Here is a 72089-nt window from a genome sequence, read left to right on the forward strand (position 1 = left end):
GACATTTTTTCACATTGATAATTATATATATATATATATATATATATATATATATATATATATATATATATATATATATATATATATGTATATTATGTAATACTTCCGGTATAAACTAATTCACTCTGTATCATTCTCGCATTTTCTAACCTAGTTTGTTTCACAATACTCTATTTGCTACATTGATGAGACATACCGTATAAATAAATCTGTGTATCACTTCATCCCTTTTGGTGAGATAAAGCGATATACAATCTTTTCTCCATATTATTTGCAAAATATATGTAAAAACATATATTTGACCAGTGATTATGATATATTACTCTAAGATCAATTGAAGGTGTACAAAAACTTCTAGAATATAATTAAATGAGGCATTAATATGACTTTTTATTAATATGAATATGACTATTATTCTAAATGGATCAAAAGAAATAGATGAAAGTTATCGTGCCCATTTCTGCTGTTTCCCTTATGTAGCTATAGACTGCTGTGGCGTCGTTTCAGATTTTGTTTCTGGGGGTACAAGATGCTTTACCGAAATAAGAATGTCACGTTTTATTTATTAGGTTATTAGTATTTCTTAATTAAAAATATTTATTTATCAGAACTCGAAAATGACGTCCCTGATAGACTGTGTACAACAAATGCACCACTGTATGCAAAAATTGCACGCCAAGAAAGACTTGTGGGAGTGGAGTGAAATTGATGTAACGAATTCATTACATGACTATGGAGAAATAAGTACAACTATAGAACTGAACAACCCTCTACCCTTGCATTCTGATTCATCAAGATTACGTCTACCAATCAAATCGGCGTTGAATGTATCCCCCGAGAATCGCCTGTCACACAGCTGAAGTTAAGGTTACTAGAAAGCAAAATATGTATGTTCCTTGACAGAAATGGAAAAGTTCACGGATTCTCTGAGGTAGGTAATCTTAGCTAAGGAGGTTCGTGTTAACTTAAAAACAAAGATAGTTAAACTAAGATTTACTGTTCCTGACAACTGGGTAAAATTTAGTGTTATGTCTGGATATAAGAAACGGTTCTGCAAACTCCAAATATTTTAAGAACCGGTTCTAGGGAACCGGCTGAATAGTACCACTGCCCTCCCCCAAGAAATAAAAATGTAATTGCGGAAAATATACTGTGAACTTGGAGTTCCAAAAGTGACTAAAGTGAACACATGAAAAATGGTCTTGAATTTACATCTTTAAGGCCATCATTCCTAAATGAGATGGGAACATGCAACGAAGACATGAAGCTTGCTAAAAGTTGCTCAATGTGTTTGTGAGAGACAAAGTTTTCTTCTCAGACGAAAGTGCAATTTATTGACCTTGTCGGAGTAGAGGAGTGCTTTTTTTTTGTGAGCAAGAAAAAATTTGAGGCGGCGGAAAATTTCACACAGGATATGGCGCCACCTCATATTGGGTTACGATAATGGTGGTACCCATACTGATGTTCTGGATCACTAAACAAGCTGGAACAAGAGGAGTAACAAGACTTTCGGACTTTACTATATTAGTACAGAACATGGAGCCCTCGGGGATATTAAAATTGATAGTGGCGTACGCAGAATTTTATCACGGGGAGTTCAAGCATTCAATCCTATATCCTTTCAGAAGTACGATTTTTGTACGTCGCAGTTCTATTATTTTAAGCAGTGCTGCCAACTTAAATAAATTGCTAAATATTATTCTAAATATAGTGCAAATAACGTAGCTAAACTGCAAAATATTTTTAAATTACTCGTAATTTATTTTATGATGCAAAGATGTTTTCAAAAGAAGACGATTTTCATAGTCTTTATAATGTTAATATCAAAGATTTGGTTCCAGCAATAGGCCTACATATAAATGCAAACTGTAACTGAAATTAAACGTAACTGATAACTTCTCAGTAACACTAGTTCCCCTTAGCCTTAGGCCTGATGTACACAAAACCGCGCTTAATTAAAAGTTCTAATTAAACCCTAGTTACATTTCACTTGTTTCGACTACCGACCACCTCAAACTTGATCCATACCATATAGCTATATGCAATTATTTAAGGACTTGCGGTACAGTTAGTAATACACATCGTGTTGTTGATTTTTGGTTTCTTTTAGTTTAACGTCCCACGATTATGCTAGGGCGGATAAAGGAGGTGCGGAGCTACTGATTATAGTGGAATTCGAACCACTTAGGTCGTTCAACTATAGCCCCACCGGAAATCGAATTCGGGACCACGTGAACCGAAGTCAAGTGTGCTAACCGCTAGACCCAATAGAAGTCCTCACATTGTGTTGATTTAAATCATTGAGTCAGATTCGAAGATCAAACGTAGTAGTGTGTGTGTGCTCCAAAAGTGGCGGATTTGAACTATTTGTAGCCCAAATATATAGAAATGAATTTTTTGGCAACTAATGGCTGGTACTAATGAAATAATTTTAACATGGGCTGGAAAATGTGCTGGACATATTGCAAAAAATTATGATTGATGGACGAAAACAATTCTAGACTGGATACCACGGGATAAAAGAGGCCTAGGAAACGTCCTTATACAAGAAGGTTTGACGAAATCAATAATAACTGGCGAGTAACCTGAACAAGAATTGTTCAAGGTAGATAGTCCAGAAACAGAATGGAGAAGACTTGGAAAGACCTTGATTGATAATGGTTGATTATGATTTTATTATATCTGGACCTAAGAGGTAAACTAAACAGTCACAATTTCGTAATTTTACAGGAGAAGCGAAAAACCGGTTCCTTAAGTAAGACCTATAGTACTGTTTTTCAAACTATACTAAGTAGTTACAAAGTAATACGATGCTTTTAGACTTACATTATTACACCACTAGAAAGAACATAGTATATTAAAAAGTATTCTTAACTCAATTTTGATCAAAAATAACTTTTATATATATATATATATATATATATATATATATATATATATATATATATATATATATATATATATATATAGGGCCGGATTTAAGGGGTGCATCGGAGCACATACACCCCCTTCAATGTAAATATACACTATCTAAAATGAGAATCCAGCAGTGTAAAAGCAACATTGTCCGAAATTTTCTGCTGTCATGTGTCCGTTTGAGGCTTAAAAGAAAGCTTACTTTTGCGAAAGCAATAGTTTAAGTCGATTTTCTGAAGGTGGAAGGAAAAGGATTCACTGAACAAATATCCATTCACAACACACCAGTGGGATTTTGGTTCCCGTGGTGTAATTGTTTTTCCTGGTTTGTTTCTCGTTACTATTCACACACAGTGGGTACATGACAATATGGAAAATGTCTCCGGAGTCTATGAATCGTGCTTTGAAACAGTCTATAGAAAATAAAATGACGCTGTTAGTCCAATAGCAGGAGGAAGTAGGACTACCAATAGGCAACTACAAAAAACAGAAATTCTCTTATGAAGTTCTTACAAAAAGCATCTTGAAAAACAACGACGAAGGCAATCAAGAGTATCCAAACGTGTGGAGAGACCTAATCTTTCTGAACGTTCAGCTAGATCTGCATGTGCTTCAGGAAACCTTAACACCAAAAAGTGTATTCGAAAAGTAGATACAGCCAAATCACGGTGCTCCGAGCTACATATTCGCAGTGTTTCAAATGTGTTTTTTAAAGTCAATGAACAAGATTGGTTTTGCATCCTTTGTCAACAAAATTTAGTCCAGTGTGTATTGTGTAAAGTCTGGATACATGAGTCTTGTGCGGGTGTTTCAGGAGATGAACGTGCATCCCAATGTGATTTTTCTGCACATAAGACGTAGCTGTCCGTGTTTTCCATAAATATAGATACTTTTACATTTCATACAATCATGAACAACATTGCTCATGGATTATTGCTCATTGAATCAAAATACGGATATTTTTTCTTTAATGATATATTCTTCCTCGTATTAATAACATTGATATAAAGGAATGTGATATATCATAGAAATATTAATTTGTTTTATTTGTAGGTTGCATTTCTACTTAGCTTATTTCTAAGGTGTTATTTCTGTGCTTGGTTATTTATATTGCAGTATTTTTTCTCTTTAAAGATGTATTATTCCTCATCTTAATATAACATGAAGAAAATAATGTGATATTCCATGGAAGTGATAATTTGTTTTACCCATATGCTTTACTGTAAAATTTCCATGTATTCAAATGGAGGTGCTATTTTGGCTTCACATAGTGCGATTTGGGAAACCTGTTGCGTAAATCGCACCATTGGCAGGCATGATAAGATATCGTTATGAAATCACTATGAAAGAATTGGAAAACTACAAAGTTCAATACGATCAAAAAATCATTTTCACTTTCTTCAAAAGTTTCGAATTAAAACCATTTATGTAAAAAGTGGTGCTATTTTGGCTACTCTCCCCTATAACTAATATGCTGGAATTTTATGATGGGTTAAATTAAAGATTCTGGAAAGTAAGTCTTTTAAATATAACTCAGCAATATTTGCTTTTCGGATACATTATAAAAACAAATGAAATACAGGAGGAGAAAAATGTATTCCAAAGAAAAATAAAACACGCAAACTTAAGATAAAATAATTTCACTTTATATTTGTACATATTGTGTAAAATATAACGAAATCATTAACATCTTATAAAATGCCGTCGTAACATCTGGGATAACAAATGGAACGTACTGAGTGTAAGCAAAATCCATTTTCGACATCACTGCACTAATGGGGAGGAAGATTTGAGTTGGGTTGGACCCAGTGGCGGATCCAGAGGGCTATCGGGGCGATCACCCCCCAGAAGAGGAAACTTTTATTTTATTTTATATATAAATAAAACCCATCCCAGAGTTTGGAGCTCTTAAAAGTAGCTGTAAGTAGCAGTATTACAACCCACCGCTCCCCCAGAAGTTCGTCCTGGATACGCCCCTGGTTGGACCTACTGGCTACGCAACTCACTCACTCAGAATTAGTATTGACTACGAGATTGTCTCGTCTTAAAACGAGACAAGATGGGAATTTTCAAATTATAGACGAATCGAGAAACGACAATTCTCGTCTCGTTTTCAAGACGAGACGAGAAATTTTCGAGTGTCGCGGGCAATATTCGTTGACCCAAGTTTTACATCTCGAACACTGTTTTGGTATTACATGATACACGGTCAAAAACTATAAATTGATAAAGTTATTGCACAAACATAATGACGAGCATTTATCAACGTTTAAAGAGTATTTATCGACGTTTAAAAGTAAACAAGTCATTATATAATATAGTTCAGTAATAAATATATTTTAAATGTTGTTACGTCACACCCGTCATGGACCTCTCATGTGCAGAAGGATTCTGGTAACTTCCAGACAGGCCCGTATCCACGAGGGGCTAGGGTAAGCCGGCCCCCCTTAAATTTTCACAGCCCCCTAAATTTTTTCGGGCCCCCTAACTTCTACCGCCTCCCTACATTTCTGGGCTGGCTACCGGCCTGCTTCCAGATGAAATTAATAAGAAAATTGAGACAAAGTTTGAACATAAATTTAAGAAACGACAAGAAAAAAAAAAGGATTCCGAGAATCGAGACGAAACGAGAAAGAATGCTTCGAGAATCTAGATGAGACGAGAATTCGAAAGAAAATACAAGACAAGACGCTCGTCTGGTAGACAACACTACAGAGAGTTTTAATTCCTTTTCCCTATAAATCCTAGTCTCTTAAGTATTTCAAATGATATTATTACACTCTTACTATGACAAGTACCCCCGTTCCTTTATCATTCCAATCAGCTGGATTCTCCAACCACCACAACATACACATTTCCAAAGACTCAAATACATCTTGTTTTCGTAATATCTACATTTCTACTCCTACATTGTGATACTCATCTGAGTATTTTTATTTATTTATTTCTTTTTTTTTTTTTTTTTTTTTTGTACTTTTTCATTTAGTACTCATAGACTATGCATCTCATCCTTATAGTGACAATCATGTTAGAGATTTTCACCATTTTTTCCGTTGCTTTAGACTTACCGTTCACATTTCGTATCGTGTTTAATAACACTGTCCCGGTATTGAAAACTATTCATATATATTTAAAAATAGTTCTATTGGGTTCGCACCCTGAAATTAGTATAGACAGTGCAAATTAGAAATGTATCCAACAGTGGCCACGTTTTGCTAGCTGCATGATTTTTAGTTCATTGGCATGATAGGCCTCGACGAGGTTAGCAAGTATATGACATATTATGATGCAAGGACCCTTGGTTATCGAGTTATTGTCCATCAAAATTGGTAATGTACTCGGAAAATCAAGTAATTTCATTAAAACGTGATTGATGTAATTCATCCGATTTTCACCAAAATTGGCATGGTGGTAGAGCTTGATTAGGTCGCAAAGCATGCGTGATGTTATGTGCTCAATTTGGGTTTCGATTACTATCTATCAAAGTTGGAGTTCGGACTTTTTTTTTTTTGACAGGGTTCAAACTTCAACTTTAATGACTAATAAATCTGGAAGCACAAGCTTGCACAGTGTAATATGTCATTTCCTTACTAAGCGTTTCAAGGTCTATCACCATCTTAGATATGGTCAAATGGAACCTTTGCTTCTCGAATTATTGACTATCAAAGTTGAGGTTTGGACATAATCACATTTTCGAAGAAAGAAAAACTCTTCACTAGACCTGACTGAAGGAATTCATTCGATCTCAACCAAATTTGCATTTGGCATGATGGTAGACCTTTACACTAATTGAGCGCAAAACCCAAATTTGTTGGCCAATATCCAGTGGAGGCTTTAGCGGGTAGGGTCGGTAAGCACGAGCCTACCCAAAATTTTTAAAAAATATATAAACGCTAAAAGATATAACAAAGAGTAAATGTATTTTCCATCATTTATATTAATGTTTGATGATTGAAGACTTTGGGGCAAAAACCCGTCAAGTTCAAAAACTGAAAGTGTAAAGGAGAGCTTCACAAGGGTTTCTCCTTATTCGATTTTCTTCAAACTTGGCACATACTAGACCGAAAATAAATCGATATGCATTTTTCTTACGGAAAATACCCTTACGCTTGTGCATTTGGTTGGAAAGCTTTCGTCGTCGTTTTGAAGAAAGAAAAGAATCTATAATCATTAATTTGGGAAATATAGCTCACTGGTAGAATTGAGAGGTGTCGGAGAAGACAACGAGCGTTTTTAGTTTGTAGGGTATATGGGTAGAAATAAAGAACAAATATTTTTAAAAAAGAGAGAGTCGAGGGTCTCTGTTTAGGAGGATAGAAAAGGAAGGTTGTTCGGGCGTTTAGGACCTTGGATGCGTATTCCGTACCTCAGTTCCTGGGCGTCGACTGGTCGTCTCCATGTCTTGGCCTCTGTATCGAATTGGCGTGGGATTTGGTATAGATCTCTCCTGCTGTTGCTCACACTCGCTTCTCGTGTGCTACTCCGCTTCTCGTATGCTACTCTCATCTTCCGGGTCCTGGGACGTTTTTATACCAACCAAAGAAGGAAGATTGCCGTAGAAATTACGGAAAATATCCAAAGTACGCACGTGTAAGGATTCAGGAAAGTGCAAGGTAAATGGAATTCTCGACTTATTTAATAATTTGTCAACAGTTACAGAACACTTCGGTTACATCAGGCTACATAAGTTACATAAATTTACCAAGAATGAAGAATGAGGAATCGTCTGCTAAAGAGAACTTTGAAATGTTTGCTGACTGTCTTATTATTCCAAGTTGTGACTGTTTTACATCATCCACAGAAAATAAAGAGAGATTTAAAAAAAAAAAAAGAAAGAAATCGATATTAAATCTTGAATTGTCTTTATACTGATTACTAATAATATGAGGGAAATCTAATATCTCTACATTCCCGCCACTAAATCTTACTGAACGACGAGAAGAGGAACGCTGTCATTTCAGGTCCAATTACTTCTTATTGAACGCACTGTACATTTTGTACTATATCAACTTTATGTATTATATATTTATATATATATATATATATATATATATATATATATATATATATATATATATATATATATATATATATATATATATATATAACACACATCACTGAGAGAAAAACACTTAAATCACTCACATTAACAGATAATGAAATGTAGCACTATACCAATCAATCAATCAATATTTCATGAATAGTAAACATAGACGAAGAATAAACACACAAGAAAGAGTTAATTTGTCAATATGTAAGTATATGTATCTTGAAAGCATCATCTTTCAATGTATTGGATAGTTCCTGTCTTTTCTCCCGTATAAATTAGTGACGTAATCGTTAAGCAAAATAAACTGAAGCACATGATCTAGGTTATAACATTGAACTTGAAACTGTAGAATGCTGAATCAGCACAGCCTCAGCTGCGAGATAATCTAGACCAAGTTGGTCGTTGACCATATGCAAAGGACGTAGTGAAGTTGAAAAGCTGTCACCAGATGGCAGATGTTATCGGCTAAGCTGGATGGATGTCGATGGGCGTGACGGAATACATAAACTATGAACTGCTTGAAGATTTATAATATATTTATAGTAACTATTGTCCGTGAAGCAAAAAAACTTATTTGACGTGTGATAAGGTGAGCATTACGTGCATCAAAAAAATGAGTGTGAACAAAGAAGAAAAAAACATTCAGCAACGTATCATTCCTTGCGTCGGTTGGTGGGCAAATTGTGAGGTTCAAATCTGAGCGCTGATATCTCTTGATGTCCATAGATCCTCTTCTTCTTAATGGTGTTATGTTGCATTGAGGTACGGAAAGGGGTTGTGGGAAGGAAAAAATATTTAAAAAAAACAAAGGAGAAAAAGGAATAATGGTTGAAGTTATCAAAAACATGTGACTCTGTATATGTGTATCTAGGATGAAGATTAAGAAGGGGTGTGTATCAGAAGGGGCAAAAGGTGAAAAATACAGATGTTATAAAGAAATAGGAATTGTAGCGAAAATTTGGCAAAGGAACTTTCTAAGCCGTGGGAAAATGTAAACATGAAAATTTCCAAGATGGATGCCATGACGATATGAGGGAGGGATGGGAGTTTTCGCAAAGACTGTCGGTATAGTAATGGCTGATGTTTGTTTATGAACATAAGAATAGGAGCAAAACGAATGACAAGTTATAATGGCCGTTTGGGGAGGGGGCACAAGAGTTCAAAAAAAGAAAATGATATTGGGACAGTAACATTTGACTAAAATAACTGTTATTAGGCTTTTGAAAGACGTTTTCAAAGTCAAGGTATCTAAATGTGGATGTATCATGCGTGGATCCAGTGGCATCTCGGGGGGTTGGTTTTACAAAATAGTGGAATTGTGGAGAAGATTTGATAGTAAGGAAAATTAGGGTGAAATGCGGTAAAATTATTATCCGAAAACTTACTTCCGGTGAAAAACAGGGTTGGCAACTCTGGTAAGAATGTCAAGGTATCGCAAAAAAAAAAAAAAAAAAAAAACTCAGGGAAGATAAATAAAGGAAGTGTCGTTATTTGAGAACTGGGAGTTTGGTTTCTATGAAAGTGTGAGGGTGATCATAGTATTTCAGTAGAGGTGGGTAGGAGGCATCAGTAAAATTGGGACAATAGAAAAACATAAAAAAGAAGAAAAAGAAAGAATTAGTATTAGTATAAGTACTTCATATTCATGATCTGACCAAATGCCCAAAATGTCAACAATTTCCTATTGTAATCTTAAATACAAATTCCTAAATATCATAATCTAAAGGAGTCGGGGGGCTCATTATTTCCAACATAAACCTAACCTATTTCCTGATTAGGTTAGGAATTTAAGGTAACTAGAGGTTGGATTGGGTTTTATCGGCCAATACTCGATAGTGTTAGTAAAATTATGTTGGAAAATAAAATAGTGGAGGGGGAGGAAAAAAAGAAGGTCTCTAAATTCATAAAAATAGGTATTTCCGGTAATTCTTTTCAATTTTATATGGTCATGCGTATACGTTCTAATATCTTTTTCTAGGTGCTGTTTCACAAAATGCGTGAATTGCTCGACATCTCAGTTTCCGTATCCACTTTTAAGAATACACTATATAGTTGAAAATGTACGAAGATTTCACGTTAGAATTCCTTAATTCCAAGACGGTAGAAGGCGGCACCATTATCTCTTTACCAAAACTTCCGTCACTAATTATCAATTCTGCTGGAGGAGGAGGTAAACTTAATTCTGACTCTGAATGTGCATCCTCATTTCTGTTCGAAGTAGTGAACTTTTCTGGGTTCTTGATCTCTTTCTTCAATCCTCTCGTTACTCTTATTTACAATACTCTTCATCTGCAGTGGCGTATCATCACCAATTGTTTTCATTAAACTTTTCATTACTCTATAGAGCAAAATTAGACTTACAATTGCAATAACGGTTTGCACAACGTCTAAAAAGTAGCTCAATTCTTGCAAGGAAAATTCCATAGATGCACTACATTTTCTACAAAATCATATAAAATTGAAAATTCCATGTTCTCTTAGCAAATAAATAAGTAGAAGAGTGATGACGATATTCCAAATAATAATAATTCCTGGTATAAAATATTCATGCTTATAGATAGGTATCTTAATGGGCGTCTGGTCAATTATCGTAAATACTGATATATTCATATGTCGGATCGAAGAACTCCAAACATCATTAAGTAAAGATGAAACATTAAAAAATTCATGCCCTTTATACGTAGATCGTAATAGCATCAAATCATTCGAGACTAGCTGGCTCGGAAAAAGATGTAAAATTACAGGTTCTGTAAGATCATTGTCGAGACACGGAAAGTCCGATCTAACGAAAAGATTTATCTCCATAATTAATTTAGTATTGCATGGTATTCGAATTTTAAGGGCTCCATATAATCTGGCTTCTTCTGGAACTCGAATAGTAGACACATTTTCTCTACTCTTCAAAGTTAGAAATTCTGGCTGTGTGTAAAAACAAACTCATGTGATCCAATGTCTATAATCCATGCCTCTTTCGAATCACAGCACGTATGGTCACAGTTGTGTAATATTTCCCTGACTGTACTTGCAACGAAAGCTGCGTGAGCTATTAAACGAGATCGTGTCACACAGGGGCGTCATTTAGGGAGGGCAGGAGGGGGCAATTCCCACCCCCCAAGACTTTGAGGAATACATATACTTTAATAGATTATCTAAAAATATAGTAGTTCAAAATGTGAAAGTCTTATGTCGGTGGTGATCTTGCCCCCCTCAAGCGAAGTCTGAAATGACGCCCCTGGTGTCACAGTGTGTGTAGGTATCTTACATAACTTTGATTGGCTATAATGACAAGCAAATAGGTTTGTTTCTGTTATTGGTATGAGATCTTTTTTATCTTGAACTACTATAACTAAAGGATGGATATCCACGGTACAAGTTTGGTTATATACAGCAAACGGAAATGGCTGCACATCATATAATTCAAACGAAGGCTGTATTTCAACGATCGGAATTTTCATCTGTAGGTAAATGTACGTGTCGGTGATTGAACAAATCAAAACATTAATTGAATAATACATCTCCAATAACGACTTATCTATGGCTAACTTATATCCATTTTTCAAAATGATGTTCTCAAATTCAGACAAATGTGCGTGCAACACTTTATAAGGAATTATATTAGGGTTCAGCCTAGCATCTGTACACATCTGAATTGTCAGATCATATTTACAAATTTGTAGAAACTGTACAAACTGCGTTAAAATCGAATAAAACTCTTGAATGAACGAAATGGCCTCTTTATGGACTAGATTCCCAAGCTTATTAAGGTGATCTCCCAGATTATGTTCTTGATCCAATATTTCCGCCGAAAAGTTTCTAATTTTATGAAAATTATCCTGTATCTGATCTTGAAAACTTAAAAATTCTGAAGTTGCGTTCTGAATTATACAGTGAAACTTGTCTATGTTGGCCACCATCGGTTCCATCGAAAAGTGGCCAACTTACAGAAAATAAGTGTGATTTGTGTATTTTTAGAATAGGATTTCTAGTATTACTTGATTGTAAAATTTTAATAAGCAGTGGCACGACAGCTACTTATCAACAATATATATAGAGTAATCATAAAAATATACAGTACTAGAAAATATTACTATAGTATGTTTAATATATGTGCATACCTTTCTCTTCCTGAAAACAAGTCTGGTACATTGGATTATTTGGATTGAAAACACAATAACACTAGCAACCATGAAATAGAAGCGTATGTACGCAGTTTATTGAAATTGATATTATAGCACACTGAGTTATTCAGATTGAAAACAAGAAAAGCTAAGTTATAAATTGAGAAATTCATATGCAATTTGTGACTTCTTTTCAGTTGTTACTGAATGGTGGTTCATTCTAGACGTATTTGTTTTATTCTTTTTGGCAGATATGCACATTCTAATATTGTAGTTAACTACACTTGTTAATGAGCTAGAAGTGTTTCCCTCGGAGCAAAAGATGTTTTGAGAAAATCTTGGGGGAATTTATATCTCAAAAACTCCGCTATCTTTTGACAAGCCGACAGGTGCCAATAGTTGACAATTGAGATGGTGCGTGGCCAAGAAACGCAGGTAAGTTTATCATTATCATCATAGGATAAACATTGCTTCAGTGTGGCCAACTTCCAAGATAGACAGGTGGCCAACTTAAAGAGTAGTAAGTAACGAATGTCTTATGGGAAAATGCATATTCAAAACGAACTTTGCCAAGATAAGCATTTGGCCAACTAAGAGAGGTGGCCAAGTTGACAGGTTTCACTGTAGGTTATTTTTCAACAATTGTTTTTGTAAACCCAGTACTGTTTGTTCCAAATAAAATTCCTTATTTATCGAATCAATAGAAGAACTGTCAGCTACGTCACAACACCAATTCAATGCTTTCCCAATGAACCCTAGCAGTGCACGCGGAGATCTGGTTGATAATCGATAAAATCGTGGATTTGGAGACTAGAAAATAATCGTTAATATGGACTTGCAGATCATGTAGGTCTTTCGCAGCTTCGCAGACATCTGGAGCTAGAGTGTCAATTTCGGTGCAATGCAGATATTCAAAAAGAGAAGAAACCTTAACATCATGCGGAAAGGAAAATGTCAAATTGAAAGATATTGGTAATGAGTGTTGGTACAAAATAACATTTGGGAGTTTACGGAAAAGTAAACCAGATGTTATTTGGAACTCGGTGTTATTAGACATCACATGTGGGAAAGAGAAAGGTAGGATAATACAGTTTAAAACAAAATAGGTTATCTGAAACACAAATTAAATATAATGAGAAATTTAAAAATTTCACATGTTCTGTTAATTATTATCTCTGTTAGCCTAAGTATATATTGTTAAATTGCGTTAAATTGTGTTCTTGTTAAATTGCGTTACTAATTTCAATATTTCTTTTTTATCTAGGTAAGTGGAATGCCTACTAGTACATCTCAGTACTTCACCTAATTTTATTTTCAACAATGAAGGTAGAAAAGTCATAGCTGAAACTATTTTTGGGAGATGGTTTAATACTTCCTGTGGACCTGCACTTTAACAGAATAATAGACACAGGGTTTTTTTATGGTGGTGGTAAAAGGTTGTACTAACATACTGCAAATTAAAATAGAAATAGCTCCCTGTTAGACTAGTAATAAACTAATATCTAGGTTAAGTACACTATATATATTTTATGCTCTCGTAAAGGACAAAAAACTTATTTCGGGAAATATTCGTGCATCATTTTTTCGTAAATAATCTGATTTTGTTTATCGAATTGAACGAAAATTATTTTTTCAAAATAATCGAGGTACTCCTTGAGACACTCCCTTACTACGTTCAAAGCAATTCTTGCAACCTCCAATTTCAGGTAGTTAAATACTCCTGTAGCTAGGCCTATATTTGGAAAGGCAATGGTCGTTATGTCAATGTCCATAGCCAACTGTAGGGATTTCTCATTTCACATCCTTAGGCGCTTAGCATTTTTATCATCGGGTGCAGATACATGTAAAACATAATCTACAGGTAGATTATATCCTGAGGTTATACGGCGTTACCTGGGTTCAAGTGACCAATTTTCTTGCACTCCTGCCTCATTTCACTTCCCGTGAGAGACTGTACCATCAAGTCTACACCTCCTCTTGGCTGCAACTCAGTGTTGGATGAATTTACGATCGCCTGTCCTGCCAGTAACGTAATAGACCCATAATACAAAGCCACTTTCCGGTTAATTTCCTCGTTAACGGCAAACTTAGGTTTTTCTATTTGGTATCGAGTCCAGTCTTTACGCACGACGAAATTTCGGACATCAATTTCACATCTCGAATGAACAATGAATCCGCTTCCCCGTGCTTTCCTCTTCCTGATATTCCATCAAAAAGGAAGTGGACTTCTCCTGCTGCTGAAAATCCTTTTCCTGGACTCCTTCACCCAATATTTGTGCGTCCTGATCCTCTAACTTTTGCAAGTCCTTAGATATTCCCTTCTCAGGTGGATAATACTTCTTAAGCCGGTCTATAGAAAAGGAGTTGAGTTGAGTTGATTGTAGTTTAGCGTCCCGTTCAGCAGCGAGGCTATATGAGACGTGGACCTACTGATTAATGTGGAATCCGAACCACATGAGCTCCCGCCGGGAATCGAACCTGGGTACCTCTATAGAAAAGGAGTCTATCTTAATCTGTCCTCTAGGTGTTCGAAACTTAACATATAGCTGTTATTATGTTTTTTGGACACAATTTGACCAGATCCAAAATACTTTCCCGAAAAAGCAGCACATTGTTCTCGTTTTCTATACAGATCCAAAATCCAAACCGCTTCACCCTGCTTGAATTCTTGTTGTATCCGCCTCTTGTCATAAGACTTCTTGGACGTCAGGTGTCGGTTGTACAAATTTTACTGGGCTTTTTCGCGAATATACCTTAGTCGTTCCAATCTGTCTTGGTTTTCTGAAAATTGACATTCCGTACCCAACATGGCGGAATGTAACAACCGAGGAGAAAAGGCGTGGAGGAGTTCGAAACGAGAATATTTCATGCTCAAATTGCACGTGACGTTATAGAACAGGTTACTTCTGGTAAAAGTTCAATCCAACGTGATTGGTCAGTTTTGTCTAAGGCGATCTTTAATTGCTGTTCTATATTTTTCACTGCTATTTCTATGCTCCCAATAGAAAAATACTCTTGAACGTGCCCACAGAAAATAAAGAGAAAAAAATAAAAAAAGAAATCGTTATTAAATCTTGAATTGTCTTTATACTGATTACTAATAATATGAGGGAAATCCAATATCTCTACAATACGTTAATGAGGGCAAAGGGTCCCTTTTCAAAAAGGGCTCCCCTTGATTAAAAGGGCCACATTTAATAAACGAAACTCTGCCGTTGCAAAAATGACCTCAAAGTAGGAATTACGCGTTTTGTCATTTTTGCGGGAAGAGAGTAGCAAGGGACAATGGCCCCCTTCGAAATAAAGAACCTCGCACAATCCTTGAAATTGGATTTCGCTGGAATTGCTTGAAATCGTGATATGTTGTAGATCTTGCGTTCCTGAGAAAACGTTTCAATGGACATAACCACAAATCACTGACCTTTTGGCCACTACAGGGTCACTTTTTTGAAAACAGCCGAAGATAACGCTATTCTGGATTTCGATTAAAAAAAAATGAGTTAAACTGTGATATGTTGTAGGTATTGTAATCCTGAGAAAAACTCTCCATGGTCACACTCTTGTTTCCACTACAGGGCCACTTTTTTGAAAGCAGCCGAAGATGTGATATTCTGGAATTCGATTAAAATCACTGAAACCGTAACATGTTGTAGATATTGTAATCCTGAGAAAAAGTCTTAGGAAATGAATGAAAAATGGGAGAAAACGGGGGAACACTGAGAAAATCGACGCATACGGTGTTGAGATAAATAGTAGTCCTTGTGCTGATTAAGCACTTTTTACCGATGGAAGGAACGAGTATGATTCTCCCACCAAACTCTGTCATTTGGAACATTTAGCTGCCATTCAATAAAGTGCCCCGGCAAAAAAATGTTAATCTAAATATTTGGTCTAGGAATTGATTCGTGCGGGTGGACAAGAGATGGCGCAACGAACGGAGCGTCCCACAGTTCCGTGTATCCACACATGTGTTGCAAACCCCTGTCATCGCGTATCGTTCGTAGTATAGAGCAGTGGATTAAAGCGTCAACAACACCAGTTTGTAGTTAAGTGAACATGGCGCAATTTGTGCCTGATAAAGTGTTTTTGCGGGGTGTCCTGCTGCATTACTTTAACATGCAGAAAAGTGCGACTGAAAGTCATCGTATTTTGGTGGCAGACCAAGAGCGAGCTGGACAGCCAAAAAAATTTCAAGACGAAGAATTGACAGCATTGCTCGAGCAGGATTCGTGTCAAACGCAGGAACAACTTGCAGCAGCATTAGGCGTTGATCAAACAACAGTCTCCAAACGCTTGAAAGCCATGGGAATGATTCAAAAGATGTCACATTGGGTTCCACATGAATTGAAAGACAGAGACGTTGAAAGACGAAAAACCATTTGCGAATTGCTGCTTCAACGACAGAGCAGAAAGGGGTTTCTGCATCGAATTATTACGGGTGATGAGAAGTGGATCCATTACGAGAACCCTAAACGAAAAAAGGCCTGGGTGAAACCAGGTGAACCAGGTCCATCACAACCAAAACGAGATATTCACTGTGCAAAGGTTATGCTGTGCATATGGTGGGATATGAAAGGTGTGGTGTACTATGAGCTGCTGCAACCGGGTGAAACTATGAATGGAGAACGTTATCGACGACAATTAATGCGTTTGAAGCAAGCTCTGGCCAGAACACGACCAGAATGGGAGAACAGATATGATAAACTTATTGTTCAACATGATAACGCTCGCCCACATGTCGCAAAACCGGTCAAAACCTATTTAGAAAATGTCGGATGGGAAGTTTTACCCCACCCGCCGTATTCACCAGACGTTGCTCCTTCGGACTACTACTTGTTCGATTGCATGAACAACGATTTGATTGGACAGCGGTTTACTTCTTCAGAAGATATCGAAACATGGGTCTCTGACTGGAACGCTTCCAAGGATGAGGACTTCTTTCGCCACGGAATCCGTACATTGCCTGACAGATGGGCGAAAGTGGTGGCTAGCGAGGACAATATTTTTCTTAAGGTATTTATGTATTTTGTGTTTGTACTACAGCTTCAATGTGTGCGTACAAACCGCACGAATTAATTCCTAGACCAAATATATATGTCCATTTTCAGTGCCGAGGCTATATAAAACCTGGTATACTATTTAAACTGAGATCAAAATCACTACTCGGGTTTGTACCCAAAGCACTTATCCCAGTTGAGAATTAAACCTGACCATGACCACGCGTTAGCCATTCGACCAACTGGGAGTTGAATCCGGGAGTATTTTCACCAAAGGCGCAGGAAAAATTCTCAAGTATACAAAAGTTAAAAACAATTAAATAAAAACATTTATACGTAAACAAGACATGTAGATAAATGATCATGACTTGCCCATGTGTGAATATTATGTAAGATTTTACCCTGATTGGATTGTGAGTGAAAACGGTTGAAACTAAACGACCTGAAAAGAAAACAGTTGACACATCCTAGTATAAAATGGTTAATTAAATCACGGAATCTTACCTTTCAAACAGCATTTCTTAAGAACGAACACTTTTGCCTTTTGTAAGGCGTTTCCGTCGAAGACATGAAGATAATAAAACATTATTGATTAATTTTAGTTTTGTCACCAAGAGCTATGTACAAGAATAAATTTAAGCTTCATTGTTGCAGATTATCAACAATCATCGTGTAAATTTATATAAAACAAAACAGAAAAGGAAATGAAATGTAATCTTAAACATTAATTAACCTAAATCTAAGCCTTTGACATTTAACTGAGAAATGATGAAAAAGTTTAGGTTGAATGGGAAGATAAGAGTTCAAAGAAATTCATATATGAACAACAAGTAAGTTAGAAGAAACAAATAACAGGAAAGAATGACTGATGTTGAGTTAGATAAAGATGTCAACAATATATATATATATATATATATATATATATATATATATATATATATATATTCGAAGAAATTCCTATAGAGCTTTCTTCTTGCAAAATTTGAGCCGAAAATTAGCAGAATATTACTAACTTGAAGAAAAATGGTAAACTACGTTTGATGAGATAAGCGTTATAAAGACAAAGAAATTGATAACTGAAAGAATCAGTTTATGTATCTACGATAAAGTACGGAAGGTGGGAGGACGGAACAGGCGCCTTGTTTATAGTTCATTTTTTGTCTAAACAAGCAAGGATAGGAATGGCGAACGAAGTCTTTGGAAAGTAGAAGAAAGACAGATCAAATGTTGTATGAAGTATTGCACAGATATTCACAGAAGTAAATGAACCCCTGCCTGCTATAACTCCATTATGTTGATCCTAGTGTTTTCACTAATGTCGCAAATGCCTGAATAGCTGCAACCCAATTTACACTTAACATTTCAAGCCGGGAACAACATTTGGTAAGCACGTGAAGCACTGAAAGCACTGTAATCCTGTGTTGATGCACGAAGATAAACTCTCCATTTTATGGTTCATCTCATTGTTCGGAACATGTTGTCCAATGAGAGCCACACATCAAAGGCACTATAATTTTTGTGTGTATAACGTATTATTTCACTACATACTGCGTATAAGAAGAATGAAAAAAACTGCCCACACACGAACTACAAGATGTTTGAAATTAACTGAAAATATCAAATCTGACGATGGAAATAAGTTTGTAAACTTTTGCTTCCATTTATAGTCCTACTCCAGTCCCCACTTGTTCCCTCAAGTCTTTTCATCTTTACAGGAGAAGACCTTTCTTGTCACATTCAGTATGGATTGAAATTGAAGTATGTTTAAAAAAAGTTTACTTCTGCGGGGACTTGAACCCCGATCTTCTACTTGAAAATCCAATAGAGTAACGACTTACCTACCCCCATCAGGATCCTGCCGCCTATAGTCGGACAATTTGTCCATGCCGACCAGATGCCGCGGTCGGATTGCCGGCGCCGAACACCGGCGTCTTTCCGCTCGATTTTCGACCGCGACGAGCCAAAAGAGATTCGTTCACCAAAAGATAACAAAGAAAGTTAGAAGGTAATTTGTTGCTTTAAAATACGAATTAGGGCTTATATTTCCCTCGTATAAAGCTTTCTCGAAACAGTCGGCAGACAGTCGGACGACGACTGCAAAAAGAGACTGACGGCAATTTCTTAAAAAGCGACGTCGGCACGACGTCGGCGAAAGTTGCAATAACGCGTACCAGCGGCAAAGAGTCGAATTTTGGAAAATGAATAGAGCCTGTATCTTCTTTAATGATGAAGTAAAAATTGAAACTGTCCGAAGGTTTTTCTTGTGGGTGGGCACTAATTCCATAAAACATGTCTTGTGAAAACGGAGTCGGCAGAAAGTCGGCATACAGCGAATGTACCGACCTTGAAAAGATGCTCGGACAGGCGCCGAGCCGCCAGTGCCGCTGAAGAGCCTGATTGCAGAAATCGTAGTCTGGTTGCGCTGCCTGTATGTTCGGTTCGCGTTCTTCATTTGTCACATGGTGATGCAGTGTGGGCCAGAGTTCAAACATAAAGTTCGTTGGGGTTGAGTTTCCAAATGGCGATAAATTTTTTATAAATATAAATATATTGCTTTAAAGTATATATCATGTTGCAACAGTTCCCGAAGGAGCAGGACGCTCATAGTTTTATGGAAAATTCATTGAGTATTAAGTGGAGAGAGCAATATACATTTGGTGAGTTAATTTAATATTATGCATATACATTTCAAATTGTCATAAATTTTATATGTTGTGTTACATATGTTAATTGGTAGATTTGGTTATAGTATGTTCCCGCGCAGTGGCGTCTGTGGCATGTAAAATTTGGGGGGAAGTTATCAAAGAAAGTGATTTAAATGGAACTACCTAGCCCAACCTGTGTATTAACTTCGATTATATTTCTTACCTTTCTGCTTACCTTCACGGACCGCCTAAGGTATATCAAGAACTCGATTGCAATTGTAGGGTCCGCGCTGGTTCAGTGGTAGAACGTTCACCTCTGGTGCTTGGGGTCCCGGATTATATCCCAGCCATCGCCATGTGAAGTTTGTGGTGGGCAAACAGCGTCTGCGTGGGTTTCGTCGGGGTTCTCCCGTTTATTTACACTTTCTCCATTCCACCATTTCATTCATTACTCATCATCACCGTCTTCTTTAGCCTAACCGGCATAACCGTGGGACAAAAAACTTAAGGATTTCACTTAATTTTTTTTAAAAAAAACAAAACGAAGGACAGTTAAGAAACTGTAGTACACGATTTTCTTCTTGAAATTGCAAAAGTTTACATGCCTTAGTTTTTAAGGTAAGTGGCTTCTAACTCAACGGCAATGTATTTCTACACAGTGTACGAGAGCTGTATTTTATGTTTAGAACTGGAGCGTTAATAGTATGAAACCATAACAAGTGATATCGAAATATGTATGATTACCAAAGCCCATATGTTTTCACTACCCTCGCTTACGCGTATACCCACCGTCGCTGACGCACTTGTTCCCTTCGAACACACCCCCGCGCGGGTCCACCAGCGTTGCCCTGCTTGACTCAGTTATATAGAATTCGTGCTTTTTAGTGGCCAACTAGCACCAGGGGCGGATCCAGGGGGAGCGATCGGGACGATTGCCCCCTTCCAAATTAGGAAACTTTCTTATATATAAATAAAACCCATTCAAGAGTTTGGAGTACTCAAAAGTAGCTCTAAGTACAACCTCCCTTCCTCCCCCCAGAAATCCGTCCTGGATCCGCCCCTGACTAGCACAGGTTGGTTTGTGTTTTTTGCACTGTAGTTTGTATGCCCCTAATCTAATATAAAGTAATCGAACGTAACTTAATCTAATCCAACCAAATATAACTGATCGGAGTACGTTTTGGTACTTTTTTTTTCGATTTTCAAATTGGTTCTGCGATACAACCCTAAATTTAGTAAATCCCTAAATTTAGGTTAGGTTAGATTAGATAATTTTTAGATTAGGTGCTCTGACGTACTACTAGAGGTGATAGCTTGATTTTGTCTTTTGTGAATAGTTGTTGCATAATAGAGTGAGAAAGTGACCCGCAACCTTTTCTTATGGCTAAAATACTTAATAAAGCGAGGTGGTATACAGGCTGCACTCTTATAATACAATCAAAGGAACGCTATTTCCAAGCAGAAATCCTACTCCAGGGGAAAACGTCAGCGCGAGTGGTACACTGAGAAAATTAATCGGTAACCAACTGGAGGTTAAAGGATAACTTGGCTGCTAGAAGCAGTTAATAATTTTATCTATGCCAGGTGTGATATTTTCATGTCGCCCAGTGGAAATATTTTAGAAGCAATAAGAAGGAAATTGGTGAAATAATTAAAATGTTTCATCAATTATTCCGGGTGGTGCGCAGAAAATAAACCTGAACGAACACAAATTCGGATTTGTACATAAGTTTTAAGCCGAAATACCAAAAAGGAAGATAATTATCTTAGAGAAACGTGGACAATTTCTCATAATGCTTGTGCCATGACAAGGTTTGTGTTCCTTTAGTATTCTCTAGTATTTAGTGTATCTTTAGTAACCTAATAAGATCCACTAGATTATATACTGCAGGACTTGTTTCACATGTGAGCGAAAACTTCCAATTAAAAAAAAAAAAAAAAACAGGAGAAATGAGGTAGTGGTTAAACGCTCTTGTGTACAGGTTTACTTGTGGCGCAATACTAAAAAAAAATTGAAAAATTATAATTCTTTCACCAGTTTCTTTTTTATTGTCCCCTAGTCGGTTTCAAATGGGTGGAATATATTTTAGTTGGCATAAATAAAATTCAAGGGGACCTCTAGAAGTAATTGTTGAAAAATTATAATTCTTTTACGATTTGCGTATAAATAAGGCTTCCAGATGTCTAGCATAAAAACAGCGCAAAAAAGCACAAAACAATCTGTGCTGGGTGCCCACTAAATAGCACGAATGCTATCGAACCGAGTCAGATAGGGCGAAGCTGGTGGGCCCGCGCGGGAATACGTCCGAAGGGAGCAGGCACGTCAGCGATAGTGTGTATGCGCAGAAGTCAGGGTAGTGGAAGGAAGTGCGTTTTGAGAATAATACAAGTTTCAACAACACTTGTTGTTGTTTCATACTAGTAACTCTCCACTTGTAAACAAAATACAGGTTCTGCACACTGTGCAGAAATATGATGCCGGTGTACACGGTGCAGAAATAAGCCGCCCGTGGAAAATAACATCTAATAGAGCCATTTTTCATATGCGCTCATTTGTTTTATTCGTCGTAAAGCACTTGTAATGGTTTAACATTAGTAAACGTAAGATACAGTTGTATTACATTGTATGTAATTAAGTTACCTGTAGAAATTCGTTCCTTATAAACATGTCTTTTCATGGAAAGTATTGAATTTTACCTGTAAATCTTCCAAAATGTAGTGCACCAAAACTACACCTGCACCAGACTGTCTTATTTTGATTTTTTGCTGGCCGCGGTGGCTCAGTGGTAGAGCGTTCATCTCTGGTGCATGGAATTCCTGATTCAAACCCTGCTCCTGTCAAGTGAACTTTGTGGTGGACAAACACCGTGTGCGTGGGTTTTCTCGGGATTCTCCCGTTTCCTCCCACTTTCTTCATTCCACCATTTTCATTCATCTCTCATCATCACCGTCTCCTTTAGCCTAACCGGCATAACCGTGGAACGTGAAACTCAAATATTTCATTTTCATTTTCCGAGTGTTAACCCTTTCTCCTGACACTGTTTCACGATGTGTAGGTACAAAAACTTGGACATCGGAAGTTTGAAAAAATTAAACAATTTAACATTAACATCTGTAGAAAACCATTAGCGACTACTATTAAACCTTTTTTGAGGAGAAAAGCTCATCATGAACGAGGGTTTGAGAAAACCCGGGCTTTGTTGAAAAAGCCAAACCCACCTGGGCCCATTTTTTCGGGTTTATTCGAGTTTAATTGGGTTTTTCGGGTTTAATCGTTTTTTTTCTAAATATTTCAATGTCTTTGGGGTAAAAGTGTTAAAATGTGATTTATATTTCAATATTGTCATTGTCACAACTTGCAACAATTTTCTACTCACTGCCGTTTTGAAAAAATGGCCGCCATTTTGATTATTATTATTATTATTTTTTTTTTACATTGGACCGCCGAGAAAATCTACACAGCAAATTTATCATATCTTGTGCTTCTACCGTCAAAATTTCAACTTAAAAGACTGAAAATTGCGCTTCGTAGAGTAGATACTCGTTAATTTGACAAAATGGCCGCCATCTTGATATTTTACGTTGGTATGCCGCCAAAATCTAAACAGGAAATTTAGAGTGTCTCGTGCTTGTACTCTGAAAATTTTAACTTAAAAGGCCGAAAGTTGAGTTGATTTTGTGTTTAACGTCCATTTCAGCAGCGAGGCTATATAAGACGGGACCTACTGATTAAAGTGGAATCCGAACCACGTGAGCTCCCTCCGGGAAGCAAACCCGGGTCACCCACGCCTAAGACGCGTACACTAACCGCTTAGCCATAAAGGAGCTCGGCAGACAAACGAACAAATGTAAAGTTATAGGTTTGTGATTTTTTTTTTTTTATAGCGTTTCTCAAAGTTATGTTCATTCGATTGAATTCTTATTACAGATGGTTTGTGTTTTAGATATGTTACTCAAATTGACTCCTAGGAGAACATAAAATGTATTTGTTTTGAAACTTTTATCATTTTTGCCCACCTGATCGATTTTACCTGTAGTTTATTTAAGTATATGTGCATTTTATTTGTTCCATTAACAAGGTTTTATTTTAAGATGTAATATTTTGTATTCAGCCGAATACAAAATTCTCAATTGCCAATACAATAGTGTCGCAGAACTCTGACGCGTATCGAAGTTCTATTTCAAAGCAATATAATGCTATCTTCACTAAATATAATATTCTATTTTAATACATCTTTTTGTCTGGTGAGGGACTTAGGGATTTATTGTTTAACTTGCAGCTTCAAGGTAATGTTTCAAAGATTTCTCAAGAAACTCAAATTCCTACCATTGGATATACGGCAGGATTTCTTTTCTTTTCTGATTCTCGTTTGGGGTGGCGACCGTACTGTTGTAATAAAGATTAAGTAAAAGTTAACTGTTTCGACGTAATTGAAATCTTCATCAGTGACTATAGTTTTCATTACTCTTACATGTTTTCTTGTAACATATAGCGTCTAACATATAGCGTTGAAGCCGGTTCATTGCAACAAGGTCTATTACAATGTGTAGGTTTGGTTTTGGTGTGATGAAGTATATTTTCGATTGCAATAAATATACGTGATGTGCCAACGCCGTACACATTGAAGAGTATATTTTACAAAGCATTATATTTGTTCTATTTTAGATACTTCATTTATTTCTGGAAGCAAGGGGAAATGTTGCTCAAGAAATACAGAAGTGTTGCAATGGAAGAAGATCCACAGAGAGCAGTAGCGTAGCCAGGATGTGTGTTTGGGGGGGCAAGTGCTGTTATAAGTACATATGGAACAATTCCAAACAAAAAATATATAAACATAAAAATATATAAAAAATTACAAACATCAAACTACATTGTCGGACCTCTTTGGGGGCCCGGCCTCTCTGGGCCCCCCTTCCCTACGCCACTAACGGAGAGTATTGACAAAAATCATATGTACTAACATCCTTAAAGATATTTGTGAAGAGTGGTAGGATATATGTGGGACTACAGTTTTTTTTTTTCCTTTTTCCTTTTAGAACGGGTGAATTTCATTCAATCATAACATTTGTAAAAAATTTCCCATTTTAATGCGGTTTGTTTCAAATCACACGGGAATTATGGTCATCACTTACCTTTCAAGCGAATATTGAGAATTACGGCTTTGAAATTGATTTTGTTTTGCCAATATTACCTTAGTCCCTCTATCCCAGTTTTTGTCGTTAAATTCTTTTTTTATTATTACTTCATCTTTTCTATGCAGTGTTGTAAAATTTTCTGTATCTCTGTATATTCTCACAATCCTGATTCTGAGCTATTTAAATTCTACATTACTATTTCATAGGTTTGAAGTTTTCTTCAATTATAAAGACAACTGTTGTTTGATATTGTTCTTAACTTTTCTTTTTTTTTTTTTTTTTTTTTTTGCGTGGAATCAGTTAAGAGAGAAAGTGTAATTATATTTCTCAGAGTACAAGCTCCTTAACGGTGAGGTTCAGTACCATCGCCTCCTTTCTTTTCTATCCCATTGATTTGTGGGGGAAGTATTCTTCCTTTTCTTTGAAATGAATAAAATTTTTGATGTTCTGATTTTACTCATTTCTTCTGAATATCTATTTAAATGTCCCTTGCTTTGTCAAAATGATCTTTTAGTATATATAAGTATATTATTATTTAAATTAGATGTCATTTATGAATATTAAAAACATAGAACACAGAATTTTATTTCCACAAAGTAAGAGACATTTAAATAGACCTGAAGAAAAATAATAAAAAGTAAAATCCTTAAAATCTCAAAGAAACAGAGGAAGATTTCCTCGTATATATCAATGGGCTAAAAAAGAAAAATGGCGGAGTTATTCAAGACAAAATATGGATAGCAGGAATTCTTTAGAATAATATAGTGCTTTTTTGAACATTGTAATCACTTCATATATATTTGCTTTTCTGATTTTACATACTGTATGAAGGCTATCTGTGTTAAAACTCAATGTTATGGAATGCTACAAATTTCTGTTAAAAAAAAAAAAAGTAGTAGTACATCCGAAGGTATATTATATATAACTTCTAAATGATGATAAGGTTCATTACATAGGCTAATGTATTTAAGTTAATACGATGTGCATTGTATTTTGTTAATACAATTTGGTGTGTTTTTAGTGCTAATATAGACCAGAAAAAATTGTGATCTTCCCTTCATTTATTCTCTTAAAGAATTCCTTTAAAACAAAGGATCTTTGCAAAGTATTATGTTAAAACACTTCATTTATTATGTAAATGACTTCATTAACCTTTTTTCTCTATATAATGGGTATGCACTATGAGTATACTGTACATGTGGCTGTTTCATTTACGATATAAATTATTTTCTCACATTTTTCTGTTTCATTGTATACAATTAATGTATAAATCATATAGGAACGAATTAAATGAACAATTAGTTACCTACTTAATTGTTATTTTATCTTAATATGATTTCCACTTTTAAAGTGTATTTAAATAAATATTTAAGGCATATAATGAGAACTGATAGCTTAGTCGTTAGAACTTGTGTTTAGTGCATTTCAGTGTTTGGTTTCTACGAATATAGTCATGGGTGTAAGCAGACAAGTGATCGCTCCGGCCACTTTTTTTTTTCTCTAAATACCAAAGTTACAACAAATGCAGAGACATTTTTGGTTTTAGTGTAGTATAAGAAAATGAATGCATTCAGAGACGCAGGCGTTTAATTGCTAGTGAAAAATGTTTAACATTGTGGCCAGTATTTGAAGCTTGATTCATACACATAATCCCTAACGGCTGAGCTATACGGATATTTTGCAGTATCATTATATATTTAATTGGTTTATTTGACTCTGTGAATAATTTTTTGAGTTAATTTTATATTCACCATCTATTTGCAGTAAATTGAACAGAATATCAAAAACTCTGCAGTATGGAAATGGAAAGTAGAATTCACATTAAGGGCGGAGGGATACTGTCATGACTCTTTATAACATTGTTCTGCTTTTATTTCAATTGTTTCATATTGTTCACAATGTGTAAAAACTCACAGAGCTCCTGTTCTACTGTGTTTTACAGGACTATAAAAGATTTATATTTTACAGGACTATGAAGTGCTTTATACTTTTCAGGGTTAAAATTTTGTATTCATTTTAAGGTTAAGATTTTATGTCGAACCCAAAAATGTGTCCCAGTATAAACCGTTGAACCGCTTAAGTTTGACGTGAAACAAATCCATTCCACAAAGCTAAATTCTTTCCATTTTATAAAACTACACATTTTTCGTCTTTCTTTAAATGATACAGAAAGGTAGTAACATAATTTTATGGATTATTAAATAGACCCTCTACTGTACTTTTAGAAATATGTTATGTTGCAGCCGAAATAATTTTTCAAATTTCAATTAGCAAATTACTATAGGAAATTAAGGAATTACCATTTCGCATTGCAATGATAATCCTTTTCTATACTAATATTAATTAACGTATCCAATTATTCATTCTGAATCATTCTAAACAATGCTTTTACCTTTCTGTATAAGACACCGTCCTCGGATTCATATTGAAAATAAGTACGTCACTTTATGTGGTTTTATAAACTAGAGAAAAATTTTGTTTTGTACATAAACGTTAGTTTCACATCGCTACGTTAAGTGGTTCAAAAATTATAAAGCGAGAACAGTTCTGAATTGGGCATAAAATTTTAACCTTCAGAAAGGTTAAACACAATTTTAACCCTGGAAACTTTGTCAATATATGGACAACAAAGCAAAAGAGGTTATAACAAATTGAGTCATGGTTATTTCAACTAATAAAGGAGGTTATATTAGACGAGATACTCGGTTACTAGGATTAACTTACTCTATTACATTAACCGAGTAAACGGGTTATTTCAATTAACTGAACAGGTTAAATTAACCAATCTACTCGGTTAAACATTTGCCCTACCTTATTACATTAATCGAGTAAATATGTTATCTTAAATAATTTAATTTGTTATATGAACCGATCTACTTGGCTATACTTTTGTCCTACCGTATTACTTTAACCCAGTAAATGGGTTACTTTAAATAATTGAATATGTTATATTAACCAAAATACTCGGTTACTGCAGTTGATGCACCCTGTTTCATTAACCGAGCAGTCGGTTATTCCAACATACTAACTAGGTTACCGGTTACAGGCTATGATAGATAGTGGTAACTACGTGATCGGTTAGCGTACCCCTGTGAGTTATTACACTGTAACCTAGCAATAATAACCTGTAACGCAATGTTGCTATCGCCTTCTCTCGTTAACCTTTTTGGACCTCTCGCTTGGCTGCTTGGACACACGTCTCTGTTTTCCATATATTGACAAACTAACATGGTTACTGTCCACCTTTTTCTTGTTTACTAGTAACTTTTTTTTTTTTTTGCGTGTAGGCTCGGTTTGAATCTCTCCGCCACCACATACCTTTTATTACAGTATTTTTATTTATAATTTTTACTTCATTAATTTTTATTTAAATCTCATTTTCCATTGGGAGTGTGACCCCTGTACTTTAAAAAAATTTAGAAAATCATTGACGTTTAAAATCCTTTTCCAATAGTTGATGGGAAAACGACAACCTAAAAAGACCGTATTTCCGACGGATTGCTGCGGCTTTTTTTTTTTTTTTTTCGAAGAAAGCGTTTGCAACTAGCAAATTTTGATTGCATAGAACAGTGTTGTTCCTAGTGGTCGTGATAGTGAAAGATGTGCTTTCAGGGGGAAAATGTACTGACTGTTATAAGTTTTTCACATTAGGCGCACAGACATGTTAATTGAATTATTCTTAACGTTCATTATTAACTGCTCAGTTGTTATTTTTAGTTCGCTTTTAAGCGTTTGTAAGTCATTCCCAGATACTTTTCCTCTATATAGCACTTAAATCGTACTGAGAATTGTAGAAATGTACTGCGTATGTACCGAGTGCAATATTACTGGTGGGGGGAGGGCGCGGTGGCTCAGTGGTAGAGCTTTCACCTCTGGTGTTAGGGGTCTCGGGTTCAAACCCTGCTCCCGCCAAGTGAACTTTGTGGTGGACAAACACCGTGTGCGTGGGTTTTCTCGGGGTTCTCCCGTTTCCTCCCACTTTCTTCATTTCACCATTTCATTCATTATTCATCATCACCGTCTCCTTTAGCATAACCGGCATAACCGTGGGACGTAAAATTAAAGATTTCATTTCATTTTTATTACTCGTGGGAATCCGCCATGATTTTCATTGCAGTGCTACGCATCTTTTCTGCTGTCTGTCGACTGGTCAGAAAGGCAACTTTCCACCGGTGGCGCCGGCGCATTTTATGCGCCTTTCCGGTTGTTTACCGACTGCTCGAAAGGACCTCTTTTCGATGTCAGCTTCTCAATTCTCCCACAGGCGGCATCCGACCTCTTGCCGCAGTCGAAAAGTAGAGCCCTTTGCAGATTGGATATCAACCCTTCAGGAAGGCAAAATTTTCACCACCTTTTACAGTAGCTTTGCCTAAGTTTGCCTCCGTGCTATGATTTCTCATGAAGGGCACAATTGCTAGTTCTGAAAGTATATAATACTTCCATGTCCCATTCAATTTCTTGTTTTTTGGCTGAAAGTGCTGCAAAAAACCAAAAAGAACAAATTTTATACTGGGACACACACAAAAAAATGCAAGTATTATACTTCAAGAACTTCCAAGGGTGCTCCTTGTCAAGAAATCATAGCATGGAGGAAGACTTAGGCAAGGCTAATGTAAAACCTGATGAAAATTTTGCCTTCCTGAAGCGTTGATATCCAGTCGGCAAAGGGCCACTTTTCGACGGCGGCAAGAAGTCGGATGCCGCCAGTGGGAGAATCGGGAAGTCGACGTCGAAAAGAGGTCCTTTCCAGCAGTCGGCAAACAGCCGGAAAGGCGCATAAAATGTGCCGGCGCCGCCGTCGAACAGTTGACTTGCCGAGCAGTCGGCAAACAGCCGGAAATGAGCATTAAATGCGCCGGCGCCGCCGTCGGAAAGTTGCCTTGCCGAGCAGTCGGCAAACAGCCGTAAAGGTGCAGTAAATGCGCCGGCGCCGCCGTCAAAAAGAGGCTGGCATAAGGAGCCGGCAGAGGGTCGGAAAGAGGTCTTTCCGACTGTTTTGCCGACTCTGGCGGTCGGCAACAGTCGGCAAAGGGCATTTTTTTCTACGATTTTCGACCGCTTGCCGCCTCGGCAAAAGGTCGGCAATTTTGAACAAGTAGATCGTCGTGCCGCCGCGGACGGGTGCCGGCTGCCTACCGGCGGCCTGCCACCGTCGACGGCGGCAATCCCTCTTGCCGACCGCGGCATCCTGCTGGGGACGTTAATCTGTGTCTTGAGGTTGCGCAAAAGATGTTAACTAGCTAAAAACACCTTTCATGTAAGTCTTGACGAGCCCATATGACCCTGTCGATCATTAGTTAATTAATTCTCTTAATCATTTCACAGATTCATCTTGTTTCTTTTATTGTGTCATGAAAGAAAATGTGACATGAACGAAAAATACGTTTATACATTTGATTGCAAGATATTTAATTTCCAATTATATGCCGCAAACTCAGTCTATCTGACTGTTGACAAAACTCAGTGTGAAACAGAGAACTACTTTACACAAAGTGGATTTAATATAGCGTGTGAAGTAGTCGAGCGATTTGGGCGACTAGTTCATTATTCGTGTGTTAAAACCCTAGAGAAGATCAAGTTCTTTTATTATTATTATTTTATTGCGTGCTCCTAACCTAACCCGGAGATTGAAAACATTTCTTTCAAAAACTCTTTATCAACTCCTTTATTTTATTATAGGAATTGTAAATGTAAAATGCTATGGCTAAAATGGATGTAAAGTATCCTCAGTATTCTATTATTATCCTCTCGAGTGCTAGATACCAGAGTTTGGTTCTCGGTAGGAGTGCACGGAGTTCGGAAAAAATTAAATCTTTAAGTTTTACGTCCCACGATTATACCGGTTAGGAGACGGTGATGATGAGAGATGAGTGAAATGGTGGAATGAAGAGTGGGAGAACCCCGAGAAAATCCACGAGCACGGTGTTTGTCCACCACAAAGTCCACACGGCGCGAGCTGGGATCTAACCTGCACGGAGTTCGGATCACACATTGAGTTGTGAGTCCAGGTCTCATATAGCCTCGCTGTTGAAAAGGACACTAAGCTATAATTAACCAACTATTATACTCTGAGTAATTACGCTAGAGAAAAACAAAGGGAGCGAGCATCCCAGGAGACATTGTCCGCCCCGTAACTAGTCCCCAAATACGTTGTGTTCTAATATGGGTCAAGTAATATAAAACTGTTACTTTTGGTATACAAAAAAAAATAATGCTGTCTCCCCCAAAATTTCTCTGCGTCCAGCTTAGCTTTCTAAGCAATTATAGTTGGCGTGGTCACTACCTCTGAATTATAACATCAAATCATTCCGCAAGGTTTTCTTAACAAATAGAATAGTTCATTTGTTTCTTGTTATACATTTTGAAATGACATAACGTTTATGGAAATTCAAGAAGAAATATTTATGTTGTTTCTATTATAATCACCATGAATAATGCCGATTTCCGTAAGAGGAAAGATGTTGAATTTGACTTAAAACTCGAGTGCTGTTTCGTATTGTACTTTAAAGTACCCCCAAAATTATATATATAAAAAATACTACTAGAAAGGGTATACTAAATATAAACTATTAAGTATATATAGTATACTAAATATTACTAAATATAAACTAATTAATCAATTCATCAACGTAACACAGTATCAAACATGACACAGTGCATCGTAGAAAAACAAAAGTAATATCGAGTATACGTAAGTTAGAATTATTACGGTACAGCTTTGCGCTGCCCGGTATGCACCATCCTTAACCGGCTACCGCAGAGAACTCTCTACTCTTTGCCCCCAAATAATATAGCTTTGCACTATATTGCTTGCGGGTTCAGAAAATTCGTACCTGTGACAATCGTTCAAGGAAGGCACGATACACCTTACCGTAATGGTCCAGATTCGGACGGAATCACCTGAGAGGAGACCTAAGGCGTGTCAAATAAAATAGATGAGATCATTACCTACTTTCATAGATTGATCACAAGTAATTTAACAACCACGTTCTCGCCTCGTCATGCAATATGAAAAAAGAGAGAACAAACAGAACTAAATGTTTCAGTGCCATTTATTACAAATAGATGAACGTACCTGTAACATAGTAAGTATTTTACATTTCATTGTCCCAATTACGTAGCAAGTTCGTAGATATGCTTTAAAATTATTCACAAGAACAGTCTAGTCCATGATGGCGCGCTTCAATTTGTGATCACATTTCTAAGTCAATGCACGATGAATCCGACGAATCTTCTCGTAGAAATTGTCCTTTCTTCCAGTTCAAAGAATTTACTAAACTGACTTCCCTAGTGAACATATAGACCGCATTATGTTGCGATTTCTATTGAAGAAAATGACTTATTCAGAAATTTTTCGTGTCAGTCCATAATCAGACGTCCATTACCTTCAGGTACACCTTGCCAAGTCCTTTGTTTCACTTATAGTCTCGTTCACTCCTTTTTAGTTATAAAACACTTTGTGGGGCAGCTTTAATTTACTAAAAGCTTACGTAATATTCACTACAACACTTATATTAGCAATACGATTTTTGTTGATCATTTATATGCTTTTGTGGATATTGATGTCTCTTTTAAAGTATATCATTATTTATATATTTTCAAAAGTACGTTGGAGTCAAGACTCAACTTCGTTTTAGAATTTTGTCAAGTCATCGTTCGTACACACAAACTTACACCAAAAACCAACTTTTGCGTCTCAAAATTCTCTACTTTCTTCTTCCTCTTCTTCTACTCTTTCTTTCAGTACCACCAGGTGGCAGCACAATCAACGGGAAGCATACACCACACAAAATGTACGAATTCAGATAAACGTCACATAATGCACTAACGCAAAATTTGCGTTTAAGCGAAAAATATATTAAGCAAAAGTTTGGTACAGTTACATTGGCGGTCGAAAGGAATGTACGTGCACCATTGAATAATGGTAAACGTTTAAGAACCCTGACTGTAGTTTCACTTCAATAATCATCATTGTTCCAATGTCACTCTGAACATTAGTTTACTAGGAATTTTATAAGAACTTTCGTCGGGTGACACTTCATCAGATAAAAATGTCTCATGTTAACGTAGAAAAACGACGAACGCGTGGGGCATTTATACGCATACATAAAAGTTTATGGGGCTTTTATATGTAAAGTCTCTTTTTTCTTTCTTTCTTTTTTTTTACATTCGGCACTGTCGCTAAGTTAAACAATTATACGTGCATGACTCCCAATGGATATACACATAATTCTCATGATATACTTTTGATATTTGAATTATAATATCACTATATGTGCTCTTATTATTAAAAATAAGACAAACATCATACAAAATTATGGCATTATTCAAGCATAACATATTCACATTACTTATTTTACGATATTATACAAAAACTATAAAACATGAACAAATAATCATTATGAATTACTTCGCTTATTAGACATTAATTAGAATCATATTTTTAATATTCCACAAAAGGAAATAAACAAACTTATTCTACACATACTTAAAATTGCATTAATGACGAAACATACTTGAATCTCTTACGCTATTCTGACAAAGAAGTTACGAAACGCAAAATCATTATTCACAAATACAAAGATTACACATCATTTAAAAATAACAACTATATGAAATAAATTTATTACCACTCTTTTGTACTGTTACAATAAGAGTGAGGCCGGATAGAAGTAAGTCTGCCACACTTTTACGCTAATAAGCGCCTATCCACTTAAATTTATAAGCCTCCCTTCCCCATTATACATTCATAGTTTCATCCCACCCCTTTGGAATGAAAACAAGACCTTCTAGTGAGGTAGGAGTATAAAACAACATAGAAAGATGAACCCAAAGGTTAAAAATAAATGAGGGGGGAGTTGCCATTCATAATTCAATACTCGTGTTACTGTATTCCACTGACACACAAAAACTTACTCTCACTCTAATAAAATTAGAGCTTATCATTGTTTACAATAGTAATAGTACATGAATGCTAAACAACTCACCTTACATAATTGGTGGTTTAAGATCTTACTGTTAGTTTCGATAACTTGTCGCAAAACATCAACAAAACAATACGATAATTCACGTAAATGAGAGTTTTTAACTCATGGTTCTTCTACATATGAATACTAATGAACAACATTTTCATACATATTAATATTTAGAAAACAATCATATCCGTGACTTTTTTTTTTTTTTTTTACATGTCACGTCTGTTTAGCTTAGGATTTGGCAAATGATTTAAAGCTAATATGAGAGTACGATACCGACAATCTAGCTTATCATTTAAGTACTGCAAATATGTGTCGCATTTTAATAGCTCTTTGAACAACAACTGAACATTGAACTTATTACTTTCACTCATGTTGAAAACAGATAAACTAACTTTCGTTACATTTAAGGAATTCACATTTACTAAAGTTTCAGGTTCACAAGAATCAGTTTTTTCACTATTTTCTTTTACAGAATCAAATTTTTTTCATGAATATGTTTTTTAGCTAATCCTCACCAGATGTTCCTAGTTTTCTGAGTGGGTCTCCACACTCTCATACGATCAATAGAATGTACACCACAAGATTCTCCTGTTAAAGGATCTACAAGTTCAAATACTTTGTCTGAAATTTTACTTTTACAAAACAGGGGACCTTTGTAAAGCATGAAAAACTTACGAATCTTTTTGTCTACTGCTGAACTCAAATGTGATTGCAACAAGAATACCAAATCATTCTCTTTTATTTTATATTTTCTTTCTTGGGATGCATTATATTTTTCGTTTCTTTTTCTAACTTTTTCACTTCTGCGATAGTCAGCCATTATCAGTTTATTTTCCCAATTTACAGGTTCACTTTCATCATAGCTTTCGTTTGTTACAATGCCAAAATGCTTCAACACAGAATAATTCGCTTTTACGTTTAAATGAAGACTAGCAGGGCTGACACCTAAACTACTACATACAGAATAATTCAACAAAATGACAATTTGAAGTATGTATCTCTATGACAACGATTACAAAAATAATTTTAAAATTTCGACAATTCCAAAATCATTGCAAATATCACATATTCCAAATACTCAAATCGGCGGAAGGTAATCATCTATTTAACCTACGCCTACTTTCGGTTTCTCTAACTCAGGAATAATTTTGTACTGCTTCATTTGCCAAAACATCATGTACGTAAAATCACAAATGATCAAGTGGTTTCTAATCATGACTTTACTTTTAAAACACACCATATTTATACTTGCACTTTGTTTTTCAACACTGAGATGGCAACATTGCATAAAATATTGCTCTTTCTTTTGCATTTTAACACACTAAACTGATTGACTTTCACTTTATTAGCATTAAATATTGCATCTTTTAACTTTCCATTCATTATGGCAACAATGCGTCGATACTTGGATCGCTTACCAAGTTGTGAATTAAAACACTGATTCATGTTAGAAGATTGATTCACTAACTTTTGAACTATACCACAATCTTCACAATTTCTTCCTTTCTTTCGAAAACTTTTAACACGCTTTACTAGCATTCTTCTAAATTTTAATCGATCATTAATTTGACTTTTTATTTTAAATTGGTTTTTTGATGCACCTGCATGTTTGGGTATTTTCATTGCAATGACGCAATTAATATACGGTTTTTCATTAACAAACATCTTTGACCTACATTTTGTTTTGCATTTATATTTACTTTTGGTTCTTACCAGTGCGTGTGATTTACTCAATAGCCTGACGGACGTTTTTTTTAAAACTTTACAATTCTTACCATTTACAAATGATATGCGATCTGCACCTAATCCAGCAGCTGATTCAATACTTAACGATCTACCATAATCGCTAGGTTTCAAATTACTGTCATTCGTGCAAGAACTTTCGGAAGACAATTCAGAGACATAAGCAGAATCATTTTTGCGTGTACCATGCTCTATCATTACACTACAATGGTATTCAAATCTACTTTTAAGATTGGATCGCAGGACCTTGTTTGAGAATTTATGAAAGTTATGCAATAAGCGGAATAATTTCTTCACTTTCTTACGGACTTTATGCAACTTTTGCTTATTTTTCTTACTCTTTTTACTGCAAGTTAGTAAATGAACGCCCTTTTTGACAAGTTTGCTACACATATGCTTTACGCTACTGAAAATTTCACAACAAACTAGACTCTTTTCTTTCCAGGAGACAAAGTTGTTACTACAATTGGGAAGCTTACTGAACTCAAAACTATTATCTTCGATTTTTGAATGTACAGACATCGTGCATACGAGTACAAAGAAAGTTATTCGTTTGACTTGCTTAACTTGTACTTGATTGACTACTAACTCACAACAGTGCAGATTACTTTTAGCATGACCTAGTTTAACAATCGTTACGTTAACAAAGCAAAAGCAACTAGAACGGACGGGGATACATTCTAATTCATTAAGCGGTACACCACCTAGGACACTTTCAAGTGTTCGCGACAATAAGCTACTAACGCGTATTGAGGTCTTTTTGCCTCCAATTTCATTACAATAAACAACAACATTAGTGCTGTTTTTCGCTAAACGGTATGCACACAGCTCGTGAATGTTATTCAACCCTTCACATAACACACAATTTTCTCTTACCTGTCGCATTTCAACTATTTTCAGACTAGGTGTGTCTGCTACAGCAATCTGACAACAAGAACTTTCGTCAATAACTGGACTACGAGTGTTCGCATGTTCTTTACCTGTACAAGTACTAGTAACTGCAACACTATTTACTTCATTACTTTCTTTCTTTCGTGACTCAAACTTATTATCTAACTGTATCGAAAATCGTTTAACGCTATCTGGACCTGCACGATTGATTTTGTCTACACTTCGTTCTAAGCTCTTTTTCAATTTAACAGAAGATTCCTGTAAGGTTGATACTCCAATTGTAATACCGTCAAAACATTTTTCTAACTGTTGTTTGGTTTCGTTATGACATTTTTCTACTTGTCGATAGGTTTCAGTGTTAAACTCATTAATAACGTCGTTGATTTGTTGTTTAGTATCATTAACAGCACCATTAAGTGACTGCATTTGTTCTTTAGTATCATTAACAACAGCACCATTAAGCGTTCGCATTTGTTGTTTGGTGTCATTGACAGCAAGATTAAATGATTGCATTAGTTGTTTGGTGTCGTTGACAGCATCACTAATTTTATTAATAGCTTCAAGCAAACGTTTGCAAGCTTAAATTCTCACTTTTTGCCATGACTACACGTTAGAAATACACAAACACAATAAACACCAATAATGCTTTCAAGTTAGCGCATATAGTATATCATTAGAAATAAAACCTGTCAAATATCACAACACCTAGGTTCTTTCCCAGATGCTACATCTGTTACAAATCAGTTAATAATAACCTAAATTAATATTAATTGATTCGTCCCTGAGAGGGAACACCATTCTATTACGGTATCTGGGTTCGATCCTCGTACCTTCCTGATTGTGATTTTTGTCCCTCTGAAGGGCTTAGCCATTCTATTACGGTACAACTTTGCGCTGCTCGGTACGCACCATCCTTAACCGGCTACCGCAGAGAACTCTCTACTCTTTGCCCCCAAATAATATAGCTTTGCACTATATTGCTTGCGGGTTCAGGAAGTTCGTCCCTGTGACAATCGTTCAAGGAAGGCACGATACACCTTACCGTAATGGTGCAGATTCGGACGGAATCACCTGAGAGGAGACCTAAGGCGTGTCAAATAAAATAGATGAGATCATCACCTACTTTCATAGATTGATCACAAGTAATTTAACAACCACGTTCTCGCCTCGTCATGCAATATGAAAAAAGAGAGAACAAACAGAACTAAATGTTTCAGTGCCATTTATTACAAATAGATGAACGTACCTGTAACATAGTAAGTATTTTACATTTCATTGTCCCAATTACGTAGCAAGTTCGTAGATATGCTTTAAAATTACTCACAAGAACAGTCTAGTCCATGATGGCGCGCTTCAGTTTGTGATCACATTTCTAAGTCAATGCACGATGAATCCGACGAATCTTCTCGTAGAAATTGTCCTTTCTTCCAGTTCAAAGAATTTACTAAACTGCCTTCCCTGGTGAACATATAGACCGCATTATGTTGCGATTTCTATTGAAGAAAATGACTTATTCAGAAATTTTTCGTGTCAGTCCATAATCAGACGTCCATTACCTTCAGGTACACCTTGCCAAGTCCTTTGTTTCACTTATAGTCTCGTTCACTCCTTTTTAGTTATAAAACACTTTGTGGGGCAGCTTTAATTTACTAAAAGCTTACGTAATATTCACTACAACACTTATATTAGCAATACGATTTTTGTTGATCATTTATATGCTTTTGTGGATATTGATGTCTCTTTTAAAGTATATCATTATTTATATATTTTCAAAAGTACGTTGGAGTCAAGACTCAACTTCGTTTTAGAATTTTGTCAAGTCATCGTTCGTACACACAAACTTACACCAAAAACCAACTTTTGCGTCTCAAAATTCTCTACTTTCTTCTTCCTCTTCTTCTACTCTCTTTCTTTCAGTACCACCAGGTGGTAGCACAATCAACGGGAAACATACACCACACAAAGTGTACGAATTCAGATGAACGTCACATAATGCAGTAACGCAGAATTTGCGTTTAAGGGGGTAGACTACTAAATATTTTTGAAAAACTAATAATTTTTCTTTTGTCCGTTTTTCGTAAGTGGAAAGAGTAAGAGAAAGAAAAAATGTTTCTACTTATTTTGTAATAACTTATTTATTTTGTAATAATTTATGTAAGTTTTATAAAATAAATAGAAATGTTATTTAAAATGTAGTAAACAAGAAAGGTAGCATGATAAGTCATCAATTACCGTTGAGTTCATTTTTCTAGTCGTTGCCTTTACCTAGATTTTTGAGTAATTCAAATTCTGGTCACACTGTAATTTCTATGGATGGCAACACTAAAAATTCTTCCGATTCGTATTTTCGGGTGTAGAATAACATTATCTATTATTGTAGTAAGTTACATTTCATTACCTCTTTCCACTTACGAAAAATTGGGAAAAGAAAAATTATTAGTTTTTCAAAAATATTTAGTAGTCTGCCGCCTTAAGCGAAAAATATATTAAGCAAAAGTTTGGTACAGTTACAGAATTTGGTAACATCAAGTTCCCTCAATAATATTTACCATTAAGGGGTCCAAATTGAGAAGATAATTTATTGTCATTTGAAAATAACATTATGTAAGCATATATGAACCATTCTATTCGATAATCTTTTGACGTTGTTCCAGCATAATCCCGTCGCTTTAGTACTTATATTGATTTTGAGAGTTTTGAAAAGAATTGGAATGTTTATTTTACCAACTTCGGTTTAAATTTACTTAATAGTACAGTAGATAGAAGAGTGAACCCGAAAAAAAAAGATACAGAAACAATTTATGGTTTGTTTGGAAGGTTTATGTTTGTGCTTCAATATAATCAATATCCTTAAATTCCCCCTCGGGAATATCAAGATATGACGTCATCAAAATGGCCGTCCGTAAATTTCGTCTCAGTACATTGAATAATATATAGAACCTATACCGTTCATTACAAAAGTTAAATTTTCGGTTCATTTCTTATACAATACACCAGAAAAGAACTTCTGTGAAAAATACTATGCATATATTGCCGCCATTTATTAAATATGGTGTTTAACAGCAATACAAATCGACTTCTCTAAGTGTGCTTTATACAAGAGTGTATCCAAAAGTTCCAGGACTGAATCTGTAAAATGAAAGTTTCTTACCTTTGAAGTTAAATTCCTCCATCACCTTCAAAGTACTCCCCTTTTGCATTAATACAGCGGTCCCAGCGTTTCTGCTTGGAAGCATTTCTGGAAGTCCTTTTCTGGAATAGTGTCAAGTATCCGCTGCGATTCTTCTTGAATTTCTGGAATGGTATCGAATCTTCGCCCCTTCATCCGAAGCTTCAGCTTGGGGAAAAGAAAAAAGTCACAGGGGGCCACGTCAGGTGAGTATGGAGGATGGGGAATCATATCAGTTGTTCTTAGCCAAAAACTGCGCCACTTTAACCCTGCTGTTCTGTTCGGGTCTATTTGACCCGAAATGGATTTTGATTTCTCATAAAATTTATGATGATTTTTGTAATGTGGATCAAGTTTGTGAATTTGTTTTATTCAATCCAAATTATATTTTCTGAAAATCTCAGACTTTTATTATTAACGGTTTTCGAAATTTTCCTATATATTACTAATGTACTGTTCGGGTCAATATGACCCGAAGAAGTTTTTCTGTGCTGTGTAAGTGAATTTTCAATTGCTGTCTTATATTTCTTGTGTGTTTATTTTCGTGATGCGTGGAAAAGTGGATGGAAGTTCTTCCTAAGCTACATTATCCTGATGAAAACGCAATGACGCCGATTTCTCTGTAACTTTGGGGGGGAGGGCATTCATAAAAATTACATATAACAATAAAAATGCATATAAAAATACATATTCATAAAACTAAATGGTGGCCCACATGAGCTTTGGAGGGCCCGGGCTCCCCGGCCCCTTTAAGACCTACGCCCTTGTGAAAACGTCACTGTTGATGAACGATTCTTAGAATTTAGAGGGCGTTGCCCTTGCAAGCAATATATACCCAGTAAACCGGCAAAGTACGGTATAAAAATCTGGACTGTGTATATGATTGCAAAACATCTTACGTAATCAAGCAATATGTATATGCATGTAAAGAACCCGGTGCACAGCCTGACATGAACCAAGGTGTGCGTGTTTTAAGTGATCTTGTTTCCGAACTAATTGGCGATAATGTTACTTGTGATAATTTTTTCATCTCGTTCACTTTAGGACAGCCTCTTCTTGAAAAGAAAATAACTATGCTTATGACTATTACGAAAAACAAACCTGAACTTCAGGAGATTTTTGTCAAACAAAGAAGTGCATTCACCGTCGTTTCATTTTGCAAACAACACAACCGTTGTAACTTATATCTGTAAGGAAATTAGAAACGTTGTGCTCATGAGTATTCTTCACATAGAAGAAATCATCAACCGAGTTGACAAGAAACCGAACATAATATTGAATTGTAATTCAAGTAAAGGAGCTGTAGACACTTTATATCAACTTGTGAACACATACACATGTAAACGCAAAACCAACAGATGACCCATGATATTGTTGTATATGATCGATGTATCTGCTTACAATGGATTTATTTTGTAGACTTCCTGTCAAGTAGGAAAGCTCTTGAAAAGAATATTGTGTTTAGAAGAACTTGGAAAATCTCTCATTTTAGCTGAGATACAATCTAGACAATATATGCTGAGAAGTGACGAGTCTCCAAGGATTGTAACCAGAGCACAAGGAAGTGGTGAATCAGAAGCTATAGTGAGGAAACCCAAAACAAGTTTATATCAAGCGTGCAAGGTGCAAATACTGTCCATTATCTAACGACATCAAGTCAAATTTCGTGTGCTTTTTGCAAGAAACATATCTGTAAATATCATGCTGCTTATCACTATACGCACCGTAAATAAGGAGTGGTGTGATCGTGTCTAACGTTACCAAATTGTTTTATGGAAGGTTGTCACTAGTAACGCTTACCAAATTTACCAACAAGTATTATGCGTGTCCAATGTATATATTCTCCCTTTACTAATTACCAAACTTGTGAAGACTAAAAACAGTAAAGCAATACAGTGACATGTGGCTTTTACGAATATGAACAGCTGCATAGTAATAAAATTCTTACTACCATGAGTCACCTTGTTTTAAGTGAAAATAACTCATGTTAAAGTTAAAATACAGTAAACCATTAGCAAATATCCAATATTTGTGTCTAATACAAAATTTCCTACATTTTTGTTTCATCAAGAGAATGTACATATCGCACCCCCACTAGAAGTGTTACATCTCGGAATTCAATGTTTTTAGAAAACGGCGTTTGAAATTTCAAGAAGCTTAAGCTGTTTCTGCTCTCTACAAGTACGAGTAGCCGGTGATTGTACAGCTGCAAGGGGACTTCCTAAACATCAAAGATCATGCGCTAACAGAAAATACCTCAGTATAACAACTTTATTACTTAAAAACATGTAATAATCTTAGATGCAACACTATTCGAATAGGACTTTTCATATAATTGCAGATATAACATACAAAATATACTGAAATTTTCATGACATTTTCATATTTTTATGGCTCTCTTATCCACATCAGCTCCAATTCTCTCTCTCTAAACGTCTAATGTATGATTGGGGTGAAAGGTGGTGATGTGCAAGTAAGATATTAAAAAATAGAGTAGGTGAATCACAAAAAAAAAAAAAAATAAACAAAAAAATAGAGTATAACTTTAGTTATAAGTATCTTCAAAAATATTTTTAAAAAATTATTGTTGAAGTGAAAACCTAACATGAATCACACATTCTTTTTATTAACAAATCTATACAGCTTCTATTTTTTACAATAGTAGAATAATGAGGATTTTTTTCCTTAAAAATAATTCTTCAGTGTTATGCAGTTCAATAAAAACACAATTCGGAATCACTGAACGTGTAAACTTAATAAAATATAACTACAACATTAAAGTGGGCGATAATTTTAAACAGATTTTAAAAATAATTCTTGAGTGTAATGCAGTTTAATAAAAGGATACACAATTCGTTATCACTGAGGTGTAACCTTAATGGAACATAATCACAACATTAAAGAGTACAATAGTTTGAAACAGACTATTATAAAATTTACAAATTCCAATTGTTAAGAATTGAGTTTATTTTGTGATGTACAAAGATGCATAAAAACCCTTATAAGCTTGTGGTATGGCGGAGCAGTTCACCAGAGACATAAGATCTTCCTTCTTTCGTGCAGGAATGCCCGGAGGTGTTTTGTATGCTGGTTTTATTCCCCATACGTTGAATCTCTCAATCCCAGAATAGGAAGCTGGGGTCGCAGAAACAGTATGCTTTCGGGTGGTTCTTGCTTCATGAGTCGTACGTTTAGATTGGTCAACAAACACTTCTTCGAAATCAAATGCACCATAAGATGTTTTGTAGTAAAACTTCAATGGGTTATCCTTCTCAACTTTGAAAACTCTGATGTCATTGAAACTGAAGCATTCAAATTTACTATTCACGTTGAAATTATTGCCTACTTTATCAGCTGGATCCTTGAAATTCACGAAATCTTCATGAGGGTACTCAACAACATTGAAATATGGCTTTTTTTTGGTGTTCCTTATTATCTGGTAATACTGGGAAGGAACATAAATTGCACCAGCCTTACGTGATCTTTTAATTTCTTTTTCTATCACAGAGTGGACAGCATCACCTCGTTTTGCGTGTGACCTTTAACAAGATATTTATGTGTGATGCTATTTACATTGTCCAGTTTGTAAACAGCATACATGTACATCACAAATAAGTACTTATTTTTCTGTTGTCCTCCACAATTGTCTGAATAAAATATAAAGTCCACCTTATTTGGAGACTTTTCAGAAATATTTGCCATGTACTTGTATACACAAGTTGAAATCTCAATAGATCCCCTTTTTCCTTCTCCCTCGTGCCACACATTACAAACAGTTTCCTTACTCTTGACATCATAAATGGTGAAGTTGTATGTCGATAGTTTAACTTATAATAAAAGAGTGATACGTCACCATTAGGTGTTGGCAGAGCTGCTTGCTAATCATAGCAACAGACGATGACTCCAGTTGATTCCACTCTCTTATCGGCTTCTTTCTCTGCTCTATAGAGATCTTTCTCTTTTAGATGAATGTCATATTTTAATGTAAGTTCTGCGTCAACACAATTAGCAGATTTGGCATTGGAATATTCTACACACAACTCGCACAAGTCTTTTTTGGGGACAAAAAAGCCTAGGTTAAATTCGAAATTGAATTTTTTTTCAAACAGTGATTGTGTCCCGTGCTGTTTTCTTTCTTTCTTACACATTTCGACATAATCACGGTAAATACCTACAATAGTTTTTCCTCCATCGATATACTCTCTATTACTTTGTGATCTCAAGTAGTGACTGTCAATTCTAGGGATTGAGTTAATGTGTTTCCGCATATCATCTTTTATTTCGTCGGGTATTTTCCGATGGCGATCATGCTTCCCTCTTAAATCTTGCTCAATAACACCATCTTCTGATTTCTTCTTCATTACCGTGCTAACAACTCTGTGACTTATATCTAACGCGAAAGGTAAAAAGCATGCACAGAATTTTGCGAACTTTTGAGAAAATTTCAAGATTTGTCCGTAGGAATGTTAAGAAAACCCAATGTAAGCACAAAGGCAATTATATGGTGGCAAGTAGTAATAAAAAGGGCAATATAATCACTCCAGAGAAACCACGGTTAGAAAATGTAAGTCAAAAGCGAAGTAAAAAGTCAAAATCTAGTAAGCCTTGTAAGTTGTTCAAAAAGTCAAAAGTCAATGCGAAAGGAAACTACATGCAGAAATTAGTGGTTAAAAATCAAGATGGTGTCCGTGAAAAATTTAAAAAACAGGTGAAAAAACCGCGTAGTAGCAAAGCGTTGAAAATTCAAAACAAATGCGAGAAAAAAGCAAAGGTCAGTTTAGTCAAACGAACTTGTGCTAGGTGGCCCGAACATCTGGTGACAGTACCCACGCGTAATCACACAGGGAAAATGACAAACCAGGTTGAGTGCAAAAGTAAATTCAATGTTTCATACAAAATCAGGCAGAGAATTTCCCATAACAAAAATTTGAAAGGAAATAAGTGCACTAAATTTAATTACAAAATACGTGGAAATCGTAAGTTAGTGAAGCAATGTGGTAAGTCGAAAGTTAGAATTTCTGCCAATATGCAAATTGATGTTATTACTGACAGTGAAAAGTCTTACGTGTATGGAAAACTAGTGTTTACTAAAGTAAATATTTGTTGCAAAAACCACACAGGTAATTACGAAGACGTGTTTATTAACTGTTTGGGGAATAAAATTCAAAATTCTTGTCGTACTCAAGAAACCAAGAGTAGGAATAGGATAAAAATATGTTTGCAAAAACCGGACTGTGTACATTTTGGAAATTTGACCTTAGCGATATTTAAGATTTCTGGTAATTACAAAAAAAAGAATACATAATAATAATATATATAAAATTAATTTTTTTAAAACCGTATAAAAATTAAAAATTGAGAAGATTGGTAAATTATTAGATCCTTTAACTGGTAAATCAATTGGATCACATTCAGTAGATCGACTTAAGGTGTGGAAACCTACGAAACAAACTCGAAAAATTTGGTTAGACTTAGCTGTAAAACATAGTTCTCAAAAATACCATGACAGGATTTCAAGCGAATTTAGAAATTCAGATTTAGAAAGTAGTGTTGAAACTGTTCTTTGCAACGCATTAACCACAACACCAGTATGTTTATCTCAAAGTGTTCAGTCGAGAAGTAATAATGAACGAATACATAAAATTTTTAAAAAAATTATTGGAAGTCGACAAATATTTGAATTTTCTGTACTGTAAAAATCTGTGTTCATCCGATGTGTTGGAATTAGCATTGGTAAATTTACAAAATCCTTATGTGTTATTGAATGAGCGAGTTCAAGAAATGTAAAAAAAAAAAAAAAAAAAGAGTTGTTTCATATGGTATAAGCAGGCATCTGTGATCAGCTATGCGACTTCCAGATGGCCGTTGATGTTTTCTTTTTCGAAGTAATGGAAAACCAGCAAAGATATATGACAAGTTATGGAGATGAGGTTCCCCCCTCCTTTATATATTTTGGGTAATGTAACATTTCTTTAACGCTCGGAGTAAGCAATTTTGGTAAATCCCATTCTTTATTATTTTGGATTTTTAACCTTGTATTCTATATTCCGGCCTTATCTCGGGGTGGAAAACAAATAATTCATTGTGGGTAGGTATCTTCGAAATTTAGCCAGGCAGACCTTATCGAGTGGTCAGAGAGAATCATAGCTGAATTATTACGTTGTAAAAATTTAGCTGTGAATCTTAAAGGCGCCGATAAAATTTATTAAATCTCGATAAAAACGTATGTTAGTCAATATTGTGTGAAAATAAAGTTTTAATATGTAATATGTTTTAAAAAATTATTTGTTAATGAGAGAATTCATTTTATATATTCGTGTTACTGTATTATTGCATTATGTTTGAAAATTAACTCGTAAGTTGATATGCTGTTGTTTAAATGTTGTATTTTAAACGTTTGAACAACGAAAATAATACATTATTAAAAGTTATTTTGAAAATTAGTTATAAGGAAGTATATACGTATAAAAGGAGTAATTTTTTCATTTTATGTGTTATTCTTTTCAAAATATTGAAAATTTGGTATATCCAGTGTAGTGTAATAAGAATATTTAGTGTAAGATGTAATAACACGAGTCAGATACTTACAAAGAAATATATATATATATATATATATATATATATATATATATATATATATATATATATATATATATATATATATATATATATAAATTTCAGAAGAGGGAAATTTTCAAGATTCCAGGATTCTGATAATCTTCAAAGAAGATCATCGTCCCTTGCGCGCGCCATTTGTGAGCGTGTGTCCTCCCCCACTCCCATTCCATTTTAATTTTTCCCAGTTACTCTTGGCTGAAGTGGAATAAGGCTCCGTGCACTATACGTTGACGCAAACTGTGTTATGGTTTTCCTTTTCAATGAGTTGGCAGTGCTGTGAGTGATGACTTGTACTTCTTATTCATCGAACAAAAGGGATGTGATGTGGTCGTGACCAGTATTGAATTCAGACATTTTCACCCGGGGGGAAATGTCAATTTCTCTGGGGGAGGGTTGTTTTTCTGTATTTTTGCAAGAAAGCAGCATATTTAACAATTCCATTCACATACACATCTTACCTAATATTGAAACTAATTGCTGATAAATATTCAATGTGAGATTATAATTAAAAATAAAAAAAACAATCGTTTGATTTTATCCAAAACATTAAATAAAGACTGCAAAAATATTTTACACTAAACTTTTAACTGCTATTTACAGTAGCTATTTTTGTTATTATTTCCTATATTCAGTAGTTGCTGTTTGTTACTAATGTAGAAGTTTTTAAAAAGATTTAAATTAACTCAAATATTTTTTGTCCTAAAACAAACATACATAGAAATATCTTAACAAAAAGTTATAATTCTTTCTCACACTTCTGATTCTAAATCAAGCATATTAGCCTTGGTTTCTTCACTGCATACACATCAATAGTTTACGAAATCTTCAGTAGGATTAGTGCCGTGTCGTGGAAAATCAGCGCTTGGGGCGAGAGTATACGACGGCACCCCCTAATATATGAGTGAGGTCGACAGACCAACCGCGAAAGGTGAGAAAATTTTAAAAAGTAAACCCTACTTTTCATAGATTTTGAGCACTTTTCATTACTTTTTTCCTTTCATTTTATATATGTGCACATGTGTTTCATTCCCGTTTTTCTTCTTTTCTTTTTCCCTCCCGAATTTTGCATCCCTTACTTCGGCGCCCGGGGCCGTTGTCCCGCTTGCCCCTTCCCCATGGCACGGGACTGAGCAGGATCTTCATCACCTTCAATAGGGTCTAGCAATCTTTCACTTATACACTATTATCATGTTGATAAATTCTATATAAGTCTCTAATCCAGGAGGGATAACTGTTCCTCCCTGATCCCTCTAAATGACGCCCTCTGAATCTCACCCTTTAACTGAGTTATTTTTAATTAAAGAAAGGTGTGTTTACTTTAACAATCGTAAAACACATTTACGTCCGTTACTTCCTATGCGAGAAATGGGATTTAGGCACCCTATTTCAAATAATGTAAGAACTGTACATTTTGAAGAATTGAAGTCTGTTGACATCAGAGAACATATGGAATGATCGAAAGATCTTTCCTATCCTTCCTTTCCTATCTCAATCTGTGCTAGTGCTACCTACTAATATATAATATAGGGCGAGAGTATAGTACCTACTAAAATACAACCCTTTCTTCAACAATTAACAATTCCATGTTCTGCCAAACTCGCTCATAGCGTTAGGAAATACAAGTTTTATTGACTATTTGGTATTCTATCTTAGATGTTACATGTTTAATATTTATATAGAATGGGTCTGCGTCATTTATGTGTATATTGAGAGATCTGATTTCGTGTGCACGTGGACGGAAAGAAAGCAAATATTTGGGTGAAGTAAATACTACATTTTGTGACTGAAATTTTTTTTAAGTTTCTCCGGGGGGGAATGAATTTCCTTCGGGGGGAGATTCCCCCCGGGCTAACCCCTGAATTCAACCCTGGTCGTGACGTTATAAAATATAGTACAGCCGAATCTAATTTAATCGAAGAATATTTTTACTATTTTTAGTATTTTAATTATGTCATATTAATGGTGAACTCAGTTAACGCCTTTCAATATATATATTCCTTGTAAAGAACACTTGCTATAGATATTTTTAAAATATTTTTCTGTCGTGACTAGCGCAAACTTACTGACGCTTAGTCTGAAAGGCGCGAAGGTGTGCTGAATGATGATGGCTATCTAGACTGTCCTGCATATGTTGCGTCCATCGATAAATCCAAAATTTCTTCAACCATCATTGAAAATAGTGTGAATTAAGTTATGTGAAAAAGAAGTGGAACCATAATAAGTGTTTAAACACAAAATTTTCATAAAACCAATGGACGTATGCTAAAACAGCGCATAATATTCAAAATAATGAAACACCACACTTTGTGAACAAGGAAATAAAGGAAAAAGGTTAATTATGTTCGTGGTTGAGAAGCAGTAACCAGAACGGAGCCCAAATTATGACCATTGGACGGACAACAAGAATCTATTAGGAATTTTTCTATTGGGAATAACTACATGACCCCCCCACACACACACACACAAAATCCATCAATTTACAGTGCAGTGCGGTGTTGTGCGAATAAATAGCGCGTGTTAAATGTTAATACATCGTGTAAAGTAAATTCTAGCCGGCATCTACGGTGTGCTATTTTCTTTAAAGAAAGAAAGGAATCAATCATTTATGTTTATTCCTTCGTATGAATTCTAAATGAGTATCAATATGGGCTTATAGGGCGTTAGTACATGTTTAAATAAATTACTTAATAAAATGTAATAAAGTTGTACACGTAAGTATTATACATAACCTGTGTTAATTGAATAAAAGTTGCTTAATGTATATGTTTTGTTTGCAAGTATCTTTACTGTATTCACTACACGAATCGCTATTGAAATGGTAGATATTGTATCTGACCACTTGTGTCTATTCTGTTGATGTCAGCAGGCATGACGAGGACGGTGGGCACCCGCAGTCGCGACCTCAATCGGAGTTCAAATTGGTTCGAGATCCAACTTGGAGGTCTGCGCATCGTTTATTTTAGTTTTGTCAGCGGCGGAGTGAAATCTTTTTCCCCACTAACCACTAGAACCCACCATAGATAAGGCGTACCGAACAAGAATCGAACTCAGTAGGGTTATAAGAATTACTTATTCCGAATGGAAACAGGTAAGAACCAAACCCTACCGGTTATAAGAATGGCTTTTCCCTCACAGAGACAAACGAGAATAGAACCCATCGTGTTATAAGAATGCCTTCCAAACAAGGACAGCCAAGGTTCGAACCCGTAAACTGTTATAAGAATGGCTTGCCCAAACAGGAACACGACCCAGTCGTGTCATACCCTCATATAAGAAATTTAGTGAAAAATTATATATAACTTTCTGTTCGTCATCCCTTAGTATATATGTTTGTTGGCCAGCAAGACCGTATGATAAATTTCAAAATGGCGGAAGTTGTAACTTTTGAAAAAAATTGTAATTTTTGCAATTTTAACCTATTCCGGAATTATCAACTAAACCAAATTTCGCATATAAAGATGAGTATATACATTGTCTCAGTTGTGCGATAAATCAGCATGTTTCTGTAAAATATTTCAGTATGGTAATTGTTTTAAAGAAATATACCTTTTGCATCAAAAGGTTTAATAGAAATTAACGGAAATGTCACCAATAACTTTCATTGCTACCCAACAAAATGGTACAGAATCTTTTAACAGCTAAAATCGATGTACTTACTATCAACAAAATATTCAAAATTCGCCAAAATCCATCAAGATAATAGCATTTTTGCTGGTCATATCCTGTTATTCAAGAAGCACATTGCAGAAAACTTTTTATTTTCTCACAATGGGCGCTGTTGTAAAACAAAAAAAAACATAAATACGTAGTTCAATCATTTATGGACCCATTGTTTATGTTCTTTTCTTTCCTTTTCTTTACAATTGATTTATCTATGAATGCTGAAGAAGAAAATATTTATTTACAAAAAGAAAAAACTTTGATAGCTTAATGCAACAAGTAGCACAAAAAGTAACACGGAGACAAAGTTCTACCTAACTTCATTTGAATGCTCCAGCTCTTCATGAGTTTCTTCAACTTGCGGAAATTCAGGTTTCTGGCATCCTTTATCGTTACAATGACCACAGGCCACAATGCATGTTATACCGTACTTAGAACATAAGCAAATACTTATTCCAAATAGCTGCTTGGAGGACATCTTGCATTTACAACGTATGACTTTTAGTAGGTCATCAGAAGCAGGTGCTTGGTCAGTCATAATGGGTGCCAGCTTCCCATAGCTTCCAGCCCCACTCAAGATCCAGCACCTGTGATGAAAGTTGCTTCCTTGCTTCCATGAAACAACTTGAAGATGCACTCGGAGGCAGTGAAAATACGCTGCTCTTTCTGTAGGTTGCAATCTCTCGGGTTGAAGTAGAGTACTACCGGTTGCAACCATCTTCATGTGTAGTTTATCAGCAAGACAGTGCAAGACAGTGAGTCGCTTCCACCATATAATTTAACAATAAATTGGAGGCCACTGGATAAAATAGTTTCTTGGGTGGAGTTAATTAGGATTTAGGATTACAATTTAGATTTCTGGGCTGTCGGTTTCTAAGGCCATTTAGCCCGTCAAGTATAGAAGTACTGACGTCCTTCGGCGAGCATACTATCCGATGCAAGGGAAGGAAGAAAGTATTGGGGAAGGAAGGAAGCGGACTGGGACCATTATGTTAGGCATTTGCCTGGTGTGAATGTGGGATACACAGGAAAAACCTCACTTGAAGCCCCGAATAGTGCTGCAACCGACAATTGTTACGGAATATTAAAAAGATTTACGTTTTCATTAAATCTGATTTATCTAAAGCGTTTTGTAAACCAATAATTGTCTTAGGACATAACCTTGTTCAATAATGAATCTTTAGATATAGTCCTACACAGCGTGTTTATAAATGAATGGTGCGGTTTCAAAAGTTAATAATAAATATATTTATTACCTTACATGGGTAAAACTCACACCATAAGCAGTTGCAACTGTCCATGTTTCTATAGCACTACTTGATGTTTGCTTGTCATGCTTACTGCGGCAGCAGCGCTCGTTTCCGGGATGGTGTCGCGACAGAAGATTGGAGGGAAATGGTTTTGTAGAAAAACTCATCTTCTGTGGTGATGTCACTTTCCATGCAAGTGTTAAGGTGAACAAACACGATGTCCGTATCTGAGGAAGCTAGAAACCAAATACACAGATAGAGCATCAGCGTGACTGTCCAAACGTGAACGTTTTCTGTGCGGTGTCCAGCGAGAAAGTACACGGCTCATTTTACTTCGAATAAAAAGCTGTGACCGGTGACTCATTTCTAAACATGGAAACCTAGTTGTTACCCCAACTGAACACCAATTATTATGATTACATTTTGCAATTGGACGGTGCTCTGCTCTATTTTCACAGGAATATACGAGAGCTTTTTAAACATGTTCTTCACCACCGCTGGGTTGGACGTGCTGCAACAGAAGACAACCTTCTCCCCGGCCACCCGTTTGCCATGCTATTTCTTTTTTTGGAAGTTTGTTAAAAACAGAGTTCATGAACCACCAATGCCCGTGGCCCTTGAAGAAATTTGTGATTGGATAACGCATGCATGCATGCATGACCATCACGGCTGACAATCTACACCAAATGTAAGAATAATTTGATTGCCGCGTAGATGTGTGCTGTGTGACCACGGGCGCACATATTGAAGGATTGTGATTAATGCAACAGAAACTTCTACAGTTGCCGCTGCTTATGCTGTAAGATTTGCCCATATAAGGTAATAAATAGATCTATAATTAACTTTCAAAACCGCACCATTCATTTATAGAACCGTTTGAAAAGACTTTTGGAAGATAGCACTCACTTAAAGCTGGGTTTTTGAATCATATCAATTTGATCAAAAGCACATTCTGTAGGGGGCAGGGTTTTCAATATTTATGTCAAAAGTAGAGTATTTCATTGAAATAAATATTCTAACGGGAAGGAGATTCAAACATTTTTCATACCTATTCTTGTGCGAAGAAACAGGATTTCAGCTAATATTGACATATAATTTATTGTATAAATGTTTAAAATTTTAGTGATTCATGTAGGTTTGGAATTCCACTGGATTGCATTAGTGAAGTTAATACATTCAGCGAATCAGAACAAATATAAGATGATTTGTTGTTCTAGTTTGTATAAGTTAATACTTGACAAATAAGGAAGATTTCCCCTTCATAGATAGAGATGTATGATGGTAATTAGAATTTCAATATTGTTTTATTTTTTGGAATGTAAATACTTCCTCCTAGGATCTTGTTTCGAGTAGAGATAAAGAAAGCAATGTATTGCATAAAAATCAATAACACTTATACTACTTTTTCCGCATAGCTCCCGTAATTTTCCAGGCATGTTCCATAGCGTGGTATAAGTTTATGTCTTCCTGCGTCATAGAATGTCGCCGACTATGTTGCCAACCATGTGGTAACATGTTCTTTTAACTCTCCATCGTTGTTCAAGCGCTTACCACCAAGGAAAGACTTCCGATGCAGAAAGAGATGGAAGTCTCTAGGAGCGAGGTCATATTCGCAGTGTGTTGTCGGGCGTTGTCGTGAATGAAAACCACACCTTCAGAGAGCATTCCTCTGCACTTGTTTTGTATTGCACGTCGCAGTTTCTTAAGCGTCTAGCAATAAACATATTTATTGATTGTTGCACGTCGTTGTAAAAATTCAATCAGTAAAATGCTTTGTCTGTCCCAAAACACTGTGCACATGACTTTTCGGGGTGTTAAGAATGGCTTTGTTTTAACGTTTGTTGGGGACAAAGTGTGCCTCCATTCTATAGATTGCAGTTTCGTTTCAGGGGGGTCATAAGCAACACAAGTTTCATCCCCCGTGACTATCTACGATGAAAAGTTCTCGCAATCATCATGATAACGTGTCAGAAAATCAATTGCGCTGCCCATCCGTTGTTTCTTGTGTTCTTCAATAAGAAGTTTAAGTACCCAACCTGCGCAAAGTTTACGAAAACCCAGTTTTTCAGTAACCATCTTGTAAATTACTGTTCGTGAAATTTGTGGAAATTCAAGACTAAGAGCATTAATTGTAAACCTACGGTTGTTCTTAATCCTTTCTTTGACTGCACTCACCAATTCATCAGAAACCACGGATGATCGTCCACATGGTTCTTCGTCATGCACTTGATAACCCCTTCTTTAAATTGTTGGACTCATCTCAGCATTGAATCACTCATTGTATTTTCTCCGCAAACCTCGCATATTTGTCAATGAATGTCATTTGGTTTCACGTTCTTCGCATTCAGAAAACGAATCACAGATCTAATTTCACAAGTGCCGGGATTTTTTATCAACGCTGTCATTATAAACAATCACTATGAACGACACACAACACATAGCGATCTCAAAATGGCGTCATTTCGTTCTGCTTGGTCAAAGTAACTATAAATATACCACATTGACTTGACACCTAGTCTTCCATTTCAGGCGCTGCTGTCGGCTGAAGGAATTCCACTCTCTTTCGCTAAGGCTCTCTCGCTTAGCAGCTTCTGAACCCTTATTGGCTCAACGCGTGGGTGTGTCGGAGTGTGAGCTTTAGTTCGCATTTTTGCCATGGTTCAAGACATTTTGGCAGCCCAATAGTCCGCATGAGCGGAACTGCGATCGTAGCGCTGCCGCGAAGAAAAATCGGAACGGAACATATTTTATGAACTTCCAATCGTAGGCTGGTTCGGAAGTGGGCGTACCCCCCTTTAGTTTCTACAATATAGTGTTAGTTATGGTAGAATGTCTGTACACAGTTACCTTGAAGTCTTAAAGAGTCTTAAGAGTCATTAACATCGGTATGATCATTATCCATGTCGTAACACAGCTGAATTCTGCCTTAAGTTCTCGCAGATGTCTTCCGGAAATACTTCATAGTCATGAGGGTGAAGACGTATTCCACAGCTTCTCGTAATTCCGGCGTTGTGTGATATCGAGTGTTTTTGCATGTAGTTGTACTTGTAGTCTTACTTGTTGTTGCCTTATGAAACACCAGAGAGCATTGTCTGTGTCGTCAGATCGTCAGATCGGGACTTCTTGAAGGCAGCTGGTGAAGATGCAATTAGGGGTATGCCCACTTCCGGACCACGCTGTGCATATATATATATATATATATATAAGTAAGTAAAATAATGCTAATTTTGCTGCTTTGTAGAAGACCTCATTGTAACAATGCTTTATCTTAATACATAGTTTGCTATTAATAAGAAAGTTATGAGTAAAGTAAATTTCACTTGGAATCTTAATTTAGAACATTTTTGGATAAGTAAATCAAATATCACTGAATCAAATGCTTTACTTATATCGATATCCTCTTGTATAAAATGCTTTTTGGATATGTAAAGTAACTAGTCCTTAAGTATCATGTGTTAAATGTTCTTTTCTAAAACCATAATTTGCAGAGGATAAGTTTGTCGATTTTATAAATACTATATTAATCTAGTTCATATTAAATTTTCGTAAATATTAGACACAAGGAATAGAGTGAAATTGGTTTGAAATTCACAGCTGCACGAACTGTTTTATTTTTCCTTTCGGTATAGGAATGTAAATTTTACTAGTTGACCAAACTTAATTATAATATTGTAGATGTAGCTTTGCATTTGGAAGGTTTTAAAGTAATTATATTTTATTCCATCTGCTCTGCCGTACTAAGCAAGAGTACCGTATCTGACAAAATTTCTGAAAGTGAGCTGGATAGCAATCTATATTAATTCGAATGCGCTCTTTCCATTGATGTGGCACAAACCATAAGTTGAACGGTAATGCTTTTTTATAGCCATGGGGATTGCCGTATCTTCTTAGAAAATGCATCATTTGCACAGGAAGAATGCAGTATCTACATCCTACTACGTAAGAAAGCAGTATCTCATACACAGATATACGGCGTTTATTCTTTACATAGTGTAGTTACGGCGTCTTTGATGTGCAGTGCTTTAAATGTTGCTACAGATACGACATTATAATAACTTAGTTCACTCTAATGACACAACTGGCGCAGCCTGCACAATACACTAAGTTGTTTTCGGCAGTTCACTTCGTGAATTGTAGTTCTACGTACAAAGAGTTTAAAATAAGATATCAGAAACTAAATTGTGTGTAGTAGACTTAGTGTTTAAGTTAAGGAAAAATGTTCCATAGTGCAGTTAATGAATTATGACGGTCCAGACATATTGTGGACTTGGCTTTAGTCAGTTTAAATAGTTCTTTATTGTAAACAGAGAATATGGGAAAGGAAGAGATTGAAAACATTACGATGTCAAATAACTTGATTTCTGAAGATTTTTGGGTGAGTAAGAATCAATTCAGAATTGCAAGACCTTTGTTTTGACAATATATTTTGTGAAAGTTTAACACAAGTTGCAGCTTCTGCAGACTCAGTTTCACCACTCGTTACATTTCAGAGTACTGATTTTTTTCGTCTGAATAGCAAAAAGTATAATGATGCAATTGGCACAAATTCAGCCGTTGATTACTTTCCACCTGCTGTTAATGCCTCGACATCCCCACAAGAAATGGACACGGTACCAATACTGCAGCAACAAGATGCAGAAAGGATTGATGACGCAGGACAATCAGGTATTCATCAAACTTTCCTGGAACACATGCCGGAAAAGAAAAAGACTAGCTGCAATGTGACAGGGAGGATTAATTTGAAAAAGCAAGCCTTGAAAAATGCACATACGGATCGACCTGGGTGTAATAATAGTGCGAAAATAAATGTGCTTCTAAAATTGATGACAACCGACGGAAAGACATTAACTCACAATTCTGAGGCTTCTTCTAGTCTGAAAGGTGACATTTATTTTGCAATTATGTGAAAGGTTTGAATTTAAAAGACAAACATCTACAAGTATTAGAAGAAAAATTATTTTCTCTACTTTCTCAAAGATACGGAAAATATGAGTCATGAGGTATGCAAAATATTTCCTCACAACTTTGGGTATAAACCTATTAATGACCGAGTTCTGCACGATATCTTGTCGAAAACTCCAAAAGGTGCAATTGAAACTACGCAGGATAACAGAGGGAAGCAGCCACCAGTTAATGGTCCAGAAGACTTGGCCATCGAGCACATTGAATTTTTTAATTCTTCAATTTCACACTATAGCCGTGAACATGGCCCTTTTGGCCGATATCTACCTAGTGATACAACCATTAACCTGATGCACCAAGATTGTATTACAACACACTCCAAACTGAAGATTTCCTATGAATTCTACCTACGTACATTGCGTAAAAGACAAAGATCTGTTTTGCAAAATTGGGCGGTGAGGAATGTGAAAAATGTGAAGAGTTCAAGTTACATGAGCATGATGAATGCAACTTATGTAACCAGTGTAATGTTTGTGAATCATGGAAGTTAACTAAATTTTAGCAGGAGATTCACGTACGCCTTATCGCGAGCATACTGAAGGGAAATTTAGTGATTGTGTTGTTTGCTTTTCTGGTGATTTACAGAAAATAATAATGTTACCACGAATTGACACATTCAAAAAAGTGTTATTTACAATTCGTCTCATAGCCTACAATCAAACGTTTGCTCCAGTAGGAGAGAAGTTTTCACTAAAGCCTTATGCCTTTCTCTGGTATGAGGCAATTACGGGACGATGTAAGGAAGATGATATTAGCATATTTTACGTGTTTCTCACTAAGCAAGGGATTCTTCTTCGATTGTTTTGTCACTCGACAACTGTGTAAATCAGAACAAAAACTGGTGTTTCTAGTTTCTTCGTAAGGATGGTCAATTCTAGTGATATTCAAACCAGGAAAATACACATAATTTATTCGAACCAGGACACTCTCGTTTATATCAGAAGACAGTTTTCACCACCAAGGTGAGCTATCTCTTAAAAAGCAAGGAAGAACATACGATTTCGAAGACTTCGTTACTACAGTTCAAGAGGCCAATAAAGGTCATGTGCAAGTTATTAGCATGGGTGTCAACGACTTTTATGAATGGAAAGATTATTCTTCACAAACTAAACTGAAGAACATTGCTCCTCGGGTGTGTTTAAAAGACATTGTACAAGTTAAAGCAGTGCAAGGAGGTATAAAACAAGCTTCTGTACAAGACAATCTACAAACTAGATGAAAATTTTAAGACTTGATTTCTTGACAAAGAAAGCGTCTCGGAAAAAAAAAATGGAATTTGCATTCCAGATGCACTGAAAGGACCACGAAGTTTCCCTGCAAGCAAGAGAGACAATATTTTGCCACTTTGAAATAAGTCATTCTAGAAAATGGAAGAAAATTTTGGGTTGAGTTACCGACACAACAATGCAAACTGAACTGAGTGAGAACATGTTAGTTGAAATTGCAATTGACAAACTAGTTTTGATTTAAGAATACATTTCTTTTTCTGCCAATTGTATTTATTATTGTATTATTTGTAATAAAATCCAGTTTTAGTGCATTTCTGCGTTATCTAAGAATGTATTTTACCTACCTAGTAAGTAATTTTCATATTGCAAAGTTCCAACGTATAGATACGGCATTTCATGGTAAACTTATAATGGACCTATGCATGCCAGGAAAGCGTAAGTAACATTTTCTACTTTCAACTGTTTCCAAGGGCGCCAATTCTGGGAGCCCAAGGGGGCCCGGGCCCCCCAAAGCTCATGTGGACTCCCTCATTGTATTTGTAAATTTACAATATTTGTCATAATTTGAATGCAATTTTGTCTTAAAATCTTCATATATACTTTGTACATCTGAATACCCCCCCCCAATTTACAGAGAAACGGCGCCCTTGACTGTTTCTTATGATTTTTTCAGACTTAATTTCCATTTTGCTAACTTTGAATGATTTTCGATACATTTTTAGTAGTGCTACATGAATTTTGTTGAGAGACTTACACACTTGAAGCGTCAAGAGCAAAAAGTTTGTTGCTCGTTTTCTCAATTTCAGGTTTAGTGTAAATACGGATCTCTTGCTTAGCACAATAGTATTCCTCGAGTGGTGTTTTTTTTTTTTTTTTTTTTAAGTAAAACATTTCATTCTTTAATAGAAAAGAGTTTCTCTGTTTCTTCATGACTTAAGAATTTTTAAAGATAAGTTTTATTATTATTTACGGAAACAGGAGTGATACTCATGAAATCATCAACTCAATGTAAGTCTCTATAGAACACTCGGTACGTTATCATTTATTGCTTTTTTAAAATAATTATAATCTTTACAAAACTTCTAGGTCTTATATTTCGGTGTATCTTCTGATAATTGGTCCATGTTCCGTTAAGGGGGTCCAAAACTACACTGGACCCCCTTAAGCTAACCTAACCTAACCTAACCTGACCTAACCTAACCTAATATAACGTTATATTATGTAATCAAACGAACATCAATAGAAAGAAGTGGTGTCAAAGGCACTGGACCCCTTAACGGAACATTGACCTGATAATTTTTTACAAAATGCTTCCCAACAGTCTTTCTTTTTCTTTTTTGAATAACTACTTTAGATTTGACTTTAGTATGTTGACAATTTTAAAAAACCGTTTTATTTTCCTACGAAGCTTCTAAAAGCTTGATTGATAACCCATTTTTGACATTTAGTGTTCCACTAAACTAAAAGCAGGGAATTCGTGTTACTATTCGGTTCAAAATCTCTTGTCGTCGCGAATTCTGTCGAGGAATTTGAAGCTTAAAATATATAAAACGATAATCATGCCTGTTGTTCTGTATGGTTGTGAAACATGGTCGCTTACTCTGAGGGAAGAACATAGACTGAAAGTATTTGAGAACAGGATCCTGAGAAGAATATTCGGACCCAAGAGGAACGAGAATGGGGAATGGCGGAAGCTTCATAACGAGGAACTACATAGTTTATACGGTTTACCCAACATTGTTAGGGTCGTCAAGTCTAGGAGGCTTAGGTGGGCAGGTCATGTAGCTAGAATGGAAGAAAGTAGAAACGCTTTCAAAGTCTTGACTGGTAGACCCATAGGAAAACGACCATTAGGAAGACCTAGGCGCAGGTGGGAGGACAATATTAGGATGGATCTCGCAGAGATAGGAATACAAAGTAGAAACTGGGTGCAATTAGCTAAGGATAGAAGTCAGTGGAGAGCTTTTGTGAACGCGGCACTGAACCTCCGGGTTCCATAGGCCATAGAGTTAGTTAGTTAGTTAGTTAGTTAGTGTTCCACTAAACAGGTTTCCTATTTCTCTGATTTTTATCCTTTCTGGATGACTGACATTTTTCATTTTCTACATTTCTCTTACTTCTTTTTATTCCTGAAATACTGTTTTTCATTAACTGAGTAAGATTTATTCATCAAGCTTAAGTAGATAAAAATAAATATTGACGTAAACTTTATTTCCAAGTTATTTCTATATTAAAACTAATCCGTATTAATAGAAAATTTTCAAGGGTTATAATGTTAATATTAAAATTTTCGTTTTCGTTTCATTTTCTATAAATATAGGTGAGGATTGTTAGCCAAGGTGACAAGAATTTTTAGTTGCAAAAACGGGACGCATGCGAATCGACGATGGGGGGGCGGTAATATCTGACTTCCAGATTGTGTTTTGGGACTCAGGAGTGTTTTCGATTTACAAAATACATAAGTATGATGATACAGCGTGTCCAGCTTAAGTACTACCCAACAATACTTTTAACTACTTGAACACGCAGAATTCCCCTCAGTTCCCATTTGAACATTCAGAAATTTCACACACGGCTGAACTTTCTCAATAAGTGTTGGTACGGAAGAGTGTAGAATTTGCATTGACCATTTATGTTTTGAATAATACGTACGGGACACCTGGGTCATTTTTACTTAAAAACGGGACATTTAGGCGCCCCGTTTGAGAGTCAGGAAAAACGGGACAACAGCTGAAAACAAGGGACTGTCCCGGCTAAAACGGGACGTCTGGTCACCTTGTTGTTAGCACTTTTTAAAAATACTGTATCAATGATTAAGCTTAAATTCATTCTTGCAGCTAGCTCTTGGGAACAGCTAAAATTAATCAATGATCTATTCTCGTCATATCTTTGACGGTAACAGCCAAAAACGACACCTCTGTTTGCAAGGTAAGATATTCTTTTGCCAAGTTTACAGATTTAGTTGTAGATCTACAGGTTTTCATACAATACGGAAAACGAGATTTTTTTTGTGGAACATACTTACCGAACATGTGAGTTCACTAGTTCTTCATATCTAAATTATACATTGGACAGTTTATTAAGAATAGCAGAAACAAATACGGTATACATACTTCATGAATGCAAATTATAAATGAAAATTTAAACAAAAAATATACGAAACAGAAAACTTATAGCGTCATGTTATTTTCGGTTAGTTGAACAGAAATTATGAACCATTGAACCAGTACAAACCAAGAATAACATCATTGGCAGTGATTTCACTGATGTCAACAGGAAAAATTTTAATGATAAGAGTCATATCGGTATCTCTATATCATAGGTACAGACCGTCGATGGCAATTTACAAGTTATTCGCATATTTTGGCGTCCCACAATATAAGTCGTTTTTAGACATACTTCAGGATGCTGAAAATCTTTATAAAACTTGGGATTTCCTGCCATATTCGGGATAGGTGGCAATCCTAGAGGCACTGTTTCATTTAATTTTCTGCTTATTGTATTCTCTAGTTTTTGTTATCGCTGGAGTTGAAGGTCACGTCTCTCTACCCTTGCACTCACAGCTGAGAGGTATCGAAAAATGTAAAGTTCCCAACCATCTCCTCCACCAGGACACATATCATGTTTTGTCATTTGTTATTTAAACTTGGGAAGATTTAAATAACAAATTGATAGGCAACGTGGTCGGTTACATACGAGCTATCAAAGTATCATTTTTTTAAAAAATATTCTTTTTCTCTTTTCTACTATTTATATCTATTGCGAGGGATAGCTCACTACTTCGACGTTAGATGCGAAACATATCCCGTAACCTACAACCTCGCGTTAATGAAGGAATAGAATTTACAAAACAAAATGATTACTTAAATAGTAATTACGTTTAACTATTCATATTTTCACTTTAAGATTGTTGCTACATCTAATATTACTTTGATTATCACAACTTTATAGCCTTCAAAATATGTAAAAACACTACGTAAGAAAAGAACAATACCTACAACATTTTCACAATATACGACCGTTAAAATAAGAATATCAGATCAAGGGCGCCGATTTCTCTGTAAATTGGGGGGGGGGAAGCATTCAAATGCAGACGGCATATATATGAGGATTTTAAGACAAATTGCATTCAAATTATGCCAAACATTGGATATTCACAAATACAATGAGGGGTCCACATGAGCTTTGGGGGGGCTCGGGCCCCCAGAATCGGTGCCCTTGTATCAGATATTAACTTTTGAGAATTGTAGCTAACTACTTCTGTTTTTCTCTTTTACATTAACAATAGGTTGTGCACATTTATTTATATGTAAGTGGCTTGTTAAGGATGAGTTGTGCGTAAGCAATGGCGCGCTGTTATACTTTTTTTTTTTTAACAATGGCACTTTACTAGCTGGCGTACTAATTGAACATATTATATTATTCTTTCACTATGACTTTTCAAACGATATTCCTCTGGCGATCTTAACACTGGATTCTTCCTCCGATATCAGAAATGCAATTTTGTGGCTACTTATAATTTTCTTCCGTGTTGCAACCTATGGCACGGCTTATCCTCTTCCACTGCTTCGGCAATGATTCCTTCGATGAATCCTGTAAACGCAGCATAAGATGACTGCACACTGAGTCTGATCAATCGGTTAGCAAACTTTTTCAAATAACTAAGCAATTAAAGCCGTGCTCGAACACTAAGCGTGATTTACTGTATAATTTACGAGCAAGAACGTATGAAATGGCCTCTGACTTAAATTTTGCACACTAGGCCTATTGGTGGATAACTGCTTCTTCGAGCCCTCCGTCGGGGTGGGTGACTTCACACGCACGATTACGTGGTGCAGACCTTCGTAGTCGTCGCCCGAATATTTCTCCGTGATGGAGGATTTGAGGTTCGCTGCCCGACTTCCCTCCCGTGAAGGGGTTTTCGGTATTCGTCGTCCGACTGATTTGCGCTTCTTCTGGTCACCGTGGGTCACATGACTAGCAACCACTCACTGAATATACCATTGTCCACTATTGGGTGATGACCAAAAATTGTCCAATCAAAAATTAGTTTAGATGTCACTTAGGCAGCTGGGGTGACTTGGTAATTTTCGTTCTCATGGGAACCGAAGTAGAAAAAGTCTCTCAGCGACTTTTCAAACAAAGAGTTATTGTTTACGCACACATACATATAAAGACAAAGTTAATTTTGGCGTCTTTAAGTCGAAGTCGAAACTGATGATAAGATTGACTTCACTGTTGCCAACTCGTGTCTTTTCACTAGAATTGGTTGGGAAAACTAATAAAATAAACGTTTTAATTTTCTTGCTTCGATCAGTGTCCCGCTGTCGATAGCATTTTCTGCTGATGTGAACACGAGTTCCTTTTTGGTCATGTGTGGGAATCCTTGAGACGATTTTCACTGATACATGTCGCATCCCTAAATCATCGTGTAGATTTTTGATGACGTGAGCCAATGGAAATGTTGAACTCCACCGCAGTTTCACGGACAGTAAACCAGCGATCGAATCTAACAAGTGCAATGATCTTCTAAATTTTCCGTCATTTCTATTCACATACGGGAGACCAGAACTGTGATCATCCATCATGAAATTCTTCTTCAATCCTGGAAACGTACAAACTACTTGAAGATCACAGGGTGACCGAATGCTACTTACAGTGTTTTGTACGTCTCTGTAGAGGTTTCTCAATGTTTAAAACTGACTCTTCCATTGAAATGGTCGTAAGAAGAAATCGAGCACTTCTAGTTACAGAACAAACACCTAATCCAATACATCACTCTATGGGACAGAAGGATAACCGAAAGAAGAAATTTCATAGTGAAAAGACTGAATATACTACTACACTAAGAGCGTGCCCCGGACCAACGGTTAAGTGCAGTGTACAATGCTCTCATACATATGAGGGATCAATAGGAAGAAGAAGATACTGCACCAGAGTTACTGGCTCATAGTGAAAAGAGCCATTTACTCTAAATTGTGTTCTGGCTGCGAGAGCTAATTTGAAAAGTGCTAAGTTAGATCCTGGCTATGGGAAGCTAACTTGAAAAGTGCTAAGTTAGATCCTGGCTATGGGAAGCCAACTTGAGGCGAAACAATTTACGCTAGTTAGATTCTATGACTGGGTAGCCAACTTGAGACGTTAAGTTAGATCGTCAACTTGAAACGCTACAATTTAGTAATTAGAATTCTGGCTGGGTAAGTAAACTCGTAACGACCTTCAAGACTCGTGACTAGAAAACCACCATTATGTTGTTCAAGTTGCACCAATTACTTACACCTTTGTTCATAGCTGGCGTTAGGGGAAAGGAAAGAAAACAATATTGGGTCGCCGATAAATTCCTTTCTTACGATTATAATTATAGACCAGTAAGCACAACGCTATTTAACTCCAGACTCTTGCACACTAATGGCATTGTCGGTACGGAGAAAAAGAAAGTAGGAAAAAAATCATTTCAGAACAACACCACATACCTTGCAATTATGTTTATTTAACTCTCTTGTAAATAACGTATAATATTGAAAATATCATCGACATTAGTGACCATGGACAGCTAAACTCAATTGTCAGAAAAAAAATCATATGTATTCAGTCTTTAAAGATTCTAGAAAACTTCCAGCGCCAACACAACCAAAAGATGAGTAACAACAATGTTTGAACATTATCCTTAGTAACAGTAGAAAAGTTGTTTACATTTCTCAAGCAATATTAGGACATAATCTTCGGTAGGCTGCATCACAGCGAGTGAAGGGAGATTACTAATTACATTACTGTTTACAAAATATCTCACCGCAGAGGGAGTAAGCATGTGGCTGTGTCGACTAACCTTCCTCCCTAAACACATAACGTTTCCACTACTATCCGCAACCAGCTGTTAAGAGAGCACTTTTCTCGACATAACTTACAATTTAACAGCGGCGGTAATAATAATACATACTGCAGAAACATTATAGGAAGTACAAGACCAACCAGTAAATTAGACTCTACCCCTGACACCATCACATTAAAGTGTGAGTGATATCGCAATGTCCACCGTCTTCGACGCGTCCTACTGAACTAGTAGTAGCATTATAGCTAGAGATATGACATGAATACAACTCGAGGATTTACACAGATTTTGTTGTGTGGCAACTTAATACTTAGATTACGATATATATCTATATATTATGATATATTATATGATATATTATGATAAATATATATATTGTAATGACCAATACGGAGTGTCCACTACCGGACAGACATGAGCTAGCCGTCGCTAATCAAGCTTTTACTTCACCAAACATAGTACTTGCAAATAGACAATACGGAGTGCCCGCTACTGGACGAACATAAGCTAGATGGTAGCGAGTGATACTTTATACATCTACGCAACTCGGGAAATGATTCCATTCAAAGCAAGGGAGAAATGGTGCTGATATCAGACTACCCCGTCGGCGAATGATTCGACTTACTGGATAGAGACTCACTTTCGTTTACTCAAACATGTTACGGACAAGATTTACTTTAGACGATATTATAGACATTGTAGAATCAATATACATATAATACGTGAGTTCACTAAGTAACCAATGATTGAAATATATATATTGTTTTTGCTCTATAAAACGATTTGAGACAATAGAATAAACACACGACAGTGATATTACAACACTGAATATTATAAACAGTGACAACTTGGATGAATTATATGAATGGCGGACAATTCTTTAGTTTCCAGGACGACATTACTCCTTCTGTAGATTGAGGTAGAAGAAAATAGTGAAACAGAGTTACCTGAAACGGAGACCAAAGCTCACCCAACCTTTTGAAGCTTACTAGCAGACAATACCGGCACCCCAAGCCAGTTCCAAGGGTTCAGTTCGGGCAGCATCTTCGGGCGGCAACCGGTTCCAACGACTTCTCAGGCAACTCACCACGTAGTAGCCGTAATCATAACCACAGGCGCAGATTGACCAAATGGTAACCTTTCTTTCGGTTAACAGCAACAAGTGTACTTCACTAACCCTCTCACCAGATGAATGGGTTTTACTGTATAAGTTGCTGGAACACTTACATTCACAACAACGACCACAGGATTTCACTGAATAATACACTCAGGTCCCACAGAAGCAGGCAGAATCAGCCGGCAAGTAACAAGGGATGGAGTCCCAAATTAAGAAAAGACGATGGACGGAGAATTGCTACTTCAAGAGGAGGAGGCCATACACAAGATCGAACTTGATCCAAGAGACAGTTCTTGGTGGGACTATCGGACTTCCATTTACAACGCAGTAAACGATTAACAAGTATCAAGCCAATCCCAGTAGTATCCGGAACGAGCACGAGCTGAATGTTCGTAGGTGAGTTAAGAAAACTTCACTACACGTACACTGGATCCATTGTCACTACTCGGTCGTAGCAGCTCTTATTAAAAGGTTTGCAATAGAAAACAATCACTTACTGCACGACACGCAGTAATTCATGTCTAAAAACAGAACGAAGAACTACGCCTCCATTCTCACCCCCACCATGTTTGTTCAGTGCGAAGAGCTGAGACAAAAGGGAGCACGCTTCCGCATCCCGCTCGCTCTCTGATTGGTCGCTCCTTACTACGCATCGGAGCGTAATACCGAAACGACAACTTTAATATAAAAATATATATAACTAAATGAAAATAGAATTTACATAAATCAATACTTATATATGTACGTTTATAATAAATCCCTCCGTTTAAACGAACACAAAATTTCAAATTATTTCAAACAGTCGCGCTATCTACCGAGACTGACAGACATCCGCTTGGCGCAAGCCATAGACATACAAGGAAAGTAGCATATTTCAACTACACATGCTAGTCCAATTGTCGACCATCTTGAATCCTTCATGAGGGTCGAGAATCGAGAAAATATAAAAGAAAATAACACTAACTAAGAGCTGATTAAACATCTCTACGAATAATCTCTTTGAGAAAATTTAACGCTCAAAGAGGAACGTTACAATAGCTCTATAGGTTGCTCATGACGAAAAGGCGAATATGAATCACCCACACATACTGTCTCTCTCGCACGTAGAACGGTAGTTGAGATATATACTCATTATAAAAACGATGTGGAAGACGTAAATCAAGGAAACTCACGCACCACAGCCGTACAGCATATTTACACAGCAGGCTACTTCAGAATCAAGAAGACCTTCGAAATCTACATGCCTAGCTCAGAAATGTCACAGCCAAAATCTCGCTCCCCAACAAAAACTCATCTTACCTACACTTGTGTCGTCTTCAAGGTTTCTAGAAATAGCACGATTGTTTCTATTCTCGAGGGTCCTTACCATTAGAACATTCAATTTCATAACGTCACTAAAATCTACAACTCATCACGGAGCTACTAGTTAAATTCGACTGTTTTCGTAAAGTCCTACTACTATCTTGCGCTTCCCTGCAGGCAGTGTGGTCCCAAATGGCACTCAGCACAAAGTCACCCGAATCAAGAGGTGTGGCATTAGGTCAGTTCATAGGTTCGGTTTTGTATGTACAGAGTGTATTGCTATTTAAACTTACCCCTCACACCTATTCTGTGTATCAAAACAAAACTTGGTTCACTCGTTTCTTATCTCCTATAGTATTTTTCGAAATATATTTTGATTATGTGCTTTTACCCGGAGCCACTTCAGAGAGTGGCCAAAGTTGATAGAAGTGAAGTTTCACGACATTCTCCCAATTTTCCTTGTTCAAGTATGTTATGGGCCCCAATACATAGCACTTCTGAAAAGTTTGTTTCATACTGAACAGAATGAACTATATAAACCATGACTTTCCAATGAACAGTGTTGATGCAATAGCTATATCACTGTGAGTCTATGATTTTCTTTATACTAACAAGGCTAATGGGCCCCAGAGACTTACTCAAGGCCGTATTGGCCAGGCGGGAAAAGGGAAAATTTCCCGATGGGCCCTGAACGATGAATTTTTTAGTGGGCCCTCCGCCTCGTATCGTAAGTAGCGCTATATGAACAAAAAGGTACACGTCACGCACTCCTCGCATACAGGAGTAAGAGAACAAAGGAAGATAACACGTCGAGTACCGGCAATTAGTCAGCTAATCGGAGACCAGCGTTGCCAGCCCATGATGTTGCAAAAACAACCTTTCACATTTTTCGTAATTCAACCCTTGAAAGATTCTTGATTTCCCGCTCTGTTTTATACTTTTGCTAATATTGAAGTATTCAGGTAAATTGAAATCTCAAATGATGTCATAACTTGAAATTAAATAATAATTTACATTTTACAGCACCGTTGTTCCCTGTATAGACAATATACAGGGCCAAATTAAGACCATTGGGGACCCTGAAACGGGAAATATAATGGGGGCCCCACCAAAACTTTTATGATCGGCTCTCTTTCAACATGTTCAAAAGTGTCCATGAATTATATAGGAGTGACTCATGTAATACTTATTTTTAAACTTGTATGGTGAAAATATTTTCAGCAATTTTTAAAATTTTTGGGGACCCTTGGTCGCTGTCAATCATAGCCGTAGCTAGAGATTTCGGCACTAGGGACGAAGTAGAATTGGATGCTCCCCTCCCTACACTTAACTCGTCAAAATTTTCCTTTTCTTCTTCTTCTTCTTACATATAAGAGAAGCAGCTTTTGCCGTTATGCTACGATAATTTTTTAATCAAACTGCTTGGACAGACCACTGCAATAGCCAAAAGCGATCAGAGCTTTTTTCAAGAGGCTTATTTTGGTTTTGTTAAACTTGACAAAACCATCTTTGGTTGTACACAAATCCACTTGGAGAACAATTATAGAAACTTACAACTATTTACATGTCATACTAACTAACTAACTAACTCTATGGCCTATGAAACCCGGAGGTTCAATGCCGCGTTCACAAAAGCTCTCCACTGACTTCTATCCTTAGCTAACTGCATCTAGTTTCTACTTTGTATTCCAATCTCTGCGAGATCCATCTTAATATTGTCCTCCCATCTGCGCCTAGGTCTTCCTAATGGTCGTTTTCCGATTGGTCTTCAAATCAAGACTTTGAAAGCGTTTCTATTTTCTTCCACTCTAGCTACATGACCCGCCCACCTAAGCCTCCTAGACTTGACGACCCTAACAATGTTGGGTAAAACATAAATTATGTATTTCCTCGTTATTACGTGTCATACTTTCAATAATAAATAAAATTTCAATACATAAAAAACTATGTGGTTTTAAAATGTTCAAAATGGGTGACACCATCAATATCCAGTAATAATTGTAAACTTTTGAAATTTTTATTTTGCATGTGACCACAAAAACAGCTTTTTAATTTCGATTATTTTGCGGTAAAAAATATTTTGTGAAATGTAACGGAAATTCAGAAGGAGCCTTCTTTGCGAGTTTCTGAATATTGATCAATGGAGGTGAAGAATATGTTTAATGTTTGCATTTAAAATCCAAAATGTAGTTTGGCTACTGGATATGTTTCAAATTATAGTAATTACTTAATTTCTTAATGAATGAAAGTTCTGAATTTAAGGCTACTTATTGTTTATTAACATATTGAAACACTGACACACATATATCATGTATCCTCGTCGCCATAAGTGCCTTTACATCGCAGTGACGGGTATGTGACCGTGCAGTACACCAAGGAAGGGATGGTTGTATAAGAATTTTTGTTTAATTTTGAAGAGTTTTTATTTTGACTAGGGAATTAACATAGGTGAAGGGAGTAAAGACACAGATTTGAAGCATCAGTTTACTGTTATTGAAGCATCAGTGCACGAAAAGATTCGTATTCTCAGTTTTTCTATTTATTGTTTTATATGTTAAGTTAAACACCACAATATGTATCACTGATATCGCAGATCGTATTATTTTTTTAAAATCGTGTTTGTAACCTATTGTCAAAACATTCATCTCCAGACATGATGTAGAGAGAAGAGAAAGAGATACGACATCTGTAATATATGTATATGTGATTCACTAAGTAACTGTAGAAATTAGTTAAAGGACACATAAGAGAGCGAAAAGGAGCTCTAGAAGTCTGAACTTTTTAGAAACGTCCTAGATAGGTGAAAATATAGTTAAAAATTGCAAAAGGTATCATGTAAATTACTTCTCTTTTCTTATATTCTAGTATTCTTTTTCTTTCACATCCAAACATCTCTATTCAGAATTACGAGCTAAAGGTGAAGAGAGAAACATTTCCATTTCAAGAATTATATCAGGAAAAAAATCTTTTGACTTAGACTAGATTTGAACTCGCAATCCTTGAATTTATGGCTCAGCGCACTACCGATTTTTTTTTTTATTTATTTCCGGAAAACAAGTTACATGACCAAGCTATTTAGCATATCACATTGATGCTTAGTAGACGTGATATTGTCACTGAACAATGTCAATTTACAAAGAAATTGAATGGTACAATAAAACAAATAAATTGTCAAATATTACCTGTAAAAAGCGAGCGAAGAGTTGTTGTTCTTGAGATTGAGTGAAAGTCTTTTTTCTTATCCTGTTAAGATACTCTACATATAGGCGAGGATCACAATAAGGTCTGTATTGGTCTATAAACAGAATAGTAGTACCAATTAACCAAACTACTGCCCGTCGTTTCATAGGAGGATACCACTGAAAGTCAGGGAAGAAGAGAATAGTAGAGGTAAAGACGGACGCTGGACAGCGGCAAATTAGTCCGAGAAAGCCGCATAGCCTCTGCCACACAGGTTGAGTGTCAACACAAGAAGTATAGCGATGCTCCAGAGTATCTATGTGCGAACACAGGTCACAAAGTTCGGATGTACTGCGGCCTATTTTAGCAAGTCGTACGTTGGTAACTACTAGATGATTCACAATGCCATACCAAACGTCCGTGGCTCGTCCCATGAGGTATGGTGCATGAATTGTTTTCCAAATAATCATCCAATTACGATCTGGTGTTCGTTGCTGGCATAGGGGTATGACACTTTGAATAGTCGGCGCAAGTAACACAGTATAGAGGAGTTTTGGGGTCCAAGGTTCCGGCATATCCTCAAAAGGCACTGTGGACCATGCGAGTGCTAACTGTAAAATATACGAAGGACACACATTTGGAAAGCGAACATATGCGGGATTGTTGTTAGGCCAGAGATGAGGCACCCAACAATGAAGCCACTGCGCTGTCTGTGGTGCCAATAGTTCATTGTCCATATGCATCTTGGCTGTGGCCATATATAATGCTAGGCATTTGTGTCGGACACTGAAAAGATCGAAACCTCCTTGATTACGTTGAAGATAGAGCACCTGCCTTTTCACACGAAACATGTAAGTTTTCCAAATGAACCATCCATAGAGTGAATCAATTTGGCGCGCATATTTTTCTGGCAATGGAAACATTCGGGCAGTGAACCATAACTTTGAGCTGACATACACATTTAAATATTGAATTTTCTGAGCAAGCGTGAGAGAGCGCAGGCGAGTGTCTGCCAGATGCATACGCAAAGTTCGAATTAATGGGCTCAATACGTGATCATAGGAAGGAGTCAGGTCAGCTGTGAAAGGAACACCTAAAATAATCTTATTAGTTGTGTGATCAAAAGCTTGTGACAAATGTTCTGGTAACAAAGTATGAAAGTTGTTTACAGAAAGGATGGTTGTTTTCCGCATGTTGAGATGAAGGCCGCTTGCGCGCGAGAACAGCTCCACTTGCTGTGACGCACACATGAGTTGTTGAGAGGTTGAGCAAGAAATAGTTAGATCATCCATGAAGGCAATGGCTGTTAATTGCCGAAAGGGATGAGTGTCGCCCGCATTAGGCGTCGACAATCGATGGAGTAAAGGCTCAAGGGCAAGACAAAACAGAAGACCTGAAAGCGAACATCCTTGACGAACTCCTCGAAGGAGTTCAAAAGGTGGAAGAAGATGCCCATTTATTTGTAGCTGCGAGGTCGCTCCTGCGTATAGGTGACGTATTACAGATATAATTTGGGCAGGAAAGTTGTATCCTTGCAAGACCCTGTATAAATAGTCGTGTGACACGGTGTCGAAAGCTTTGTGGAAATCGCAAGCTAATAAACCTACAGGGAGTCGTTTAAATTTGAAATAGGCTAGAATATTTTGGATGGTTGCAAGAGCTGTATGGATGTTCCGTTCAGAACGAAGCGCCGTTTGAGCTGAACTGATGTAAGGTTGGACAATCTTCTTGATACGTCGAGTCAGGAGAGCAGTGAAGATTTTATAGTCTGTATTGAGCAGAGTGATAGGTCGATAGTCAGCAACTCCAGTTTGGTTTCCTCCTTTGGGTATTAAAATAATGATTCCTTCGTGCTGATACATTGGACCACCTTGCAACAAAAAGTTATATATATTGCATAGGGTCGGACCTAGTAAAGGAAAAAATGACACATAAAGCTGGTAGATCAATCCATCTCTTCCAGGCGCCGTGCGTCGCTTGACCGTGCGAAGAACGTCATGTATTTCTTGAACCGTGACAGGTGTGATAAGTTGTTGTCGTTCTTCATCGGACAGGCTGTGTGGAATGCTGGCAACAAAGGGATCTGACAACGAGGTATCGCATTGCTGAAGTGAGTACAGTTGGGTATAAAATTCCTGAAAATGGGCGTAGAGTCCATCAGCTGTCGTAAAGGTTGTGCCAGTCGTGGACGTCACCTCTGTGATACATTGTAAGTTTTGGCGTCGTAACCTATGTATGTAATGGTATAAGGAGATAGGTTCCGCAACCATTCTGCCTGGTGTCCCTTCGTTTACGCAGA

Source organism: Thermobia domestica, chromosome 10 (assembly GCF_964235325.1).
Source record: "Thermobia domestica chromosome 10, izTheDome1.hap1.1, whole genome shotgun sequence".
In the NCBI taxonomy this organism is placed as follows: Eukaryota; Metazoa; Arthropoda; class Insecta; order Zygentoma; family Lepismatidae; genus Thermobia; species Thermobia domestica.